Raw genomic sequence first — 72,089 nt, 5'->3', positions numbered from 1 at the left:
GTGTTCCATAAAAAGGTAACCACGTACTTTAGAAAAGAAGAGGAAACTTTTAAAAAGCGAATATTGTAATCAAGTTTTCACTGTGTTAAACCGTTTTCTTTTGTTGCTGTAAATCCTGCACAGCGATGATAACATTTGTACTTTAGGAGTAAATTGAAAATTTCGTTCACATAGCAGATCCCTATTGTACAGCATTTAAATCTGAAGGGAAGCTGTATGTTATGAAGAAAGATGCATCCAATAACGTACTTAAAACAAAAGGGAGTTAATACGAAAATACCAGACACATCTCCGTGAGAGTAATATCACGTATAACAAGGGATTACTGCGCACGCAGAAGAGAGACTTCAGATGAACGTATATCAGTGGAGTGTAATTTCAGGAAATCTCAGACTTTATGAGTCGTTAATGCCAGCGCGTTTTCTGGTTTATGTTCTTTCCCAGTACCAGTTACTCAGTCATGACCGAATGAGCCAAGAGCAAGCCAAGCATCGAACCTACAAAGATGTAGAGTTACGAGCCCTCCCAAAACTCCAGCTGAATGCAAAATGCAAGCTTTCCCTCCACTTTACGAAGATTTCTCGTTAGCTCTTCCAACACTCGTTAACGGGCAGTGCGGAAAACCATGACGTATAGACGCCTGAGGTTAATTTTTTCACCCCTGGAATTCTGCCATTGTGTGACTCCACGTCTAGGCGAGTGAAAATTTTTGCTGTAAAGAATTATAGCTATATTTTCTAAGATATTTCATTTTATGATTTGAGCATAAAAGCACATAATGTTCATTTTAGGAATAAATCATATGCTTTCATAAATACGCATTTCTTCAAACTTCAAATTCTGCTCCCTATCGTTGGCATCCAGCAACGCTGAAGCAGTGTTTTACGAAAACAGAATCGTAAACAAAACCAGGCATCACAAACGCTGGAAATATCTCGTTTCAGCCGCACAAAAGAACAGATTTCTTTTGAAACTCTGCTTTCTCTGGAGCGCAGAGATACGTAGTTTTACCACTCGACGAGAATGCTCTTTTTCGGTGAAAGTCTTAGAATGCGTGAAAGGCGGATGAAAACGTATAGACGCCGAGAGCGACAAGTAGTAAGTGAATTAGCGGCTTGAAAGAAATCTTGGTTGAAAGAGATGGCATGAAAAGGAGGGCGCGCTCGCTGCGAAAAAAGCTGGGCTCGAGTGGCTGCATCTCCAAATTGTGCTGAGTCTCAGCCTCTAAGCAGTGGACTACTGAAAAGCCAGCGAATAGTGTCGTCCCACTAGAAGCCGCTAGCAAAATGGGTTTAGATATACCAACTAGCTCTATCGACACTAAACAGGGTATTACGGAAATGACAATGGACGCAAACGCACCAAATTAATTCCACTGGATCAGAAACACTTTTTCCTCATTTGGTTTGAATGCTACATCAATAGAAAGATTCTTCGAGGTGGCTTAGTTCAGTCTGGCTGCAAATAGTTGTATACTGGTGTCAGCGGTACGCTCGACTAATTTACTAGCGGGTATCCAAAAGAAACCGAACTTATTTTTTAAACTATTTCATTCGATTTTTAAACAAAATCCTTCAATCACCTCAAAGTATTCTCCAGTAGCACTAATGTACGTGTCTGATATTTCATTCTGTATTTGAAACATGTTTTAAATTCTTTATCTGTGATACCCAACAACGACTCCGTCTTTTCCTTTCTTTTCCCCTTGACCTCAGAAACTACTGCAAAAGTTTGCCTTTCATTTTTCTTTTGATTCGGGTGAGCAGGAGTCATGTCATATCTGGTCAAAAATTTGCGCACAGAGAGCGCTCTGAGAGCCGAGTTGTTATCGATGTGGTAAAACCAGTACCAAACTCCCACAAATCTGGCCTCTTCCACGGAAAATGATGGCGCAATCTTTTCCAAATGTCCAGTAAGGAAGCCTGGCTGTGTAAACAAACTTTAAATGGATGGCTCTTCGCATATCGAAAAAAGTTTGACTGCACTTGACGAGCTTTCTGGGCGTGGCGAACCTTATACTGGCTTAAGTGTTACTTCGTTTCAAGGTCTTAACCATAGCACAGTAATTCGTCACCTGTGACAAACTTGGAAAAAAAGTTTAGATAATTTCGGACGTCTTGTTCCAAACCACAGCATACTCCCAAGCGACGTTTTTGTTTAGCAGTCGTTCAGTAATTTGTCGGACATGGTTTTCATCCTAAAATTTTCAATTAAAATTCGCTGAAATGAACTCCAAGTCACTCTAGACAGCCCTACAACATCTTCAATGGTCCGTCATGAATCTTTCAGGATAATATCCCGAATTTATTCAACCTTTTCATACGCCCATCCCGTGGGACGACCAGGGCGAGATTTATCATCAACTGACATTTCACCTCTTTTGAAAGGAAAGAACCACTCAGGCACTTGAATTGTCCCCATTCAGTCACGCTTGTAGACCGTTTTTAACATTTCACGTGTTTCTGTGCCAGTTTTTCCTAGATTGACGCAAAACTTTACGGTCCTGAACTGTTCACAAGAACCATCAAGAAAATGACAAACACCCAAAACAAATGTCACTAAAAAATTAACTGAAGTAAACGAAACCTTATATATACGCTCTAAGAGAAAAACAACGACGCACCACAAAGAAATGATCCCAGTGTCCGGAAATCAGTACATGTGAAGAACATGTACAGACAAACAAATGATTATGATTTCAGAAAAACTGTATGATTTATTCAAGAGAAAGGACTTATTAAATTGAGTAAGTCAATAACGCGTTGGTCCACCTCTGACCCTTATGCAAACTGTTAATCACCTTGACATTGATTGATACATTTGTTGGACATCCATCTAAGGGATGGCGTTCCAAATTATGTGCAACTGGCGCATTAGATTGTCAAAATCCCGAGATGGTTGGAGGGCACAGCCCACAATGCTCCAAACGTTCAACTTAGAGTGATTCGGAGACCTTGTTGGGCAAGGTAGGGTTTGGCAAGCATTACGACAAGCAGTAGGAACCCACGCCGTGTACAGGCGGGCATTATCTTGGTGAAATGTAAGCCCGGGGTAGCTTGCCATGAAAACTGGGGCACAGAATATCGTCGACGTACGGTTGTGGTGTGAGGGTGCCGCGGATGGCAACCAAATGAGTACTGCTATGAAAACAGGTGGCACCCTAGACTATCACTCTTGGTTGTCGGGTCGCATGGCCGGCGACAGACATGTTGTTAAACCACCACTGTCCAGGGGCCGAGCGGTTCTAGGCGCTACAGTCTGGAACCGCGCGACCGCTACGATCGCAGGTTCGAATCCTGCCTCGGGCAAGGATGTGTGTGATGTCCTTAGGTTGGTTAGGTTTAAGTAGTTCTAAGTTCTAGGGGACTGATGACCTCAGAAGTTATGACTCATAGTGCTCAGAGCCATTTTTATTTATTTATTTATTTATTTTTGTCCAGGGGATCCATTCGAAGCGGGGATCATCACTGAAGACAATTCTACATCAGTCTGTGAGATTCCAGGTCGAAGACGTGTCTGGAGAAACCCCAGACTGCGTTGGGTTACCAACGTGACTCAGTGGAACTGGACGGAAATTCTGTGATTCACTTGCGTAACCCTTATAGTACATCACTGTGACCTGTACTTTCTTCAAACTAATTGGCAGAGTTTTTTGTTAGAGAGATCTATGTTATATTATGGTGTTGTCATGCAGCCGCAAATTTTGTATAGAATCGGATAACAATTGCACCGGATGATCGAAATTTGTTCAGTTTTAGTGATTTCAGCTCCTACCCAACGTCGCTGGCACTGAGGTGCACATTACACATCTTTGCATACTGCCTGAATTTAACTGAGGAAGTGGAGTCTAGATTTCTGTTTATGTCTTGGTACAATCAGTTGCAGATAATGTATCACCTGTGAGTGTGTGGACACTAGCTTTGGTTTCTAAACTGTTCACTCACTCTGAAGTTGGCTGAATGACATACAGACGAAATATTAGAAGCAGAAGTAGCATATGGGGCTGGAAGCTCGAAATTTAGTGGAGCAGTCACTGTGCCGCGAGAAGATGTAAATGCACAAAATCAACAAAATTGTTGCTTCTCGAGTACAGAGTACCTAGCTGTCTCACGTATTAGCCGAGTTACACACGACGAGTTACCTAACTTGTAAACCGAAATTATTTCCGATACCATTTAAGACACGATAATTTTGTTTTCGCCCAAATGAATGGTAAGCAAGTCCCCCGTAAGAGACGTGTAATCTCTTGCAATAGAAATGTTAATTACAGAGGTATCTGTATGAACTTCATTATTTTTTAAATCGAGCTATAGTAATTTCTGATGCTATTATCTCAAACATTAACTTATCAATGTTAATGGTGGTGGAAGTCCGTGGCTGTGTATCTTAAACGGGAAGGAGATGATCGGAGCTTATTCAAAAGTCAATGAATAGTTTTGGAGGAACCCCAATGGCAGGACAGATTTCTCTGTTTTGAACATCAAACAGAATGCTGCCTCATGACGAAGTTCACGTTATACTACGGAACTGTCTCTGCCGGCTGATGGTCGCACTATGTGGGCGATACTAATTAAGATTCAAAATAGTGGACAAGATGAATATAAAATTGTATTTCCTCTCTGTTCCTTTAATATAGGCTACGTGGCAGTACAACAGCCCTTTCTCTCCTCGATGGGTTTCCTTATTTGATCATGAAATCACGACATTACTCCTAAGGCAGCTGTAAGTTTTATTTCCAAACCAGAGAAATTCCGTCTCCCGAATACTATAGTGTCTCCTTAGTTGCTTAACGAATTTTGTAGAGTGAAGCACTGTTGAAGTCGTCTCTTTCAGGCAGATAACATTAGAAACAGAAGTTAATATAGTTTGATTTACAAAAAGGCTATATCCATCATTAATATTACTGTGATAAGAGACAATACGTCGTTTAGTGAAGACTTTCTTACTATACATCCGGGTGGAAACTTAATCATTATTTCTATAGCTCTTCTGAAAGTATTTGGGGAACAGCTTTGGTGCTTATCCACATTCAATGCTAGGCTTACAGTCGAACCAAGGAACAACTATATATAACTAGCAAAGTGGCGCCCGACCCTACGACCCACCAATTCGACGAGCTTCGGCATATTAGTATAGGGCTACTCTAAAATAATTCATGTGAATGGAACTAGGCAGTAAGCTTTGTTTTAGACAAAACAGAGGTCAAAGGTCAGGATGTAGGTCGCATTAGAACACTCCAAAATAGGAAAACTTTATTTCTAGGTATGTCCGCAACCTAAGAGTTCCCTACAAATCGATAAAGAATACGCTTTGCTGACAATGGTCAATTGGTGTAAGGCATACGTTGAGCCGATAGTCACCTGCCGTGCGCGTGTGTCGAATAGCATTTGATGCAATGTTTTGAGAACGAAGCTGTCGCAAAATTTATGTGTTATTTAAAAATGAAATAAATTTTATAGTGGACGAAGGAAAAAGATCATCAGCTTGTATACCGAAGAACTTGGATGACACTTGCTAGATCTTATATGTTTTTCCTGTTCAGTTTTCAGCTAAAGTATTTTACAAGTTCTTGACGGTTTAAAACTGTGTGTCGGACCCAGACTCGAACTCGGTCCCGAGTTCGAGTCTCACTGTTGATACGCCAGGAAGTTTCATATCAGGGCACATTCCGCTGCAGAATGAAAATTTCATTCTGGAAATTTTATAGATACTACTGAAAGATTGGTACGCGTCTAAATTAAACACCGAGAGAAGTGTTTTTGTTAACGTAGATGAGGTTTGCTTTCTGTGCAGGAAAAACATGGATGCGGGAAATGGTTTTTATCCATTGAGCTTGGTGCAAAGGACTTCTCCACTATCCCTGCTTCTGTCATAAATAACACCCGTTGCACTGCACAGGTTTACAGTGACAGGGAGAAGATAGCGAATCTTCGAGATAAAGAAAGACAGAGATTCAGCAAAAGTTGCGTAAGACTTTCGTGGATGTTCGTATGCATATTTCCCATAAGAGATTAATCAGTTCTGTAAGCAGAAAAAAACACAGAAAAAACACACAGTCTGCATGAAGGACCAAACACTTGTCGTCAGAGCTCTTTTTCAAAGAGTAAAAAGTATTCAGAAAAGCGCCATACTAACGCACACACAAGTAACTTCACTGATCGGAACGGGGGCCGCACACCACTTTGGCGCTACCTCACTTCGGAAACACTTTCCTCCTCAACTGTATCTGCAACGAATCGAAAACCCTACTTTTTCTATTTTTCAGAAAGTTTTACTTTGCACCTCTGATGTTTCTAAATAGAATTTCCTTAATTTGCCCATTTCGCATGGAATTTGTTGAAGACAGCGAATGTATTAGAAAACTTAGAAAATAATTTTTCTGTGTCAGTCAGTATCTATTAGCACGGCGCATGCTGCCATCATCAGTTTTTTTTCAGTCACATTCGCAGTAATGTTTAATTCTTCTTCTTTCGGGGTGTGGTGAGGACTGTTTGTTCATGGTTGTCTACTTGGATTTTACGAGACATATGCTAATCAAAAAAGTAAGTAAAGACTTCAGTGAGAAAATAAACCTCATCACACTCCACAAAACAACGTACAATTAAAAATTAGCGTACATGTAAGTGTAAAGTGCCTTAAAGTACCTGATGATAGCAGCATGCTGCCAAAACGCGTCGTCGTTATAAATACAAGGTTATTCTAAATGATGGACTCATTTTCAAAAGTTCGTATTTATTCAAGTACAAATCCAAAGTTTTTTCATAATGTTTGATATCAGTTTCATAATTTGTAATAATCTGTAATTAATTAGTTTTTAATAATTATTTAGTAATTAGAAATGTTATAAATGTTCAATGCGGCCACCGTTAGCTGCACATCGACGCGGTAGTCAAACTCGTCCCACACACGCGAAAGCATATGTGCTGTCACTGAGTGCACGGCAGCAGTGATCAGGTTCCGCAGTTCGTTCAGAGCGGTTGGTAAAGGCGGGACGTAAACAGCTTCCTTCACATAACCCCATAAGAAATAGTCGCCGAGTGTGAGATCAGGAGATCTCGGTGCCCAGAAGTGCAGAGCCAGGTCCACACGTCCTCTGCGACCGATCCAGCGCTGAGAAAGGGAGTTATTCAAAAAGTTACGTACGTCACGGTGCCAATAGGGCGGAGCTCCATCCTGTTGGAAAATGAAGTCCTGGGAATCTTCCATAACTTGAGGGAACAACCATTGTTCCAACGTGTTCAGGTACATGATTCCCGTTACAGTTCTTTCCGCAAATGAAAATGGTCCATAAACCTTTGTACGGGATACGGCACAGAGTCTCTTTCGTGTTGCAATGGTGAATGTGGATTTTCCAAACCCCATATGCGAACATTGTGTCTGTTGACTTTTCCACTAAGGTGGAACGTCGCTTCATCGCAAAATATTACGCACTTTAGAAATGTGTCGTCCTCCCTCTTTGCTAGCACATAACCACTAAATGCGAGACGCTTCTCTTTGTCTTTTGGTTGAGAGCCTGCACAAACTTTAATCGGTAGGACATGACAGCAAACGCCGTCGCATAGTTTTCCATACAGTTGGTCGGGGCATTCCAAGTTCTCGACTGGCTCTATTGATAGACTTGCTGGGACTGCGTACAAAACTCTCTTGAATCCGTCGGACGTCATCCTCTGACAGACGCTGTCGGCCTGTGTTTTTCCCTTTGCACACACTCCCAGTCTGTTTAAATTGCTTAAACCAATGGCTAATACTTTTGCGAGTTGGTGGTTGAATACCGAATTTGGTACGAAATGCCCGCTCCACTGCAATTTGCGACTCACTTTTCGCGAACTCAAGAACGCAGAAAACTTTGTGCTGCACTATCTCTATCTCACTCACAACTGACAGTGAAACGGAATGACGGCCCTATTTCCGTGCGAACTCTACCGGCCGCTTCTGAAACCATCTCCGTACGCCCGCCAAAAACTTTGAAACTTCCTCTTTTCTTTGGTATAAAGCTTGGTGATTTTTGATTTGGCCTTGAGCACATACGGATTTTTAAAAATGGTCCATTATTTAGAATAACCCTGTATTAGTAGAGAGGGACTGAAACAGAAAATGTATTATACAAAATTTCGTTATTTTTAGGTGATCTAACCATTCAAATTGGTCCGAAACGGGTCTTTTCATGACCTAAATGCAGAAAGTCGCTAGGAGTAACGCCATCTAAACTGTGTATACTATAAGGAAAGATTACACAAGCGAATTTCTCATTCAGATATCGCAATTCAATATTGCTTGTTTCCAAGAATATTGTGAAAGAAATGCAAGTGTTTAGCGTCACGTGTAGGGATTCGCCACCGGCAGGATCGTGGTCCATGGCAACCCACGTCTATCGTTCCGCGCTACAGCTGCCCACGTTGGTCGGGATCCCGCGATTGTCATGCATTATGGAATCGATGGACTGAGGAGGGCCATAGTCAATATCGTGCAGTATCTCGACGCCCCTTACCACGAGCACCTGACAAGGGAGACATATTGTCCACTCGGCAGTGAAGCATCGCATAGCAACGCCACATACCAGGAGTCGGGATATGGGCTGTTTGCAGCGAGACAGGTATCCATACGGACAGTGAGGCGACGTCTGAGGCGCCGAGGGCTGTCATCTCGACGAGCAATGTTGCGGCTTTCCACGACGCAGACGAGGGCGCTGGCAGTGGCGCACTACTCGACATCGACGTCTTGTTACAACATACAGGGTGTCCAAAATAGGGCTCCCTGATTTCAAAATTAAATATCTCGAAAACAAAGGTCGATAGAGGAATGCCGTATACGGTATGTTTATTGTGAAAGCTGTAAGAAGTTTATAGAGCAGTTTGAAATAATAGTTACAAAAGCTGCTAACAGATGGCGCTGTACGCTGTACAGCACATATCAGCATACATAAGTGAAATGATCGTATGAAAACAATCGTTGCAAACAATCACATCACAATGTTTTCAAAATGTTCACCATTGGCACTACAGAGGTGGCGCAAACGAAGAATGAAATTCGCCATCAGATTTCGTAGTGTCTCAACCGAAATGGATTCACATGCCACAGAGATCGCCGATTCAAGTTCGTCGCCGGCCGGAGTGGCCGAGCGGTTGAAGGCGCTACAGTCTGGAACCGCACGACCGCTACTGTCGCAGGTTCGAATCCTGCCTCGGGCATGGATGTGTGTGATGTCCTTAGGTTAGTTAGGTTTAAGTAGTTCTAAGTTCTAGGGGACTTATGACCACAACAGTTGAGTCCCATAGTGCTCAGAGCCATTTTTCAATTTCGTCCAGCGTGGCGGGATGCTTCGGGTTGACCATGTCTTTCACTGTGTCCCACAAAAGAAGTCACAGGGAGTCAAATTCGGCGAATATGGAGGCCAATCCATGCCTGCACCAGTAAATTTGGGATATTCCAAAGAAATGACTCGATTCCCGAAGTATTCCTCAAGAAAGCGAAACACTTGTTCGGTCCGATGTGGTCGGGCTCCATCTTGCATAAACCATTCAGTACCTGGTCGATCGTCTAACGCTTGCTGTGTGGCGACAAATTATTCCAAAATTGCAACGTAACGTGCACCAGTGACCGTTTCTTGAATGAAAAAAGGGCCAATAATGCCTCTGCTGCATACTGCAACCCACACAGTAACTTTTGGAGAATACAGGGGTTTCGCTTCACACCAATATGGCTTTTCGGAACCCCCAAATCGCCAGTTCTGCTTATTCACGTATCCATTCCGGTGGAAGTGTGCTTCATCTGTAAACCAGATGCAGCCAACATCAAATTCTTCACTATCAATCATTGTGAGCATCTGATTAGCAAAGGCAACCCTTTGTTTCACAGCTCGTACGGGCATGGCCTGTTGCGTTTGAATTTTGAATGGAAACATGTGTAGGCTCTTTCTCAGTATTTTCTGCGTGCTGGAACGCTTCAAACCAGTCTCAGATGCAATTCTACGGACGGATGACATTGGATTTCGCTGAATAATTCCAGAAACTGTGGCGATATTTTCAGGCGTAGCTGCGGTTTGCTTGCGGCCAACATGCCCCACTAGATCATCAGTTACGCTGCCTGTTCGTTGAAATTTTGCGAAGTGCGTACGAATGGTTTTCGCATTGGGTCCTTTTGGAACATTAAATCGTGCTTGAAAACTTCGCATTGTTGCCGTAAGACTCTCTTCTATCCTGTGGTACTCTAGCACCGGAAAAACGCGTTGTTCAATGGAGTACATGGTTTTAATCTCTTCCTTCGGTACGCTAACCTCCTTTCACGTTTCAGTAGTGGAATTGATCGCTCTGGGCTTCGGATCACTATTTATCCTAGGCATTACGTATGGCGATTACAGCGCCATCTGTTAGAAGCTTTTGTAACTATTATTTCAAACTGCTGTATAAACTTCTTACAGCTTTCACAATAAACATACCGTTTACTGCATTCCTCTATCGATCTTTGTTTTCGAGATATTTAATTTTGAAATCAGGGAGTCCTTTTCTGGACACACTGTAGCTGGCTAAAGCACCGGTATGCCGCAGTGCATATCGGCTCAAGCGATACGATTTAGTATTTCAGTTTTTTTATTGATATTTAAGTCTGTTTATTTTTATTTGTACATGTTAATTTGTTGCGAAGTATTAAGGAATTCTGATACCCTGCAAAGAGAATAATTATTCCATGTTTTTGTTAGAAACTCTTGGATTTTAATCTTTGTATACTTACTTTCAAAGCTCAAAACTGTGCAGTAGGTTTCATTGAACTAAAAGTCTACCCCTGAACACGAATTTTACTGAAACTTGCAGTACATAGCCCTTTGTGTTAGAGTAAATCGGTCGCCTTGGTCATTTAGTTGTGCGTGACTACAGAGATGGCTTTCAGCTTGCAGCGTTTTTAAACGTGCACTTGTTCTCTGTACAGCATCACTGTGGACATATCCCTGCGTGGAGGCTCCGATCAGAATGGACATATGCTGCATTCGTCGTTGTCATTCAGGTCCATCACCTGGCGTGTGTAATCTTACCCTCACAAACATCACTATTAAATTCTTCTTAGTGTCTTCATTAGTTTTAAAAGCTTCGAAAGGCATAAGACATACAAAAGAGAAATGTTTTACATATCTTCGTTTTATCTTCTTGTTGTTGGCTCCACTTCTTGCGTCTAGGGATGCATTCTTGCTGTTGAAATTTTGACTTATTGGGTTCCATATGACTCAATAATTGATGAAGTACCATCTGTTGCTATGATTTTCTTTTATTTTATCCCATTCTTCAATATCACACTGACTTCACAATCTTCTTTTTCATAAAGCCATCAATTACTTTGTTGTTGACAAAATTAAAAAACACTTGCATTTCCATCAGAGGCATGCCCACACTACGTACATTCTGCGATACTTACAATCTTCCAAAGAGTTTACAGAGCAAAAGAGTTTTCAGGCTTTCTTGACAACAGAATAATTCCACCAAGATAATCATTATTTTATAAATGAATCCAGAAATAAATTTAATAATTAGCATTAGATTGTGCAACTAATAATATGAATTTTAAATTTGCCAGGTATTTCGTAATTTCAAATATGTTTAAAAAACGAGTAATTTTAACTGTTAGTACATATCGATTGTAACACACTAATTTATTTTTATACATTTTAGCCTGAAATATAATACAGGGCTATTACAAATGATTGAAGCGATTTCATAAATTCACTGTAGCTCCATTCATTGACATATGGTCACGACACACTACAGATACGTAGAAAAACTCATAAAGTTTTGTTCGGCTGAAGCCGCACTTCAGGTTTCTGCCGCCAGAGCGCTCGAGAGCGCAGTGAGACAAAATGGCAACAGGAGCCGAGAAAGCGTATGTCGTGCTTGAAATGCAAAAAAATGGTTCAAATGGCTCTGAGCACTATGGGACTTAATTTCTTAGGTCATCAGTCCCCTAGAACTTAGAACTACTTAAACCTAACTAACCTAAGGACATCACACAACACCCAGCCATCACGAGGCAGAGAAAATCCCTGACCCCGCCGGGAATCGAACCCGGGAACCCGGGCGTGGGAAGCGAGAACGCTACCGCACGACCACGAGATGCGGGCTTGAAATGCACTCACATCAGTCAGAAATAACAGTGCAACGACACTTCAGGACGAAGTTCAACAAAGATCCACCAACTGATAACTCCATTCGGCGATGGTATGCGCAGTTTAAAGCTTCTGGATGCCTCTGTAAGGGGAAATCAACGGGTCGGCCTGCAGTGAGCGAAGAAACGGTTGAACGCGTGCGGGCAAGTTTCACACGTAGCCCGCGGAAGTCGACGAATAAAGCAAGCAGGGAGCTAAACGTACCACAGCCGACGGTTTGGAAAATCTTACGGAAAAGGCTAAAGCAGGAGCCTTACCGTTTACAATTGCTACAAGCTCTGACACCCGATGACAAAGTCAAACGCTTTGAATTTTCGGCGCGGTTGCAACAGCTCATGGAAGAGGATGCGTTCAGTGCGAAACTAGTTTTCAGTGATGAAGCAACATTTTTTCTTAATGGTGAAGTGAACAGACACAATGTGCGAATCCGGACGGTAGAGAATCCTCACGCATTCGTGCAGCAAATTCGCAAGTCACCAAAAGTTAACGTGTTTTGTGCAATCTCACGGTTTAAAATTTACGGCCCCTTTTTCTTCTGCGAAAAAAACGTTACAGGACACGTGTATCCGGACATGCTGGAAAATTGGCTCATGCCACAACTGGAAACCGACAGCGCCGACTTCATTTTTCAACAGGATGGTGCTCCACCGCACTTCCATCATGATGTTCGGCATTTCTGAAACAGGAGATTGGAAAACTGATGGATCGGTCATGGTGGAGATCATGATCAGCAATTCATGTCATGGCCTCCACGCTCTCCCGACTTAACCCCATGCGATTTCTTTCTGTGGGGTTATGTGAAAGATTCAGTGTTTAAACCTCCTCTACCAAGAAACGTGCCAGAACTGCGAGCTCGCATCAACGATGCTTTCGAACTCATTGATGGGAACGTGCTGCGCCGAGTGTGGGAGGAACTTGATTATCGGCTTGATGTCTGCCGAATCACTAAAGGGGCACATATCGAACATTTGTGAATGCCTAAAAAACTTTTTGAGTTTTTGTATGTGTGTGCAAAGCATTGTGAAAATATCTCAAATAATAAAGTTATTGTACAGCTGTGAAATTGCTTCAATCATTTGTAATAACCCTGCACATCGTATACAGAATCATATGAAGTTCATTCAGTTAAACAATTGACATTATGTTGATCTATATAAGAATCGATAGTATAAATGGTATCGGTTATTACTATAAAAAAGGTAGAGTTAGAGGAGGGCGTCTCATTACACGTGGTAGTATGGAGTGCCATTGGTTACAAAAAACGGTCAAATCTGGTTCACATAGCCGGTAATTCAGACAGTAGCCGTTACACTTCTGGCGTGTTATGGCAGGTGGTTGCACCGTATGTTCAAGATCTCCGTGATGTTAGGTTGCAACAAGGTAACAGAGGTCTACATGTTGGCCGCATTGTCCTGACTTACCATGATACAGAAGGCACTCGCTGTTGCCATGGTTCTCCAGGTCCGTCAAACAGAAAAATCTGGTTATGAGTCACCGAGCGACTGACACGCCACCAATCGCCAGCAACTACGCGAAAGCAGCGTGGTAGGACTGACCCATATGTCATCAGCACTCATTTCGATTCGATGCCCAGTCGGTAAGAGTTACTAACGTTGCCAGGGGTAGCAACTCTGTGTAACAATTTTTGCATACTGCAGGTGCTCAAATCACTAAGAAATAAATCATGAATTCTTTCTACTGCAATTTGTAAGATCGTACAAGAAAAATGATTTAGTTTCTGCTTTCCTTCCTGGTGCTGCAATTTCTTCAGTATCCAACAGTGTAGTGTGCTGAAGTTCGTTGAAATCTGAGTGTATCAGTGTCGAGCCTCTCCTGTTCACCACAAAGAAGCGTTCAAAGATACATGCAAAACCACGGCATGTGTTGTATTGTTAGAGTGTTTGCTGAAGGACGATACCACTCGAACCCACACAGCTCCCTTAGGAAGCGGCTGTTATTGAGAGCACCTGCAGTTGGTAGTGGCGATAATGGCCGATGGCGGGCCGCAGCAGCCCGGCGCTCCTGTATAAATGGACAGGCATTCCTCTAGCACAATTAGGACGGAGGCCTAATTTGGGCAGTTTACAATGTTGGAGAGGTGGCGCCGCCGCTGGAGCCGTATGCGTAATTAAACCGCCGGCGCTCTGTACCTGCTGGCCAATCAGAGCGGCCTCGTTACACAGGCCGACGTCCGCAGATAACGACCGCCGCGTCTATCGAAAGGCATTTATCAAAAGCGTGACCTTCACAAAAAGCCATCAGTATGCTTCATAGATAGCGGATTGTTGGGCTTGTGTGTGGGGGTATCGCACACTGACCTCCGGGCAAGCAATGACGCATTTTGCCTGATACATAACTTCCAGATCTTTCCTGATAAGCAGCGCCTACCTATAAATCATCACGCCGATTCGTGGGTCAGACACCGGGAGTCACTGCCTCACACTAGCATCGGTTTACGTAAAACAGAGCATTCAACCACGTGCGCTGATGCAGATGTGTTTTAATGCTTTGAACGGTGTCGTTTGTTGGGAGGACGGCTTGCTCTTCTATATTCGTGTGGATGCAGAAGAGACTGAGGAGAAAAGCAGAAACTGTACAAACTATCGTGCGCTGAATTTTATATCTAATTACTATATCCACGATGGTTTGTGGTCACTGCGGCCGTTTTCGTAATTATCACTGAAGCAAAAAACGAACCAACCAAACTTTTTAAATGAATGGTTTATTTTTCTGCCTGGCCCCATTGTCAAACTATAGCGAGGATATCTTGTAAAAATTTCACTTTTTTGTCCTACAGTACAACAGAATATTAGTATACAAATGATCTTACTTTATACACAAGACTTTTACGTTTTACCTGCTTCAGAAAAGTTTTACATTATATGAGGGCGTACTGAAGATTAATACTTCAAATTTTTTATGTGAAAAATCTTAAAGCTTTTTAAATGAAACAAACATTATTAACATTCAACATTTTTATTCTTCATGTCTACATATTTGCACCCCTCTGCCGCCAGCCAGCTATGAATTTGCAGCGTGTATCATGGCGGCAACGTAACAATGTCGGTGCATGAGAAACAGCATGATGTCATCGAGTTTCGAATTCGACGAGTTCGTCTCTACATATGCTCTCCGAAGTATGACAGTGCCGCACCACACACGAGAGCTACGACTTCTGCAACAATCCGACGCCTTGGGTTCACTGTCACCGATCATCGTCCACACGGTACCGATTTGGCTCCATCCGATTTTTCCGAAATTTAAATAACGCGTTTGAGGACTTCGCTTCGATAGTGATGAACCGGTGCAAACAGAGGTGAGGTTGTGGCTCCGCCAACATTGTCAAACATTCTAAGGTGACGGTATAAACAAACTGGTCTTTTTGGGAGAAATGAGTTTGTTGTCAGGGTGACTACCTTGAGAAATAAATACGGAGACAGGAAGAATAAAGACATAGAATGTCAATAACGTTTGTTGCATTTAAAGAGCTTTAAGGATTTTGGGGGCCATAGTTTTCAGCATGCCCTCGTTATTACAACACAGAAGCCTCCATCACTGATATGTGATATAGCTTACTAAAGGCAAGAGAGACGATACGTGTTTACGTCTGATTTGACCGGCTGTACCAAAGAACAAGACGGAAGAGTAATGGCATACCTCTACAGCTATGATGTGTATTACTGAAAAGTTTCTTGGTCTTATCCAAGGTCGTAACGACGGTTATACATTTCTTTGTAATGTTTGATTTTTCTTTTTGATTAACTAACTAATTCAGGAAGTATATGTATTCCCTCTATTAATACAAAATCACAGATGTTGGGTAATGTTTTGTGGGTACATTTGGTATCTTAATACTAGTTCACCAGTGAAGATGGAGTCAGGTTTATCATGAATGTGACAGTACATTTTTAATTGATTGTGACAGTACATTTTTATTTTTTCTATCAGTCGGGCGTCTGCTGTATGCCAAAATCCTGAAGAGAAGAATAAAGATAAAAAATTAGTTATCTGAGGAGCAAAATGGATTTATACTTGGAAGATCTTGTATCAATGGCAGTTTTACATTATTCAGCCATGTACAAAGAAAGACACACATTGGGTTTTTACTGGTCTACAAAATATGCAGGGATCCATTCAATAAAGTACGCTGTGAAAACGTATATGAGAACAAATTGATTGTATACAAGCAGAAGCTGTAAGAGGGCTTGACTCGTGACGCAGTACTGCAAACACTTGGAAAAATTATTTTCCGAATTTCCGATAGCAAAAGGACTAAGGCAATGGTGCAGCGTGGTTCCCATTCTATTAAAGCTTAGAGGAAGAGCTTCAATAACTGGTGCCAACTGTGTAGCAATATGGCTACAGTAGTGAAGAACGACGTTTTGTGTACTTTTTTTACTTGAACTGAGATAATTCGGTACAATAAAATGAATGGATCGGTTGTGATGAAATCAATTGCGATGCATTAACATGAAATGATATCAGCACAAATCGTTCAGGAATGTCGAGCACGCAATGCAATTAATTTTTCGCAGTTATTGGAGGACTTGTACCACTCCAGGAATGGAACACAGATATCCTTATTTTCTCAAGTACTATACATCCCGTCAGGAAATACCTGCTAAAAAAAAAAAGTTTCAAGTGGCCCTGAGCACTAGGGGACTTAACATCTGAGGTCATCAGTCCCCTAGAACTTAGAACTACTTAAACCTAACTAATCTAAGGACATCACACACATCTATGCCCGAGGCAGGATTCGAACCTGCGACCGTAGCAGTCGCGCGGTTCCGGACTGAAGCGCTTAGAACCCCTGCTAGTAGACTAGTGTTGGGAAATTATAACAGGAAAGATGAATGAGAATTAAAGTTTGAGTCAGGCCTGGAGGGGTGGTCAGATGTACTAATGGTAGAGAAAAGAATATAACCAAAACACCCGCTAATGAAAAGCAGTAAAACAGGGTTCGAGTCCTCGTCTGACACAAATTTTCGTTGGTATGAAATATTCACTTCTCCTGCTCATGTTCCAGTTGTCATAGCACCAGACATATTAACTACGAATACACGTTCCTAAACCTCAGAGAAGAATGTGAGGCATGGGGCTTGTCATTTTATCAAGAACTGAATACCTTCACGTTGGCAAAGATGACCCTGAAAATGTATGGATTGGAATAATGAAAATAAAAGGCAGAAAAGCTTACAAGTACTTGGGAATGATGTTTTCTGCTTGGGAGTGATGTTTTCTAAGGATGGCAAAAACAGAGAAACTATGAAGGGATCAGTGGACTAGAGTACCAATACTCAAAAGGGTATTTTGAGTTGCTGAATGTTAAATTTTTGATTAAATTCAAAGAAAAGAGCATAAATACTTTAAGACAAAGCAAATTATTCAGTAGACATCTCTCTCCAGCGGTACACAAGGGAAAAATGTTACTAACATATGGCGTATTCGAAAACAACATTTAGTGTGAGCAAAACATTGCTTATTAATGTTGTTTTATCCATGTTGGAACTTCTGAACTCCGCGGCCGTTAATGATAGTTGATGAATGTTAAAACTGGTCACCAGTATTTTTTTAATGTTTTATTTCACTGCTCTCACAGGTTTCGGGCTACCATGCCCATCTCCAGATGGCTAACATTTTTCCCTAGGTAGATATTTTGGTTAACAGCGTGTAGTCTGCTCCACACTGCACAAAAGTATTTGAAAATTCAATGCCACTTTATCCTTTGTTTATTAATAAAAATTAGGTAAAGTGCTTGCATTACGTATGGTGCAAAATAGTTTTGTTTACTTACATACATTCCAGTTGATAACGGTTCGTTTTTTTTGTGGTCAATGTGGTTTTCTAGCTCGATGTAAATTTTCTGGGCTACAACAAAACGAACCATCAACTGGAATGTATGTAAGTGAGCACAACTTGCAAGCACTTTACCGTATTTTTAATAATGAAACAAAGGATAAAGTGGCACTAAAATATTCTTGTGCAATGTGGAGCTGACGACATGCTGTTAACCAAACATCTACGCATGTAGCGGGAAATGTTAGCCATCTGAAGTTGGGCTAGTATCCCGAAACCGGTTATGACAGTAAAATAAAACATTCAAAAAGTATTGTGATTGATGGCGTCATTGTCTAATACTTACTAAACTAAGGATTAGCGCTTTCTTCCGCCGATCTTTTAATATAAATAATAAATTCGGTCAAGGATGAAGACTAGCAAAGCAAATAAAAACAATATTATGGAGGGAAAAGATAAAAAATACAAAATACCATATATGTGACTCTATAGCAGATAGCATGGCCACTTGTAGGACAGAAGTGTGGAAACTGCAAAACACAGCCGCGCGGGATTAGCCGAGCGGTCTGGAAGCTGCAGTCATGGCCTGTGCGGCTGGTCCCGGCGGAGGTTCGAGTCCTCCCTCGAGCATGGGTGTGTGTGTGTGTTTGTCCTTAGGATAATTTAGGTTAAGTAGTGTGTAAACTTGGGGACTGATGACCTTAGCAGTTAAGTCCCATAAGATTTCACACTCACACATTTGTGCAAAACATACAAAGATAAACTCTTCGAAATTCTTTCATTATAATTTTCAGCCTCCAGGCAACGATAATGATGTCACTACCGGTTTCGACTTCTGAACAAGTCTTCATCAGATCACTGTCATCAGTTTGTGTGAAAATTATCTGATGATTTATTAAGACTTCGAAACCAAGGCGAAAAAAGTAAAAGAATTTCATCATATGCCTTTGAGGCAGTGTCGGCATCTACCATACGCACTCCGCAACCCACCATAGGGTGAATACTGGAAGGGTCCACTATTAGTCATTCCACACCCTGTTCCACTCGCAAATGGAACGAGGGAAAAAAGTCTGTCTATATAACTCCGTAAGAGCCCTGATTTCTCTTAGCTTGTCTTCGTCGTCATTACACAAAATGTATGTTGCCGACGGTAGAATCAGTCTGCAATCAGCCATAAATGCCGGTTCCTTAAATTTTCTTAATATTTTTTTACGAAAAAAAAGTCTTCTTCCCTCTAGGCATTCCTGTTCAAGTTCACGAACCATCTCCCTAATTGTTGCGTGATGATCGAATCTGATGCTAAAAAATGTAGCAACACGATTTAGAATTGTTTGAATCTCTGCCATCAATCCGACCTAGTACATATTCCAGCCACTCCAACCGTAGTCAATCATGGGTTCCACTACTGTTATAAACTAGGTCTCCTTTATAGATGTGCTACACTTTTGCAAAATTCTCCTTATAAACCGAAGTCAAGCATTCACCTTCCGTACTACCGACCTCACGTATTCGTTCCTTCTCATATCCTTTTGCAACGTCACGCCTAGATATTCAGTTTATCTGACTGTGACTAATGGTTCTAATGGCTCTGAGCACTATGGGACTTAACTACTGTGGTCATCAGTCCCCTAGAACTTAGAAGTACTTAAACCTAACTAACCTAAGGACATCACACACATCCATGCCCAAGGCAGGATTCGAACCTGCGACCGTAGCGGTCGCGCGGCTCCGGACTGAGCGCCTAGAACCGATAGACCACCGCGGCCGGCTCTGACTGTGTCCAGCAGTACACCACTAATAGTGTATTCGACCATTAGAGGATTGGTTTTAGTATTCATCTGCATTAACTTACATTCTTCCATCTTTAGAGAAAGTTACCATTCCTCACATCAATTGGAAATTCTGTTCACTTCATCGTGTATCCTCCTACAGTCACTCAACGGCGACACTTTCCCGTACACTACAGCGTTATCGGCAGACAGACGCAGATTGCTGTTGACCCTACTTGTCAGATCATTTACGTGTATAGAGTACAAGAGCAGTCCTATCACACTTCCCTGGGGCACGCGTGATAATACCCTCGTTTCTGACGAACACTCGCCGCTCAGGGCAACGTACCAGGTTCTGTTGCTTCAGAAGTGTTCGAGCCACTCACTTATCTGCGAACCTATTGCGTATGCTCGGACATTCATTAAGAGTCTGCAGTGAGACACCGTGTCAAACGCATTCCGGAAATCTAGGAATACGTAATCTGCCTACTGCCGCTCATTCATTGTTCGCAGGATATCGCGCGATAAACGGTAAAGCTGAGTTTCGTAAGAGCGATGTTTTCCAAATCCGTGCTGATTCATGGACAGAAGCTTTTCTGTCTCAAGGAAATTATATTCGAACTTAGGATACAGTCAAGAATTCTGCAACAAACTGATCTTAAGGATATTGGTCTGTAATTTTTTTGGTTCGTTCTTACATGCTTCTTACATAGGGTGATTTACCTATCCTACCGATGTCGGTTTATGCAACCCGCAAATCTCTATCTGACCTCGCACCACGCATAAGATTTTCACATTCACCTGCTCGCTACGTGGCAACTATTAGTCCTACAGAAAAATGAGCGGGACCTTTTTTAGGAAATTTAAAGTAGTTAAATTTTGTACTGGGATCCGTTTTCGCTGGAGGCCACGGTTTTAAAGATATTCAAGGAAATCGTACGAAAGTGACCTTCAAACGCATCTCCAAGTAACAAGCATCCCTCACCAGTCAGGTTTTCTAGTATGTTGCTCGTGGCACTTCCTTCTGTGAATGTACAAAAATTTCCAACTACACGAACTATTCCAGATATTCGCCCTTTTTGTTCTCCATTGATTTGGCTGTTACGCCACCAGCATAGTCGGCTATTTCGTTAACATTATTAATTTAAAAGCGCCCGTGAGGGTAATAAAACAAAAACGACTTTTGTAAACGTTGCGATAAAATTAATTACGTCGCCATTTCGATCCAAACTTAACCCTCACAAGTACAGTACTTACGTTATTAGAAGGTCTGACGAATACAACAATGTAATTGTTTATTTTATTCTGTAAAAATTCACAAAAATTGTACGTTATATTTACACAAACTTCAGTTTTATAATTTTTATGTGCTCGAAGAAGCCGGTGGCGCAATAAGGCCAGTAAATGAAGACCAAATAAAGTCGAATGTGGGAAACAATTCGTGGAGTCGCAAATTTTTATTCAACGGTACGAGAGAATTCTATATTCTGTCCGGTGGGGGCTGGGTGTGGGAGTGGCGGTGCGTTAACAGGTCATTATTGTACGCGTATCTTGAATAACTCGAAAAGTACAGCCTCTAACGAAAACTTATCACAGCAAAAAATGTAGCTGCATAAAAATTTCCTACAAAAGGGCCCTCCCCATTACTTCTATAGGACTAATAGGTTGCCCTTAGTGAGCGAGAGCGTGGGTTTTGAATGCCAGATACAGCATTGCAGGTTGATTAAACCGACATCGATAGGGGCAGCTGAATCACCCTGAAGATAGGAGTTACCTGCGCTTTTTCTTCAGTCGTTAAGGACTCTGCGGTGGGCGAGGGATTCGCGATAAATGCGAACGAAGTAAGGGGCCAATACGGCAGAATACTACCTGTAAAACCGAACTAGAATTCCATCCGTACCTCGTGACTTATTTATTTTCAAGTCTTTCGACTGCTTCTCAGTGCCAGGCATGCCTATTTCTATGCTCTCCATAGGGGCTCTGGGCGACGGTCCAACGATGGTATCCACCCACGTGAGTGAGTTCTTTAACTTCGGCTTTCCATTTGCCGTCTTCTATCGCTAGACCAGTGTGGTCCACGAGTGACTGCCTCGAAGCCTTCTGTCTACTTACTGATTTTACGTGGTACGACTAGTCTACATAAAGTCATCGAGAACAGATTGAGTTAACCAATTCAGCATTTGTACAGAACATTTCTCACCTACTTTTAAACATAATTAAACACCACTCACATTGACAGCAATAAAATTCAGACCCATACCAGTTTTTTAACGTAAGAGACTGCTAATTAAGGTTACATATATTTCACAAGTTAATGAAATACAGTAGTTAAATTAACTGAGGCTTTCAACATGCTATCATTGTTAATATACGGTCCAATGTCATAATAGCTATGTATTCAAAATACATTTTATCGTTTGTATGTTATATAACATATACTAATTATCATAATGGTAAGTGCCAGTGGAGTCTCATAAAATTTGTCTGCTAGTTACGTGTCTCAATTTTTTTGTTTCTGTCTTTCACAAAACTTAACAGATCATTTGTTTCTTTAATATTTTTCTGATCAACTGGCTTTCTTTCCCTGTTTACATTTGTTACAATTGATACTCTTACGGTGCATATTACACTTCCTGTAACTTCTGTACCCTGTGAATTTTATGTCTTAACATCGAAATATTTAGTTGTGTGTGTGTGTGTGTGTGTGTGTGTGTGTGTGTGTGTGTGTGGTGTAGTGTAGTGTTCTCCTCTATCTGCATTTTCAGACATGAGAAAAAGTTAAATCCTGCCTGCCATTTCGGTTAAATGTTATTTTTTTAAAAAATGAATCAATAGTGTAATAAAAAGACGCAGAATTTACGATGTAAGTAATGTAAAACTTATTCAGCTCTTATCTAAAGAAATTGCTTTGATTCGTTGTTAGAGCCACTTATAACAAAGTAATCAATTTTGTTACACCGTTGTAGCACCACCAACTCAACGAACATTCGCCACAACTAAAATCAGCGAACTGCACAAGCTGTATGTTATTTTAAAGGTGAACTGCTTTCTGATGATGATGAACCCGTCGGTTCGGTACCAGTAACGGTGCTATTTGTTCCAAATAAATGGCATTATTAACACTGGTTGAATTCTGTTTTTAGTTTATTTTAAGAATTGATCATTATACACACCATTTTTTTAGAGATAGATTTCTAGAGAAGAAATAGTGGCACTTCAGGGGTTGAGCAGCTAAATAATTCTAGAATTAGGTGTACAGGGTGAGTAAGGAGGAAAGGTACATGCTTTGAGGAGTAATAGTATTGATGATTCTAAAAAAGCTTCAAGTGGACATATGCCCTTTTCTTAATAGTGTCCAACACATAGCTGTTTGAAAATCACGGACGTCAGTCGCAAGTCCTTCATCACCGGTCCTCAAAAATGAATACAGCCAAACCAATAACAGGCTACGTAGAATTGTCTTTACTGGCCATTTCAATACCTGACCACTGTGGGGTGACGAGTGCTACAAGTGTACATGTTGTTTGCCTTAAGTCTCAGTACTACATTGCTTACACAAGTGTATTACAGTGTCCTTACGCGTAAAGTCAAAAAAGTACCGGTCAGTGTAGTGATATTACCACAGGTCACCACACCTAACAGGATAGTGACATGCCTTTCGTTTATGGGTTTTGCAATGGGAATTCCAGAGCCGTTGTTCGCGAATACGAACGACGATTTCCTAGTAGCAGAGTTCCGGATATCAGGGTATTTAGCAGAGGGCTTGACAGATTGCATGAGCGTGGCACGCATCGCGGCGTACATGGGGCGTGTGAACGTCCTGTCCAATTAGATCTTAGTGAAGTTGAGGACATTCTTGAAATGGTAGAACGCAGCTCAATTAGACTTCTAGAGGAGCTGCTGCACAGTTTGGTATCCTGCAACCACGAGTGATGCGCACAGTTATCATCGGCAGAGTGTGCAACATCTGCATGTAGAAGATGATGCCAAGCGAAAGGAATTCTCTCAGTGCATCATTGACAATGAGCCCTGCATTTCATGGCGGCATCACTAACACACGCAACTCTTACGTGTGGGAAGTTGAAAATCTGCACGGTACCGTGGAAACAAATATCCAACGACGTTTCTCATTGATCGCATGGTGACGTATTATTGGTGACCAACTCATCAGTCTGCTTGTTCTAGATAACCGTCTTAATTGGGTACGATATCTTGATTTCCTTCAAAATGTCTTATCGGAATGCTTGGAGGATATTCCTTTGCAACGCTATGTCGTATGTACTTTCAGCATAAGGCAGCTCCTGCACATTCCGTACGGCCAGTGACACAGTACCTCATTGAAACGTATCCTGGGCGTTGGAATGGTCGCTGTGGACTCATATCTCAGCCACCGAGGTCACTCGATCTGACTCCATTAGATTAATATTTGTGGGGTTGGCTTAGGAGCGAAGTCTACAAGCGCAAAGAGGACACTAAAAGGGAACTTCTCGCTCGACTTTTATATGCCTATGCCCCAGTAAAGGACCGTACGAATGAGCTATGAGCTCAGATCAGCAACACAGCGGCTGTCTACAAGAGCTGCAAAATGCATTGCAGTTGATGGTGGCTTTTGAGGAGATGTACACAATTGAACAAAACATTAGATCACAATGTTTCATTTACCAGCATTTGTCCTGTTCCCCATTTTTTAATTACTTTCCACCGAACTGTTAAGAACGGGACATACGTTCACATGACATATTTTGTTCAGAGTCACTGATACTATCACCCCTCAAAGCATGTTTCTTTCCTGCTGACTCACCCTGTATAATGGGTGTGTAAGGGATTACAATCGAAACGAAGAGTCCGCTTTGATATGGGCAGTTCTAAAGAATACATCAAAATAGGTTACGAAAAATGTATAGAAATGAAATTCCATATAATAATACGTAGAAGATCTCGAAGAAGCGGGAAAAACGGTTTTTGCTGCTCTGCGTGTCTGAAACGTCCTAGGAGGAGACTAGTTGATATTCGGTAGCTTCGAAGAGTTTTTCTAGTTATGCGAGGTAAAAAAAAGTTACTGAATTCTGGTGAAATAGATGTATTTTGTACACGCCATGGAAGGAGTTTCTCCTGCACATCCTCATCTTACAAGGACAAAAGACCTGGAGGGGTTCGTAGCCATCGAATAGCCAACCAGTATCGTACGATGACGATGTTATTAAGGTCTGTCTTATAGCAATATGTGACAAATACAGTATGCGTTATCATTTTACTGTCTTTTCCATGGTTGACATTTACGTCCGAAGAATAAAAAGCTACTATCTTCTGACATCTTTGTACTTTTCTAATTTGGCTTATCTCAATGTACTTTATCATCTTTAAATGTTTGTGAAAGTAATTTCCTGTGCGCCGTAGACACTCATATTTTCCTTGTTTAATAAGAAAATGGAACGCAAAGGGAGATCAGTTTTGTTGTTTGTGAATTATCAGCCCATAAGCATTATCTAAAAGATAGTATTGTTTCACAGTTAACAGACGCTATAAAGTTCTTTCGCATGTTTTTATTGGTAGTTTCAGGCTTAAAGCCATTATCAAACTCTTAACACAAATCAGGAAATGAAGGTAAATTTTTACAAATTAAAGTTAACACATACAATTGTGTGAACCGTTCTCAATTACATGAATTAAGACTAAGCGAGTTACGTTATGACATCCATAATCTTACTTTCATCGCTAAAAACGTATTTTTCAAAGTTTCAAAAATGTGCTCAAATTTCCTGATGTTATGTTACCTAATCGATAATCGCCAACAACAACAGACAAAAGAACGTTATAAAATTTTCCATTTATGAATCGATGTTAACTTTTAGGAAAAGGAAACACTATTCGTATTTCAAAGTACCCTCCAACATGCACGGTACAGTAATGTCGGAATGTGTATGTAGACAGTGCTGTAGTAACACGGGTTGAGTGCAGCATATTTTCGCGAAGCATTATCGGATGTCATGTCTTGATAATTTATTTTTTGGTCATTGTCTACAAGGAGCAATGATGGTGTAACAAGAGGTCAACAGTCACAGAAAAACTGGAACATCTCTCTTCGTGGAACAGACCGGTGGTACGAGATAATGTTAAAAGAGCTGCATTGAGACAAAGCATCCACTTCTTATAGCTCAGGACACGTAACTTCACCGGAACGTGAATGAATGCCTAAATTATCAGCGTAAATCAGCAGAGAATTAGCGGCGGCATTTGTCAAGTAAGGTAATTTTAATTTAATGTGTTCTATGAAAAAAATGCAAACTGCATTGTCAACAGGAATGGGTAATGAAGACAAGGAACAGATTTCATTAACTATCAGTACAGCACCTCGCTAGTCCCTTAATTGGCATTCAAGCTACACCCTAAGAATATCATCAGCGTTGAGCAAGGGTGAAACACTTAGGTATATTTGTTAGTAATTTTGACTATGGTTTTTAGTGAACCTTGGTCTCGGTAAGACTAATGACTCCCACAGTAGAGAACAGTCTCGTAAACTTGGCCTCAGAGGCGTTCCGGAAGGCAGGGGAGACGGCGACCCTCGCCACCCACGCACAGCTGACGCACAGCTGCGCCGCCTGTCACACACAACGCCCACGCCCGGCGCTCAGGTGATAAGTGGCCAGATAGAGAACAGTAACGTACTGCCAGTGACCACGCGAGCTTACATTTCTCTAAAAGGAATGTGACGCTCTCCCTGTCCAGAGGCAACTTTTAGGTTAGGACAAAGGAAGAGGAACACCAAGTCGCCAATTCCACGGAAGAAGTTGTGTTTAAACCAGATGAAGACATGTTCTTTCTTAGTTGCTTTGTTTCTCAATCAATGCCCGTCCTACAGAACATAAAGCTGAAAAATTTGGCATAGTATAGACACACACATCACAACACGAACACTACCTGCAGCGATCATCCAGATGAATGATGTTCTATTTTTAGTGTTCAAGATAGGCGCAAATTCTGGAACTTAGCCTAAATACGAAGAAGTCGCAAGTAATCCTTGTATCCCATTAGAAATTAATGAGCTGTAAATACGTGAACAACTGTCTCTTATTCTTCTTGCAGTTATTCCGATACATTACCAAATAACCTCAAGAATTTTGGTGTAACTTGGGATGTGCATCCCAGCGGGGCAGCAAATTCTGTCGCCAAGTCCAAGAAGATTTCCAGTCTCCTCTATGCCCTCAAAAAGTTTTGAAAAGGAAACTCATGCAATCTCTAGTTCTACCAAACCTCCACTATTGCGATGTAATCCAACAAGGCACCAGTAGTGAGAATACCAGAAGATTAGAACTAAATATGAGTGCCTGTGTACTATACATCTGTACCAACCGTCTATTTGAGAAAGTGTCTCAGACGCCCACTTAGGTTGTCTGCGGCCAGAAAAGTTCCTTGGCTACCATGCACTGTATCTAATCCATCAACTCCTCACTGAACAGGCATCCCAGTATCTTGCAACAGTGATTAAGTACCTGTCGTCTCACTGTAACTGAAGCACAAGCTCACATTTATGTAACATTCTAGCTTTGCCCAGACATAAAACAAAAACATTCACAAATTCCTCTGTTGCTGCCGTTCGTCACTGGAACAAGCCACACTGCATTCTACGCGCAGTTCGATGCATGTACGAAAAGGCTGAAGCGCCTCCTTCTGTCACCCACATAACGTTTCTCCAAAAGTTAATTTATGTGGCCAGTTTTGCTCTCTCGAACAGTAAATATCACCCAAGTTACTTTGTTTACCTATCTCCATTAACTGTTTTTTTACCATCCTTTTTCTCTCCTTCTTCACCCTATCTCATGTGAAATGATCCTAGCCTTATGATTTGAATCTATTTTCTTGTAACTCATCTTCATTGTTGTACCTCTCATGTAAGAATTTAAACTGTGTTTATTTTGAAATTTTCTGGCACATTTAAACTGTGTGCCGTACCGAAATTCGAACTCGGGACCTTCGCCTTTCGCGGGCAAGTATTCTACAAACTTTTTTGTTTTTGAGAACAATGTGTACAAAAGCCTCTATTAACAAGGCTTGGGGCAAAAACATACGTGCATCCGTAAACAAGAGAAACTGGAAGTAAGCTATGAGTTGTGACGCCGTAGACAAAGATGGAAGAAGGAGCAGGGGCGTGGTAATAAGACTTTCAGGCATTCTCGTTGTTTTATCGCAGATAAGTGAGTGGTTCGAAGACTTCTGAAGCAATAGAACCTGGTACGTTGCCCTGGGTGGCGAGTGTTCATCAGAAACAAGGGTATTATCACGAGTGCCCCAGGGAAGTGTGATAGGACCGCTCTTGTACTCTACAGGGTGTTACAAAAAGGTACGGCCAAACTTTCAGGAAACATTCCTCACACACAAATAAAGAAAAGATGTTATGTGGACATGTGTCCGGAAACGCTTAATTTCCATGTTAGAGCTCATTTTAGTTTCGTCAGTATGTACTGTACTTCCTCGATTCATCACCAGTTGGCCCAATTGAAGGAGGGTAATGTTGACTCGGCGCTTGTGTTGACATGCGACTCATTGCTCTACAGTACTAGCATGAAGCACATCAGTACGTAGCATCAACAGGTTAGTGTTCATCACGAAAGTGGTTTTGCAGTCGGTGCAATGTTTACAAATGCGGAGTTGGCAAGATGCCCATTTGATGTATGGATTAGCACGGGACAATAGCCGCGGCGCGGTACGTTTGTATAGAGACAGGTTTCCAGAACGAAGGTGTCCCGACAGGAAGACGTTCGAAGCAATTGATCGGCGTCTTAGGGAGCACGGAACATTCCAGCCTATGACTCGCGACTGGGGAAGACCTAGAAAGACGAGGACACCTGCAATGGACGAGGCAATTCTTCGTGCAGTTGACGATAACCCTAATGTCAGCGTCAGAGAAGTTGCTGCTGTACAAGGTAACGTTGACCACGTCACTGTATGGAGAGTGTTACGGGAGAACCAGTTGTTTCCGTACCATGTACAGCGTGTGCAGGCACTATCAGCAGCTGATTGGCCTCCACGGGTATACTTCTGCGAATGGTTCATCCAACAATGTGTCAATCTTCATTTCAGTGCAAATGTTCTCTTTACGGATGAGGCTTCATTCCAACGTGATCAAATTGTAAATTTTCACAATCAACATGTGTGGGCTGACGAGAATCCGCACGCAGTTGTGCAATCACGTCATCAACACAGATTTTCTGTGAACGTTTGGGCAGGCATTGTTGGTGATGTCTTGATTGGGCCCCATGTTCTTCCACCTACGCTCAATGAAGCACGTTATCATGATTTCATACGGGATACTCTACCTGTGCTGCTAGAACATGTGCCTTTATAAGTACGACACAACATGTGGTTCATGCACGATGGAGCTCCTGCACATTTCAGTCGAAGTTGGGGGGGGGGGGAATTGGTTTTGGGGAAGGAGACTAAACAGCGTGGTCATCGGTCTCATCGGATTAGGGAAGGATTGGGAAGGAAGTCGGCCGTGCCCTTTCAGAGGAACCATCCCGGCATTTGCCTGGAGTGATTTAGGGAAATCACGGAAAACCTAAATCAGGATGGCCGGACGCGGGACTGAACCGTCGTCCTCCCGAATGCGAGTCCAGTGTCTAACCACTGCGCCACCCCGCTCGGTCAGTCGAAGTGTTCGTACGCTTCTCAACAACAGATTCGGTGACCGATGGATTGGTAGAGGCGGACCAATTCCATGGCCTCCACGCTCTCCTGACCTCAACCCTCTTGACTTTCATTTATGGGGGCATTTGAAAGATCTTGTCTACACAATCCCGGTACCAAATGTAGAGACTCTTGTGCTCGTATTGTGGACGGCTGTGATACAATACGCCATTCTCCAGGGCTGCATCAGCGCATCAGGGATTCCATGCGACGGAGGGTGGATGCATGTATCCTCGCTAACGGAGGACATTTTGAACATTTCCTGTAACAAAGTGTTTGAAGTCACGCTCGTACGTTCTGTTGCTGTGTGTTTTCATTCCACGATTAATGCGATCTGAAGAGAAGTAATAAAATGAGCTCTAACATGGAAAGTAAGCGTTTCCGGACACATGTCCACATAACATATTTTCTTTCTTTGTGTGTGAGGAATGTTTCCTGAAAGTTTGGCCGTACCTTTTTGTAACACCCTATATACACATAAATGTGTATGTAGTTTGGGCTTCTAGGCAGGGTGGGTAGGGGTCAACACGAGAAGCCTGGCCACGGTATCGCCGGCACCACCACCCGGCAGGACCGCACGAAAGTAGAGCGGAAGCCGAGGAGGAGGGGATAGTAGAATTGGAAGAATTCCCGGCTTAGCCTGGTGTAGTGGATAAAAGAAATGGGCGCGTGTCCTTGCGCCAACCCCGCTGTGAGGTACGATGTATAAATGTAGCGCGAGCAATATCTGACGTCAGATAGGGCGGGCGGTTGGGGCGGGCGGTGAGGGGGTGGAGAAGGAGGGTCCACGAAAGCAACTGGCGGAGACTGTGTGGTAGCGCGGTCGGTGCTCGATTACATTGCGAGCAGTTTGTAAATACTGCCGAAGTCAAGGCGTGATTTAGCGCCGTCGGAGTACACATAAGTGATCTTCTATCCCCTGAGTCGTAGAATAGCGTGATTTTTGGTCGTGGGCAGATGAATGTCCTCAGGATGAATAAAAGTCCAAGGAGTCAGTCGAGTCTGGCGGAACACGCAGTTAGCAGGCAAACTGACGATCCAGTTTCCAGACGCCTCTGGTGGCAGCCAACACGAGTCAGGTGGTTAACTGAACTAACCACTCATGGACACGACCCGTTCACACAGCTTCACTTCCGCCAGTACCTAATTCCGTACCTTGCAAATTTAACAGAATTTCCCCTGCGAAACTTGCGGTACTAGAACTCCTAGAAGAAAGCATACTGCAGAGATATCACGTAGTCACAGCCTGAGGGATGGTTCCATTTTTTAATTTTTTTAATTTTGCTTACTTTTTAATTTAACTTTATGAACTACATATTTTATAATGCTGTATATTAAATTTAACTTGTTACATGCTTACCACAATGAATGTAATTGAAAGTATGTAGAAAGGAGATATCACAATCATTTCTCGTCAAAACCAGTGCTCGACAGGGCGACCGTCCGTCTCCTATCCTCTTCAATCTTGTTATCGACAGTCATCCAGCAGTAGAATAAAGCCATAAACATCCCACTCAAAAAATGATAAAAAAGTGGACGAATGGAGAAATTACATACTTCAAATATTTTGGGCAAAATATTTGAACCAACAAGGAGAGAGAAAATGACACAGAAAATTCGCATGCAAAACTTGGAAAAGCTTACGGTAAAACCTCCAACATCGGCAACAAAAAATGTATGTCCATGCACACATAAAATCAAGCACTGTAACACATTTATCAAGTTCTAAGTCTTTTACGCTAGCGAGATGCTTATGCGCCACAGAAATTGTGACCTGGAAGGTATCGTGAAGGAAGAACGTAAAATTCTAAGAAAGATACGTTGCCCCAAAAGAAGAGAAGATTCATACAGACCACAGTCCCGAAAAACAACGAAAAAGTATCGAATCTCGCGGCAGACATCAGAAAATAAGATTAAAAATATGTGGGAATTACTATAAACTCTCGACAGAAAGAGTCACTCACAGATTTTCGACAAACGCAGAACAACTTGAAATCATACCCTGGATCCAGAAGACCTCAAACTTTTTAGAAAAATGGCTGTGAGCACTATGAGACTTAACTTCTGACGTCATCAGCCCCTAGAACTTAGAACTACTTAAACTTAACTAACCTAAGGACATCACACACATCCATGCCAGAGGCAGGATTCGAACCTGGTTCCAGACTGTAACGCCTAGAACCGCTCGGCCACGCGGGCGGCTTTTTAGAAAAGGCTCATATAAGTCGCGCAGACATTTTCGACAGAAACTCATACAGAAAAAGGTTAGCGAAGCGGAAGTACTGCCAGAAAATGATGTCACCACCAGGCCATGGCAAAGTGGACTGAAGAAAGAAAGACAACCCACGGAGAAAAGATGAATGCTGCTTAGAAATTCCGAAGACTGAAACATAATAGCTTGGCGTGAGCCAATAGGGCCCAATCGCACCTAATAATAATAGTAATAATAATAATAATATGTAAAATGCCAGATTACATTTAAGAGAGGGCCTGATGGCCGTGATCTTTCCAGATTAAAAAATAAATAAATAAATAATGCGTTTTTTCAGTTATGTCTACCTTCTTCTTCTTTTCCTCTACTCTAACGTCGGTTAGCAGCATGATGGCTTTCAAATACTTCGTTTACATGTCGTCTTCTTGATTTTGTGTTATCGTCATTCTTACGTAATGGCTTCTATAAATTGGTCTTGGGATCTTCATAGCCGGCCGGTGTGGCCATGCGTTTCTAGATGCTACAGTCTGGAACCGCGCGGCCGCTACGGTCTCAGGTTCGAATCCTGCCTCGGGCATGGATGTGTGTGACGTCCTTAGGTCAGTTAGGTTTAAGTAGTCCTAAGTTCTAGGGGACTGATGACCTCAGATGTTAAGTCCCATAGTGCTCAGAGCCATATGAACCATTTTTTGTTGTTGTGTACAGCGATGTAGTAGCCCATCTCTCGGCTGACATCGATTTCATCACCCTTTCGTTACAAAATGACAGCCCTCTAACAGCAATAAAATGTTAATTGTTAAGCAAGCGCGTATTTGAGCATACAATGATTTTTTCACTTCAGGAGGAACTGCTCAGCGGTGCTTCCGAGTACAAAACTGGTTGCGCCGAATAACGGGTAACGGAGTGAGATCGAAACTGAAACGATGAGCTTGACCGAGAGTAAAGGCGCAGTGATGGCACACTAGGTTCAAGTGGCTCTGAGCACTATGGGGCTTAACATCAGTCCCCCTTAACATCAGATCATCAGTCCCCTAGAACTTAGAACTACTTAAACCTAACTAACCTAAGGACATCACACACATCCATGAACGAGGCAGGATTCGAACCTGCGACCGTAGCAGTCGCGCAGTTCCAGACTGAAGCGCCTAGAACCGCTCGGCCACCACGGCCGGCACACTAGATTCGTATCTGGCAGGGCTGGACTTCAGCCAACCTGCTTAAGGTCTTCCATGGCTTCCCTAAAACGGCTGAGGTAAATGCAGGAATGGTTTCTTCGGCAACAACACAATCGATTTACTTCTCCATCCTCTCCTAGTGCAAGCTACAGCTCCGTCATTAGCCTCACCATCTACGGACGTTAAACCCTTATCTTTCTACCGTTCAGTTGAAAAAGTATCCTTGACGTAACAGAGCTCCTCCTTTGAGTTCGATAGGTCGAATATTCCGATTGAAATTGTACCTTTGACTACGCCTCCATCTCAGATGGTTTGGAAACGGATGAGTTATTAAGGTAAAGTTCAGAATTTGTACTTAAAAAATGAAAACCTCGAAAAGTAGCAAAAACTTTTCCGGTCGTATAAAGCACGCATAAAGTAACTCGGGTTCAAAATGCGACCACTCGCCCTCATTTAGATTTTCAGTGGCTTCCCTAAATCACCTGAAGAAAGTACCTGCACGGTCCTTTCAAAAAGAGCCACAGACAGATCACTGATCCCACGTTGTACTTACAACAGCTTGTGCTCTGTCAGTAATGATATCGTTCTCGACAGGACGATCTCACTGTATTTTTATTTTTAGTTGTGTGTGGCATATACTGCACTCTTCAATGTGGAATTAGAGAAGTATGTGACGCTCGCACAATACGAAACCTGTGACTGCCCAGATGCCACTTCAAGTTAGTGCAGAACAGACGCATTGTGCTGTCACTCAATTACGGCCTTCATATTGCAAGACTTCTCCATTTTGGTAGTTGTATCAGCCAATTTGTAAATCCTAAAGTGATACCATTACTTCAACATTTCCGCAGAGCTGTCTTCCAAAAAGACAACGTTTTCTACATGTTGTAAGAGCAGTTCAAAGCTACATACGCACTAGACGAACATCGCTCTTCCCCACCAATCTGTTAAGTTAACGTATCTCTCAGCGATAACGCTTGCACTCAGTCGGTCGTTGTTGCTCTTGTAACGCTCGTCCAGTGGCTGACAAAGTTGAACTCATGATTCTGCTACCAATTGTGTGGAATGCTTTGCCTCTGAGAAAAAGTAAAGGACTGTTATATTCGATGCCACGTCATGGACTGACTCCTTACGATATCACTTGGTGACTTCACCAAACAGCTTTTTTCAACCTGCCACAATGCTATATTTCTACATAGATTTAATCATTTCTTTGTGTCATTTTATGTTTTGTGTGCTCCAAACATCATTCAATCCCTGTGGTCCGACCAGTGTTTTAATATTCACAAACAGCACCACAGTGAACTGTAATTATTGCTGGCTAAGTAAACATACGTCTGTCGTTGATACGACGCTATTATATTGCGTTGCAATTAAATCTACAGTCTCACTATGACTACGGCAGTATACCCCGTTGATGAGTATATCTGAAATTAAATACTCTCGGTGATGTTAGTCTCCTTTACATACGCCTCGGAGTTGTCGTGGTAAAGCGCAAGTCACGCACGCGGCTGCTGGCACCGCCCACGTACTCTTGGCAAAGTACAGTGCGCGAGAGAAATTACATGACATACTATTCCTTGGATTTCATTGTAAACGGTTTATTCGCGGGCCTGGATAAACTCTGCTTTGTTAGACTATCAAATTTGTCTAAATAAGGGTTGCTAGTCTTACTTTGACTCATGAGAGTGGGTTAAACTTCTAACTACATCACTGCAATAATCGGATCCCCGAGGCAGTCCAACTACTTTCAGAAAAGACTACAAGATCCGAGTACTGGACTGGATTATGTTCACCACTAACATTTTAGTGCACCGCCTCCAACGCCTTCAAGTGGCTGCTAGCAACTTCCGCCGATAACGAACATAACAACAAAACGTGAATACAGATGGCACACAAAAACATCACTACCAAATTTCAACTGAAGCACATCCAGACTGTTTTAGCAGGAGAGGTACATGCTTTAAGGGTTGATTCTGAACAAAACATTTTAAATGAATATACGCCCTTTTCTTAAGCGTATCGGACATACACTGTTTGAAAACCATGTACTTCTTCACCAGCGCTCACATGCGAATACCACCAAAGTGACATTAGGCTACGTAGCGTTGTCTTTACTCACCATTTCAATGCGCAGTTCACTTGTGCATGGTGGAACGACGAGTCCCGCAAGTGTACACGTTGTTTACCTCTCGTCTCAATACATTGCACTACAATGTTATGTATACAGTCGAAACAGTACGTGCCGGCGTAGTGAAAATGCCACAGGTCTCCTCACCTGCGAAGTATGGTGACATAATTTTCGTCTACAGGGTTTGGAATGAGAATTCCACAGCCGCTGTTTGCGAATACGAACGATGATTTCCTAATCGCAGTTCCGGAATGCGGGGTATTCAGCAGCGTGTTTGACTGATTGCGTGAACGTGGTATGCTTCGCGGCAAACATGTTGTAGCTGAACGTCCTGTCCCACAAGATCTTACTGAAGTTGAGAACATTCCTGTAATTGTAGAACGCAGTCCAACTTCTAGCTCTAGAAGATCTGCTGCATAGCTAGGTACTCCGCAAACACGAGTGATTCGCAGAGTACATGAACACAGTCTGCATCCGTATCATCGGCAGAGTGTACAACATCTGCGTGTAGGAGATGATGCCAAACGAAAGGAGTTCTGTCAGTGGCTCATGAACGCTGTATTCCTCGTATTTTGTTCACATTTAACCGCAACAGCATCAATAACATGCGCTTCTCTCACATGTGGGCAGATGAATATCGGCACGCTAAAATACAAAAAAGTTTTCGATAACGTTTGCCGGCCAGAGTGGCCGAGCGGTACTAGGCGCTACAGTCTGGAACCGCGCGACCGCGACGGTCGCAGGTTCGAATCCTGCCTCGGGCATGGATGTTTGTGATGTTCTTAGGTTACTTAGGTTTAAGTGGTTCTAAGTTCTAGGGGACTGATGACCTCAGAAGTTAAGTCCCATAGTGCTCAGAGCCATTTGAACCAATAACGTTTGTCAGTGAATGTGATGTTTTAGATGATCGTCTTAATGGAATAGGTATCTTTATTTCCTTCAAAATGTCTTACCAGGCAGCGCAGGGTAGTCGCACGGTCTAGGGCACCTCGCCACGGTCCGCGTGGATCGCCCCGTCGGAGGTTCGAGGCCTCCCTCGGGCATGGGTGTGTGTGTTGTCCATTGCGTATGTTAGTTTAAGCTAGATTAAGTAGTGTGTAAGCTTAGAGACCGATGACTGACGCAATTTGATCCCATAAGATCTTATCACAAATTTACAAATTATTTTTGTCTTACCAGAATACTTGGAGGATATTCCTTTGGTAACACAACGTCGTATGTACTTTCAGCACGACTGAGCTCTTGCACATTCCGTACGGCCAGCTACACAGTACGCTAACGAAACGTACCCTGGGCGTTGGGTCGGTCTCTGCGGACTCATTTCTCGGAGCGATCTTTCTCCGTTATATTACTGTTTGTGGAGTTGGCCTACGAGCGAATTCTACAAGCGCAGGGTGGACACGAAGGAGGAACTTCTCGCTCGTATTTTACATGCGTGTGTTCAGGCAAAGAGCCGACTACATGAGCTCATGCCAGCTGTCCACAAGAGCTGCAAAATTCCTTGCAGTTAAAGGTAGATTTTTTGAACACCTTTTGTGAAGAAATGTATACAATTAAAAAATGGTTCAAATGGCTCTGAGCACTATGGGACTCAACTGCTGTGGTCATAAGTCCCCTAGAACTTAGAACTACTTAGACCTAACTAACCTAAGGACATCACACACATCCATGCCCGAGGCAGGATTCGAACCTGCGACCGTAGCGGTCGTGCGGTTCCGGACTGTAGCGCCTTTAACCGCTCGGCCACTCTGGCCGGCTATACAATTAAACGAAACATCACATCACACTCTTTCATTTACTATAGCCTGGATTTGTTCTGTTCCCACTGTTTTCATTGTTTCTTCGGAAACATATGTTCTTTTGAAGTTTTTTATTCAAAATCACTAATACTGTCACCCCTCAAAACATATTCCTTTGCTCCCGACTTCCCCTGTATAAATTATTGATCACTATCGAACTTCGCGAAGTCCGTCTCGTTTACTAAAACACTCTCGTACAGCTTAGTGATGTAAGGGCTCTGCCTATACTGAACACGTCTGCGTTCACTTTAAGACATTACTTGCCTAGAATACCGGAAAGTCGAACACCAGATCAAAGCCCGCGCGCGGGAAACGCACTTCCGGATTCTCTTAGCTTTCCGTGCGGCAAGAAATATGCCTGTTCATCACTAAGACTCACCTTCTCGCGACTGGGACAATACACTAGGAAACGCCACGTCCGCCCCAGGGAGCAAACGACTTCATGAGGGCTGCCGTCTGACTCGTCGATTTCGCGACATTGATACCGCTTCACGAAATTGTTTTACGTTTAAGCCTTTCAGTAAACCAAGAGCAGGATGCCAACGTTTTCAGTGGCCATTTCCTGCTCCCGCTTGGAGCACTTGCATAAGGTGCTGCCTCCGTCAGCCCGTTTGCAAGTTTACCTGGAGTGGTTGGTTTAAACATCGGCCGTCCTGGGGAAATCATTGGACCCTGACCCGGCTTCTTGTGCCCAGACCTCTACCTTTTATATCCTGATAGGTACACTAGGGAAAGACCTGCCCATCTACCTAAGACAAAAAGAAGTCTTCTTTCTCCAGAAATCGTAGAAAATAGCTATAAGATGATCTGACAGATGTGGCCTGGAAATGACATGTACAACGTAAATACGTTAACTTTCCCTTGTTCCTTTTAGGCTACATCTTCTAGTGATCTGCACGGCCGATTAATTAGGTTTCAGTTCGTCTCTTAGTTAGTGGTTTGATGTGAATTTCACAACTATTTCATACATACGAACGTTAATACAGTTTTTCAGATCCCCAATCGTTGCTGTAGATGGCTATTGATTTTTTTTTTTTTACAATAATATTTTCCTATCTTGCCATTTGGCAGCGCAAACACTTCTGTTCTGACGTCACATTAACATAAGACATGTTATCTTCGGTTCTGACCTCGGAGATATCCTTCAACGTCACCTGGAAGCCCAAAGTATCATGTTAATAGAAACGTGTGAACTCACTTTTTTATGAAGTTAGCTATTGTGTACCGTCCCTGATTTGGACGGGACACTATAGTTTTATCTCACAGATTAAATACCTTGATGTTGAAAGAGATTACGTAAGGACGCAGGTAACAACAGTCAATAAGAATGTCAGGAGATTAAACAGATCACGCCACTTGAGAAGAGTAACTCGACGAAGGAGTGCACAATTTGTTAAATAAATTGCATTCAGAGTCCTTTACCCATTACGCTCGACTGTCGACGCCAAGTAATATAAATTAAGAATTTCTGGTATCATGTTGGAACGTCAGCGACTTTACTTAATTTAAATGTAGAAGTACTCGTATTAGTCCAAGTGGTAATAACAGAAAGGTTCCGCAACTGGCGCCTCATGTGGATGTGAAACTGCTCACATGGCGGTTTTCATATAAGTGAAATTAGCAGACACGACTAAAATTAAAATCAATACGATCGGGACCGGTATTTTTTATTCATATTACGCATTATTATACACTAAAGTGACAAAAGTCATGAGATACCTCCAAGGATCATGTCGGGCCCCCTGTTACCCGGAGTAGAGCAGCAACTCGACATGGCATGAACCCAACAAGTCGTTGGAAATCCCCTGCAGAAATACTGAGCCATGTTGCATCTATAACCTTCCATAATTGCGGAAGTGTACCAACTTACCTCTCAATTATGGCCCATAAATTGTTCAAATGGCTCTGAGCAGTAAGCGACTTAACTTCTGAGGTCATCAGTCGCCTAGAACTTAGAAGTAATTAAACCTAACTAACCTAAGAACATCACACACATCCATGCCCGAGGCAGGATTCGAACCCGCGACCGTAGCGGTCGCTCGGCTCCAGACTGTAGCGCCTAGAATCGCACGGCCAGGCCCATAAATGTTCGATGGGATTCGTATCAGGTGATATGGGTGACCAAATCATTCGCTCGAACTGTCAAGAATGTTCATCAAACCTATCGCGAACAATCGTGGTCCGATGAAATGACAACGTTGTTTGGGAACATGAAGCCCATGAATGGTCCCCAAGTAGCTGAACATAACCATTTCCAGTCGATGATCGACTCATTTGTACCAGAGGCCCAATCTATTCCATATAAACATAGCCCACACCATTATGGAGTCACAAGCAGCTTGCACAGTGCCTTGTTGACAACTTTGGCCCATGGCTAAGTAACGTCTGCGCCACATTCGAATCCTACCATCAGATCTTACCAACTTAAATCGGAACTCATGTGACGAGGCTACGGTTTTGCAGTCGTCTTGGGGCCAACCAATATAATCATAAGCCAAGAAGAGGGCGCTGCAGGCGATGTCGTGCTGTCCGCAAAGGCACTGGCGTCGGTTGTCTGCTGCCACAGCCCATTATCGACAAATTTCGCCACACTTTCCTCACGCATACGTTCATCGAGCGTCCCACATTGATTCCTGCTGCTATTTCGTGCAGTGTTCCTTGTCTATTAGCAAAGACAACTCTACGAAAAGGCCGCCGCTCTCGGTCGTTAAGTCAAGACTACTGACCACGTTATCCGTGGTGAGATGTAATGCCTGAAATTTGGTATTCTCGGCAAACTCTTGACACTGTGAAATTCGGAATACTGAATTCCCAGCGATTTACGAAATTGAATGTCCAATGCGTCTAGCTCCAACTATCATTCCACGTTCAGAATCTGTCGTGCGACCATAGTAACGTCGGAAACCTTTTCACATCAATCACCTGAGTACAAACAACTGTTCCGCTAATGCACTGCCCTGTTATAACTTGTTTGTGCGATACTACCGCCATCTGTATATGTGCATATCACTATCCTATAACTTTCGTCACTTTTTCTGTAACAGTATCCTCGATTATAAATATCGTAATTTGGAAAGGAAAGTAGCAGACTTTATTTGATGTTTCACAAATTGCGTACCGGTGGAATTACGGAACTAACGAAACAATGAGTGCACTCGCACAGGTACAGCGTTTCCCTACAAGGGGCTCTCGAAAGTTATGACACTAGTGATGTTCAGAGGCGGTGTTCAAACTGCCGTGTGATGAATATTGTTTTAGACATGTTGCTGAAAATGTCATCCGTTTACATTAATGCACGGCTGGTATCTTCGTGCTAATGATTGTCTGAACACGCTCAGAACCACCAAGTGAATCTCTAATAATATCTGTAAATTCAATGAAACGGGCAACCAGCTCTTCTGGAATGTCTATCGGTGTCTCGTTCACCAAACGCTTTGTCTCCGCCCTGCAAAAAGAAATCCATAGGGTGTCAGCAAAACCTCTAAAACAATGTTCATGACACAGTGCACATGTTACCATAACAAAGAGCTTCTTTTTATCTCTTCTAAAGACTACAAATTTTGTATATATAGCTTTTTGCACTGTGTATATATGTAGATGGAACGTCTAACCCTAATTTTTCTATTCTCGAATATGTTAAATACTTCTAATAGGCTTACATATTTTCCTCATAGACGGTGCTCACTGCGTGCTGTTAGCGAAGACAATCTTAGATGACCTGGAGCGCGATGGAAGGAACATCTGGGTACTTGCTTTTTGCACGAGATGTAAGCAGTGCCAAACATTTGTTACTCTTGAGGCAGAGAAGAAGACGTTTCTTGAAAGATGAAGGAGGTCGGACAATAATCAGCTCTTAGATCTGCTTTCTAGAACATTGTTTATTGTCAGATATAACGCACTTGGTTTACTGCTACTAGAATTCTTACGTAAGCGTCACTAAACTTGGATGTGTGACCTACTCAGTCAGAGCTCTCTGCCTGTGGCGCCACTGTTTACCAGACCAGCACTACTACTGTATCATTCGTTGTTATCAAAAAAGTGAAATTATCACCAAACGCTCAAAACTGTAGCGAGCTATGAACAAACATGAAATACTATAGCTCGTGGAAGACTTATTTACTGCTTGTTCGTAACAGAAATCTTAGCATTAGTGACGATCACTGTGTAACATCAACAGATAATATCTTTACACTTTTCAGATAGACAATTGGCGCTAGCTTCACGTAAGCTTTACTACATATATCTCTTCCGATACCTGTGCGTGTTACTAATGGAATTTTGGCAACGACTTTCAAACGGTTCAGATGGCTCTGAGCACTATGGGACTTAACATCTGAGGTCATCAGTCCGCTAGAACTTAGAACTACTTAAACCTAACTAAACCTAAGGACATGCCGGCCGCGGTGGTCTAGCGGTTCTAGGTGCTCCCTCCGGAACCGCGCGGTTGCTACGGTCGCAGGTTCGAATCCTGCCTCGGGCATGGATGTGTGTGACATCCTTAGGTTCGTTAGGTTTAAGTAGTTCTAAGTTCTAGGGGACTGATGACCACAGATGTTAAGTCCCATATTGCTCAGAGCCATTTGAACCAACCTAAGGACATCGCACGCTTCCACGCTCGAGGCAGGATTCGAACCTGCGACTGTAGCAGTCGCGCTGTTCCGCCTAGAATCACTCGGCCACCGCGGCCGGCGGCAACGACTTTGTCCACTTTAATTACAGCATGACGTAATTATATATTAAGTGATACAAATAAAATATACATACAGTTTCAGGCGTGGCATAGTTCTAAGATAAATATATGAAGAGTTGTGCGTCAGAAATTTTAATACTACTCGACAGATACAAGTTTGTCATACTTGCTAAATATTTACGTGTTCTGTTTGCTACATCCATGTTCACTGTAAAAAATCATAAATCATAAAAAACAATCCATTGGCGGAATACCACTAAGGCGTATTCATTTCAAAATTATTAGTTTGGAAAAAAAAGAGCGAGGTGGTGCGGTTATTAGAGAGTTTGACTTGTATTCGGGAGGAATATGATTCAAATTTCCGTTGGGCTATTTAAATATACGTTTTCCGTGAATTTCCTAAATTGATTAAGACGAATTCCACGGGTCATTTCCGACCCATACACTTCCATTTCTCAAGTAAGAAAAAGGAAAGGAGGCAAAGACTTACCGACGACAAGGTTACAAGAGACGAAACGTAAGAACAGATCCTTCACTGCTCGATTAAGCTAGTGATGAAAACGCACTGGAATCAGTAACTACAGTAAAGTACCTAGTAGTAACCGTCCACAGTGGCCTAAAGTGGAATGACGACATAAAAGCAATTGCAAGAAAAGCAGGTATCAGGCTAAGATTTATTGGAAGAATCTTACGGAAACGTAACTCATCCAAGAATTAAAGTGGATTATAAAATTCTTGTTCGACCTATTCTTGAGTTCTGTTCATCGGCCTGGGACTCTTGCTAACAAAGGAATGGTCCAATCCTACATGTCGAAAAGTACACTGAAATTTTTCACACAGGCGGAATACACCGAAAGAAAAGTTTTAACTGCGAAGGCGCACTACAATTTTTTTAACGTTAAAGTTGCTTACTTTTGCCTCACGAAGAACCGCTTGTAACAGCGATTGGTACAGACAGCCCTTCCTACCTAGCGCTCGAATCGGCGAATAAACAGACCTAGAATTGACTTGCGGAAGTAGCGCCGCGTAGCGCCAATTCCAAAGTGCACATACGTAATTTTTAAGCAGTTAAATCGTACCAAAAATGTCTCACACCATTAATTTTTTGAATAACTTGTGATTCATAGTGACAACTAAACTGCTGCACATATAATTGTTACATATTTGACTAACAGAGGAATGAATATCAAGACAGTGTAAGGTATTATATTACAGAAAACTTCCATAAATCGGGATTTTAATACATCGACATTAAGTATTTTATAACAGTTCCTGTAGCACAGCTCTTATGATAATTTTTGAATAACGTATATTTTGATAACGATGAAACAGTGGTCACAAAAATGCTAAATGTCTGTTGGATAACGAAAACAAACATTTTCCTTAATCAACGCACACCTCATAAAAGAAAAATTAATGCATTCAGGCACTTCACAGTAATTAATAGTTTTTATTTAGACAGAACTGGAATGGAGTTAGAAACCGTCGTGGCCATTTCTCCGCATATTATGCAGCGTGCCAGGCATACTTGATCAAATCTGTGAAATGTGGTGATGCAAACTGACAATGGAAATATCAATACAGGTTAACAATACTGATAAATTTGAAACGACAAAGAGCTATCGGAAATTATATTGTCCAACAATTACCTGAAAAATGCTTTACACTGTTGAAAATTTTTTATCGAGAGGCTGAATCACACTACTAGTTCCGGGTGGAATCTGAATTATATTAACAGTCTTATCGTTGGCCTCCTAAAGACAGAGGTATCGTTATGTCCAAGACGAGATTCCAACGAAAGCAATGAATTATACGCTGCATATGGTAAGAAAACAGTCAGACGTGACGTTAAATTATTCTCTCCTATCTTTTTGCTACGTCGATTAGGAGACTTTTGCAAGTAAACAGACCTGTTTATAAATTTTTGGTGGTAATGTGCCTCTATGTTCCTGAAGACAGAGATAAAGTTGCGGAAAAAGCAGTACATTGATACTTATCATAGGCGGTGTTGTATATGAATGTGTCACAGCATTTATCGAATTCACAAGCGACTCTATCTCTTTTTTTGTTTTTCGAGCAATATGATTAAGCGCGGTTTGCAGGAAACCTAACTGTTTGGCTTTGTAAGCAGCTTTTGGTGGATAACAAGTAGCTTCGCCTTCACCTCAGCTACGACTTCCTCTATAGTATTCCCTATTAATGACATTTTCCACACGTTTACTTCAGGTAAACTTCGTAATTGTGGACTTGTTTTTTCGCATAATTTCCTGAATCTGTTTAATCAAGTCGATAAAGCCTGGAAATCAGTAACATTCGTCTCAGTTGCAGTTCAGAGGGCCCAGTTTCTTAGATCTCGCTTGGTAACACTGCACCGTCTCTCACGAGAAGTTCTAAATCTTTCGAGCAGTTTTATTTCACACTTCCCAGAGTCTCATTTTGGCTCATATGTTGTACTTCGTGTAAATCATTCTTCCATTTATACAATTAATATTCAGATTTTACGAAACGAAACCGGCTTTGCACGCTGCTTAATTTTAAGCATTTTCTTCCTCCTTTGTTTAACAAAAAATTTTACAGCCTTTCTTTCTTACTGATCTCTATTATTGTACATGTTTTCATTGTGCTTGGAAGGTATTTCATTTTTGTTCTGGACTTCAATTAGCACAAATGTCATCGTTCAAACTACAGTTCACGGAGCTCTGCGAGTTATTTCCTGTTTCTTCTAATGTTGCCAGAATTTCTAACGATATGTCGACATCATTTGAATGAATATCCAAGAAAGTAACTAATACATACTACATATGTAGGTCTAAATGAGAAGTAGGTGGTTTCTATTGCAAACCACGTGCTTGATATTCTATCTTTGAAGGTTGAAAATATTAATTGTATTCCACATTTCTGTGGAACTCTGGAACTTGCACAAAGACAGTTGCTACTAGCAAGCATGTGCCACGAAATTACAAGGGAAATTAGTTCAGTTTTATCTCCTTTGTTAACAGTTAGTGATACCACAAAGGTAACTGCTAATTATCATAGATATGAAATGAGTTGAGAATTCGAGCAAATAGTAACTTTGAACAATTGTGTCAGAGAAACTATCAACGGAAACTAAAATTCACTTTACAAATTACGATCGCGTTGTGCCATTTTTTCTGTTTACGATGCACCGTCATTCAAGAGTACGTGCAGGCTGTGTTGCACATATGCTGCCTGTTACAGCAGGAGTGCACAATTCTTCAACCGCCTTACAAGGTAAGAATCTGGCAAATTTCAACAGTAACAAGGAAAAAAAATGCTTGTAGTGCGTCTTAGCAGCTAAAATTTTGGAATTGTGTTTCTTTCGGTGTATTCTTCCTGTAGAAAATTTTCAGGGCAGGCTTCGACATGTCGGATTGGACAGTTTCGTTGTAAGTAAGATTAACAGGAGAGATAGAGAAGATTCAAAGAAGAGTCGCACGTTTCGACGAGTACTAGCTTAATCGACGCGAGAGCGTTGTGGAGACGCTCAACGAACTCCAGTGTCGGTGATTAAAGGACGGGACAGGAGTTGTGTATCACGGAAAGGGCCACCGTTGAGATTGTGAGAGCATACGTTCCAAGAAGAGCCGGGCAACATACTGCGTCCTCCAATATATGTTTCATTAAATGACCACAGACCAGGTAAAAAGAGAAGTGGCAGCCCATACGAAAGTTTATAGGCAGACGTTCCCACAGTGCACCGTTCGTGAGTGGAACAGAGAAGCGGAGAAATGATAGTGGTAGCATAGGTACCCTCCGTCACTTGTGGAGTATACATGTAGAAGCTAGATTTATGTAAAATAACTAATCTGGCTTTAGCCCTAATAGATTTAAGAAAATCACTGTTCTTTCCAAGCTTGGAATGACTTTCACGTCGATGCAACATTAAACCTTAATCTTCCTGCTTTAATGTATCTATTACGCATCGTTTCTAAGGGATAAAAGGCCATTTGTCGCACCCTAAGCGCCACAACATATTTTACCACTCGTCCTGTAAGCTGCTTCGTGTCGTAGTAAATTTTATTCTCTCCATGCTCCTTTTCTTAGTCTACTTCGTTTCTTTTCCTTCTCATGTATCCGTTTCCCAACTGTTTGTGTCAGTCTCTTCCCCAGTAATCTCCTAAGATTACCATACCATGAATATTGCATTTCCTCTAATGTATCACAGTTTTTTTTCCAATTTCTGCTATCCTCTTAATTTCTGTTATCCTAACTTTATCTCGAAAGTCATCCCACAGCACCATCTTCAAAAACAGTTTACTACTTTGCTTATGTATTTTTTTTGCTTTTGCTATGTCTGTTAACACATCTTCTCCCTGGTCATTGCTGAAAGAAAATTAATGCACATTTCGTTACCTGATAAAAAAAAGAAAAAAATCCAATTCGAAGTGCTTACCTAGATACGAAGTTACTTTCGTTTGAAAAGCATGCTCCTTACGAGCGCATACAGGCCTGATTTACTTGACGAAATAAAATTCTGATAGAAGTATTAAATCACTCAGGTTGCCAGATATGTACCAGATACGTTCCAGCTCTCTCTATGCCTTCGAAAAGGACCCTCATAGAGCAAAGGACACTATGGGACTGCAAAGTGTGTCACACAATGTGTGATGCAGGAGGAAGGCGTGCGAGCAACTGCCGATGTTTACAGAGTGCGGCGACCCCAACGGGTCAAGGATGAGCCAATCAGCGTTCCATTAGCAGGGTAATGTAGCGGCACTTCCTCTCACTGCAACCCGCTGACTCAGCCTACAGCCGCTTTGTTCGTCAGCTTGAGGGCTCTATGCTTGCACTGCTTCTAAAAAGTTAGTCGCATACGCAACGAGCTTTACTTAACGACTACAAGTATATAATATACAGATTTTCCGTCGACACCTGCAAGACATCAGTATCCGCTTAAAACATGCCTTTCTTTACACTCTCTTGTTCATCGAAAACCATTCTGTACCGCCACCAGCCGCCACCGTCACCGATGTCGATTTTCATAAATAGTCATCAGCAAAGAAGTTCATCGGTCACAGTATTTGTGTAGCTGACGCCCAGTAACATTCCACATAATGACAAAAAAGCATACTGAATGATGTCAGAAGCTGATACATAAAAGCTAAATATTGTTTAGAAGATACAGTGGCGAAAAGCATAAAATAGTACGATGTATCCATTCTCCGGATATTTGCAAAGCGTTAGAATATAGCCCTGAACCACTGCAGAGTTCGATATATACCTGCCAGCTATGGCGTTTCACCAAGTGAAAATAACTCAATACCCACCTGTCCAAGCGAGAGTTGCCATCTTGAAATACCACCGGATCAAAAAAATTACTCTGAGCACTATGGGACTCAACTTCTGAGGTCATCAGTCCCATAGAACTTAGAATTACTTAAACCTAACTAACCTAAGGACATCACACACATCCATGCCCGAGGCAGGATTCGAACCTGCGACGTAGCGGTTGCGCGGTTCCAGACTGTAGCGCCTAGAACCGCTCGGGCACTTCGGCCGGCCCACCGGATCAGTCTGAAACTAATCGAATGTATTCAGACAGGCCAGTAATGGTTCATTCGTTTAATAGCTGTGTATTATAACAATTTACAAGCATCCAGAGTTGCTGGTAACAGTGGATATTCTAAACAATGTTTATATTTTATGTATCAGATTCAGCTTTCAGTATGAGGTTTAGCCCATGCGTGAGATATGGTTGAAAGTCATGCATGCATCCACAAAAATATTGTGATTGAAAAAATTCTGGTGGCCAATAGTGATTTAAGACAATCGAAATTGGCCAAAATAATAAATGTTTTTATGGCATCTGATGGTGCATACAATATGAGTTTCGCTAGGAACCTTCAAGCTGTGTGGCACCACTTATCGGAAACATTGTTTTATTCACTGATGAGCCAAAACATTACGACCACCTTCTTGGTCTGTCTTTGAAAGGCAATACAACAGCGATTCGGTGTGGCATGGATACGATGGTTCTTTGGTAGGTTTTCGGAGGTACATAGCATCAGATGTTTATGCACAGGTCACGCGACGCATGTAAATTAAGGGAGGGTGGTTTGTGTGTGTGCGGATCTGGCATCCGATAGCGCCCCAGATGTGCTCCTTCAGATTTATATCAGGCGAATTTGGTGGCCAAAACGACAACGTGGGTTCACTATCATGCTCCTCAAATGACAATTGCACGATACTGTAGTTACGTGAAAGGACGCAAGTGGTCCGCAATAATGCTGACGTTGTCCAGAGCTGTCATGGTGCTTTCTTTCACTACCACAGGTCTGTCGGACGCCCATACCTATGAATGTCTCCAGTAGCATAATGTGCCCCCGATGGCCTGCGTCTGTAGCGTAGTGCATGTTTCGAGGAGTCTTTCGGCGTCATGACGGCGTATGCGGACGCAAGCATCGATCTGGTGTAGCACGAAACATGATCCATCCAACAAGGTGAAACATTTCCATTGATCGATGGTCTAATCTCTATGTACCCGTGCACACTGCACTCCTAACTGACAACGTCGTTGTGTAGCCACGAGAACACGTAAGGTTTGTCTGCTGGGAAGCTCGATGTTCAACAATGTTCGCTGAATGATGTGCTATGAAAAACGTAAGCCCGCACTAGCATTGTTCCTTGTGGTGACAACTGGCACAGATCGCAGACTGTCTTGCTTTACAGAGACGGAAATCCACCGCCCTTCACATTCTGCACAAAGGCGTGAACGTCCAACAACATGTTACCTACTCGCTAATTTACCGTCTTTCAACCCCTTTCCATGGGCGATCAGTAATACCCGATCATTCTGCCAGTTTCGGCATTTCCGACATGCTTGTTCCGAGACACTGGGCGGTAACAATCAGCACTTTGTCGAAGTTGCTAATGTCAGACAATTTCCCCATTTGCGTCCCGTATCGTTGCTAGAATGATTCCCCACGGTCTCTGCTGCACTTACATGCTTTCCCTAGCGCGTCACGTGTCCGCAACCTGGCGGCATTCAATCTCGCGGTGGTCAGTGGTCAAAATGCAAGAAACAACTAATTGTTGCCATTTCACGAAATGATGTGGCGAACTGTTTAAAACACGTGATTTCGGAAGGAAAGGGATTATATGGGTTTATGGTATCCATGGTTTCTCTACATCGCACTAGGAAAATTCAAGAATGATTCGTTTAGTAAGATCACAGTCGACATACTCCACTCTTCCAACAGAGTCTATGATAAGCTACTATGACAACGAAGTGAACAACACGTTACACTCTTAAGTTTCCTTCCACTTTTCACATTCATCATATTTCTCACATTTCTTTGTTTTGTGGCTATACTATCTGAAATAGCCTGTATGATTAGAATATGAATTTGATTATACTGCCGGCCGAAGTGGCCGTGCGGTTAAAGGCGCTGCAGTCTGGAACCGCAAGACCGCTACGGTCGCAGGTTCGAATCCTGCCTCGGGCATGGATGTTTGTGATGTCCTTAGGTTAGTTATGTTTAACTAGTTCTAAGTTCTAGGGGACTAATGACCTCAGCAGTTGAGTCCCGTAGTGCTCAGAGCCATTTTTTTGATTATACTATACGCTTCTAGGTAAATACATTTCGAGTTGAATGAATCAGACTGGAATATTGTACGGATGCACCAGATCTCTAGTAGATTGGACTTTGAAAATTTACAGCAGGCCAGCATTGAAGATAGCCGATCTGTTCAGAAAGTGTAACAACAAAATTCCAGCTACTTGGCGGATTTTGAGGTTACGTCCTTTCTCATTTGAATAAATACGTTTATAATTTTCCACGAGCATTTTGTCCGAATTTATTCCAAAGCATCTTCAGCGGCCAGAAATATACTATTACATACGCATTCACATGCAGCACGTTTTTTCGTTTACGGAGTTCTAAAATGTAATTTTAGGTTATAAAATGTATTGCTAAAGGGAAGAGAGAAGAAGACTAGGATTTAACGTTCCGATACTCTGCATACTAAATCTGAGGACACCACAAAACCTAAGGAAATCTGAATGCCTGAACGGGGATTTGCACACGCTCCCTCTCCCTCCCCCTCCGCATCTGACGTGAGTGAAGACCCTTAACCACTGCGTCTCTTGCTCGGTCTAAGGGCTGACCTTGTGTCTGCGGCTGCCCTGCTTTGCTGCACATTACGTAAAAACTAAAATAAAGTTCTGCCGAGTAATTTAGCTTCTGATACATAGGAAATCCAAGCCTAAAATCCATTTCATTATCAACAAAATCGGTGATTCACGTGTCTGATAATTTCATTCATATTACATTATGGACAACTATACTGTAAAGTTTAGTCCGAAAGAGGTGGACGTGCAAGCACGAGCACGGATTAACAGATAGAACTCTTAGCAAATCGAAGATAATTTTTTTTCATGCTTAATAACGTTACATGTTTAAGAAGGAAATAATTTCTAATTCTCGATTGCTGCTAACTGCGCTAGTTCGAAGTCGTAAATTATAATGTCAATACCACTCACCGCCGCGCGGGATAGCACCGCGGTCTGAGGTGTCTTTTCACGGTTCACACGGCTCCCCCCGTCGGAGGTTCGAGTCCTCGGCATGCGTGTGTGTGTTGCCCTTGGCGTAAGTTACTTCAAGTTAGATTAAGTAGTGTGTAAGCCTAGGGACTTACGACCTCAGCAGTTTGGTGCCATAGGAACTTACCAAAAATTTAAAATACGATGTACCATAGACACAGTCATCGAGGCAGGAAATCATCTACCTGATTTAAAACTAAAACTACGCCCAGGCCTTCATTGGCTCAAGGTAGTAGTAATGTAGGATATACCATAATGTTTCCAATCCAAAGTGAAGACCTTTCTCAGATCTGTAGTAGTATTGGCACGGTGCTAAAAACTCCTAGCGATGTGCAGCTTGTTTTATTATGGCTGAATACGAAGATGATTGGGAGAGAGGGCCTCAATCCCAAAGCACACAATTTCCTGAAGAAAATCACGAGAAGTGACGAGTTTAAGGTACGCACACCGCGAATGTCCTCATAAAAAAATATCACTCCAGGTAAGTCTGTAACTAAACGTAGAACACTGGTGCAAAATATTATGAACCGGGATTTCTTTCTCACCTCTCCTCTTTTCTCACCATGGATATTCTTCTAGCCCCAGCATATTTTCACTATTTAGAAACCTCGACTTTTGAGGATAGCCTCAAATATTTTCGAGATGAAGCAAAAACCCGAGTTTCTTTCTACCCAGCAGGATTTCTGACTGTGCTACGGTGTTTTGAAAGACAACAGAAACATGTATTCAGCTCTAATTCACTTTGGGTTAGTTTATTTGCATAGAATAGTCGGTAGCGCAATCCTTGAGGGATACGTCACGGCCGGTCACGGTGCCCGAGCGGTCCTAGGCACTTCAGTCCGGAACCGCGCGACTGCTACGGTCGCAGGTTCGAATCCTGCCTCGGGCATGGATGTGTGTGATGTCCTTGGGTTAGTTACGTTTAAGTAGTTCTAAGTTCTAGGGGACTGATGACCTCAGATGTTAAGTCCCATACTGCTCAGAGCCATTTTTGATACGTTACGAGCTCGTTCCCACACCCAACACCGCCTCTCCCCCCAAAGCATTTAACTAAAAGCGTTTATAGTTTCAAGTATTTCAGTTTCCAAGTTTCTCGGCTAACCTTCGGATAGTGAACCCGCATCAAAACTTAGAGTCTCGAAAACGTCAAGGATTTCTGAAATTTAAAAGATGTTTTTAACACAGGCTCACCACAAATGCTGCTAAACAAATCCGACACCGTTTTTCAGTCCACAAATACAGCAGGACCGGCAATATAGTTGTATAAATCAAGACAGAAAAGGGACGGGTGTCCAATACTGGAAAAGTGGAAAACAAAAAACAAAAAAAAGGAAGACTAACTTTTTCCAACGGATGTGGAAGCTACTGAAAGAAACAGCACTCCCCCCCATTTGCACGCCGCATACCGTAGTCTGAAGACTTACATTCACAGTCACAGTGTTACGTGCAGTACAGACAACGGTGGTTGCATACTTTAACTTTATATTGCGTAAAGTAGGACGTTGCCAAAGTTATGAGTGTCTTTTGTTATTACAGTTATTAAAGCAATGCATGATACACGATTTTCTTAAATTTTCGGACAGATCTTTTAAAACGATATATTTTTCTGAATTGCAGTTTCTTGCGTGTTAAAGCAATGTACGGAGAACTAATGTAAACAAACTATTATAGGATTAACCATTTTAAATACTTCATTGTTATTATTAAAACGGCCAATTAAATTGTGGTGGTAGGATGAGAAAGTAAGACATTATTCTCCCCCCGCCCCTCCCCCTCCCCGCTCCAAACCACAATCCTTGATCCAATTCACAGTATCTATTACAAAGCTATCACTCAAATGGACTTATTTTATTTATAAAAGTTTCGAAAATAATATTTATTGTCAACTGACGCGAACAGTAATGGAAGCCGAAGGTTCGTGGATGAAATTACGACCTACTGGTTACGCACATCTCTGTATTTCAGTCATTAAAGGAACTGGTGGGCCAAAAGTGATGGGATAATGAGAGTAGTGGCATTTGGTGCTGTGACAGTAAACGCGTTACGGGATTTGGCGCAGGAAGTGAGCAGTGGGGAGTGGGTAGTGGGGAGTGCCTTGTTAATCTGATTGTAGCAGCGCAAGGTCAGAGCGCGACTCACAACAAACAGTGCCGGATTTCGCTGTACGTACGCTGCCGCCTCATTTGCCTCTGATTTAATTAAACACGTCGCTTTTTGTTGCACTGCGCTTTTCCCCTCTTTCTATCGGCGCGCTGTAAACGCCTTTCTCTACGTGCTGTTGATCAGCGAGACTGCGTAAACATTCCAGTTTCCTTCGCGTCGGCTTTGTTTACCGCGTGTGGTGGCGATCCTGCTCGTTTCATTACCGTAAAAGTTACGCTCAGGCCCCCATTTCATTTCACCTGACCATTATTTCAGCGGCAATCGCTGATTCGTGCTGCCGTCCGGATAGCGAATGTTAGTGATTTACTATAGAACCTTTGATTGCTTTTCTCCGTATCAAAGAGGATGTGCGTATTCACAATCACAGCACTCAAACAACACGTCGAGGGTCATTGCGTTGCCACTAGCGACGTCCAGCACTCTTGATAGCTATCGGCGATTTTCGACTATTATCAAACGGGAGATGGCTATATGCTCCGCCAAGCATGCATAGCTGGTTTCTGAGCACGATTTAAGTTCACGCGGGGAAATGTGCGAAACTGGACAAATGAAACACCATAGAGCTTTTTTCCTGCAGAACGATCAACACATAACAGAAATTGTTATAATATTATTGTTCTATCATAACAGTAAACACATCAAATTACATCACTATCCTGGATTTCGTAGTTTACTACTAGTCATACGCTTCCCAAGCCACACTAGGACTGTGTGACTGTGCATGGGCGGATAACTGATGCAGATCTCAGTAATGTGGCTCTTTGTAGTTTCAAGATGAATGTTTTATCAATTCCAATGATTTTGAAGTGCCCACTTATCTCTTTTGCCATTATTCACAGTGTAGCAGCAATCACTAAGAGAGACCATTACACTGGTCTGTGGGAGAGCCGTTGTAATTATATTTTCAAGTCGTCGTATCTGATAAGCGTTTCTAGTTATTTCTCGTCGATTCCGTCATTACCTGGGATGGCAGTATGAAACAACGGTTGTTTCTTTTTCTCCGTAACCCGTAACTGTGATGGCTGGTGTGTTGTGTTCCAGTTTTCTGTCTGCCTGAAGTCGGAATACGACAGTAATTTAGCATGTTCATTTTCGATAAATTTTCTGACTGAAGGTCCCACATGTTCTTTGTCACCCGAAGATCTTCATTTTGGTGTACGTTCTAATGGATCACTTGTGCCACAGTGTTGTCCCTCTACTTGTAATCATCCTCGGTGACGTTTCTATAACAGCTCAAGTTGCGATCGGTAGTTTCCTCATTTTCTTTCCAGAGTCTCCACTTTGGATCTTAGTTTCATTCTCGATTCTCGCTACTTCTGATAGCTAGTTCCTGTGCAGCAGAAGCCAGTCGTTCAATTTCATTGTTTAGAGTTCCGTTGGTCAGCCAATACTGTGTCGTACCTTATCTGTTTTACCTTCGATTTCTCCAAAAACTTACTAAGCGTTGCTATATCGCGCGAGCTCTCAGACTGGAACTGGAGTGCAGCTTACCGGCATTGGTTCTTGACATGCTGCACTTTGACAAGCTTTCTTTTGTTGATTACAGCAGAGCCTATATTTGTCTATTTTTCACACAGTGTTCCAATGCATGCTTCTCTCCCTCCACTATCTCCCTCACTTGTGAGAGTCCTCTACTACTTCTATTTCTGGGCGAGTATAGCCTATTGAACCCGCCCGGTTGGCCGTGCGGTCTTAACGCACGGTTTTCCGGGCGGGACGAAGCGCCGGTCCCCGGCACGAATCCGCCCGGCGAATTTGTGTCGAGGTCCGGTGAGCCGGCCAGTCTGTGGATGGTTTTTAGGCGGTTTTCCATCTGCCTCGGCAAATGCGGGCTGGTTCCCCTTATTCCGCTTCAGCTACACTATATCGGCGATTGCTGCGCAAACACTTTATCCACGTACGCGTACACCACCATTACTCTACCACGCAAACATAGGGGTTACACTCGTCTGGTGTGAGACGATCCCTAGGGGGGGGGGGGGGGGGGTCCACCGGGGGTCGAACCGCACAATAACCCTGGGTTCGGTGTGGGGCGGCGGAGGGGTGAAGTGGACTGCGGTAGTCGTCGTGGGGTTGTGGACCACTGCAGCTGCGCCGGGACGGAGCCTCTCCGTCGTTTCTTGGTCCCCGAGTTTAGATAAATTACTATAGCAATGTGTCACAGATATTTGTAAATTTATTGAGCCGGCACATTATTTAAATTCACTCCAAGACAAAAAAAAGGACGCACTATGAAAGAATTATACGAATGGAACGGAAATCGATTAATGTGATGTACACGTGCAGACAAACAAATGATTACGATTGTAGAAAAATTTAATGATTTGTTCAAGAGCAAAAGCTTCAAACTCAACAAGCCAGTAACGTGTTTGTCCATCTCTGACCCTTATGCAAACAATTATTTAGCTCGGCATTGACTGACAGAGTTGTTGGACGTCCTCCTGAGGGATATCGTACCAAATTCTCTCCAATTGACGCGCTAGGTCGTTAAAATCCGGAGCTGGTTGCAGGGGCCTTGTCCACAATGCTCCAATTTTCTCAGTTATGGAAGGATCCCACGGTCTTGCTGGGGTGGGTGGGTTTTGGCAGCGTGAAGACAAACAGTAGAAACTCTCGCCGTGTGGAGGTGCGCATTATTTTGCTGAAATGTAAGCCTAGGAAGCCCTGTCATGAAGGGCAGCAAAACGGGGTGTAGAATATCGTTGACGTACTGCTGTGCTGTAAGGGTGCGGCGGATGGCAACCAAAGGGGTCCTGCTATGAAAAGAAATAACACCCCAGACCATCACTCCTGGATTTCGGGCCGAATGGTGGGTGCCAGTCAGGCTGATATCCCACTGCTGTTTTGGGTGTCTCGAGAGAGACATGTCTTCGCTGGTGATCGCGGCTCAGTTTGAAGCGAGACTCATTACTGAAGACAGCTCTACTCCAGTCAGTGATATTCCAGGCTGAAAAAGTGTCTGGAGACGCCCTTGAAAACGGAGAGATTCCATCCTGGCTGTCCCCCAATATAAGGCCCAAGATCCAGGAGAAATAGTTTGAGGATCCATTTCCTTTTATAGCAGGGCCCATTTGGTTATCATCCGAGACACCCTTACAGTACACAGTTACGTCAACGATATTTTGCACCCCGTTTTGTTGCCATCCATGGCAAGCCATCCTGGGCTTACATTTCAGCAAAATAATGTATTCTCGTGAGAGTTTCTACTGCTTGTGTTCGTGCTTACCATTCACTACCGCGCCCAGGAAGGCCGCCGGATCTCTCCACAATTGAGAAAGTTTGGAGCATTATTGGCAGGATCCTCCAACCATCTGTCGATGAGTGACAAGCTTGCATAAGGGCCAGGGACGGACCAGTGTGTTATTGACTTGCTCAATATGTGAAGCTCTTTCTTTTGAATAACTCATCCAGTTTTTCTGAAACTGTAATCATTTGATTTTCTGTACATTTACATCACATCAACCGATATCTGTCCCATTCGGATAATTCCTTCGTGGTGTGTCGTTGTTTTTGTCTTAGAATATATTGAATGGTAGAAATGTGAGGCAGTATGAAATGGAAATAACATCCAAATTAATTTATAACAACTGTGAATGGGAGAGTTAGATTCGATGGAAGGGTTGTAGGAAGGTGCATTGTGTCTGTATAGCAAATCACATAGAAATACGCTAAAAAAAAAGTTCAAATGTGTGTGAAATCTTATGGGACTTAATTGCTAAGGTTATCAGTCGCTAAGCTTACACACTACTGAACCTAAATTATCCTAAGGACACACACACACACACACACACACACACACACACACACACACACACACACACACACACACACACACACCCATGCCCGAGGGAGGACTCGAACCTCCGCCGGCACCAGCCGCACAGTCCATGACTGCAGCACCTTAGACCGCTCGGCTAATCCCTGTCGGCCGACGAATTTCAGACTGCCGCTTCAGCATAGCCGTACAAAATTGCTCTAGAGACGCTCAGAGAACGTAAAGGTGGGCATTTTCCAGTCAGAGCTTATGATCCAATTTTAATGACCTATTCATAAACAGATCACTGATATGTAATCTGCTCTGTTTTTCTTTACTGCTAAATATATGCACTGATGGGCCAAAATATGATGACCAGCTACTTACAAGCGGTTTGGTCCGAATTTGGACTGCAATACGGGAGTTATTCTGTATGGCATGAATTTCACAAAGTCTTGGTATGTTTCCGCAGGTACGTGGTTCCAGATGTTTCCGCACATGTCATCCCGTTTCCGCAAATCACTGGGCGGTGGTTTGGGGGCACGGAGCTGGCACCTGACAGCGTTCCACATGTTTCAAATCAGGTGAATTTGGTGGCCAAGACATCACAGTGAGTTCACTATTATGCCCCTCATAAAACACTGTAGCCGGCCGAAGTGGCCGTGCGGTTAAAGGCGCTGCAGTCTGGAACCGCAAGACCGCTACGTCGCAGGTTCGAATCCTGCCTCGTTCATGGATGTGTGTGATGTCCTTAGGTTAGTTAGGTTTAACTAGTTCTAAGTTCTAGGGGACTAATGACCTCAGCAGTTGAGTCCCATAGTGCTCAGAGCCATTTGAACCATTTTTGAAAACACTGTAGCATGGTTCTGGCATTGTGACGTGAACAATTAACCTGTTGGAAGATGCCATCGTCGTCGTGGATGATATCACACATGAAGGGATACAGGTACTGCGCATTAGTGGTCAAGCAGTCGATGGCTGTCATGATACCTTAGTTAACTACCACAGGTCCCTTGGAAGCCAAGAGCGATGTCCCTCATAGCATAATACTGGTCCCACCGACGTGTGTCTGTAGCATAGTGCATGTTTCGAGCAGTCGTCTGCGGGGATGACGGCTTATCCGGACACGAAAATTGAGCTGGTGTAACAAGGAACATGATTTTCCGGCAAAGCAACACGTGTTCATAGGTCTACGCTCCAATTTCGATGATTCCATGTCAACTGCAATCGTAACTAACGATGTCGTTGAGTCAACATCGTCTCAAGTAGGGGTCGTTCTCTGCGGAGCCCCATATTGTACAATGTGCACTCCGACACAGTTGTGCCTGCAATAGCACTGCACTCAGTCGTCGGATACGCCACATTTCTGCGTCTATCCTGCTTTACAGAGCTGGCAAGACTTCCGACCTCGATGTTCTGTAATCGAGAGTGGATGGCCACCAACTTGTCATCGTTTCCATTGCTGTTCACGTCAACAGCACGCGAGCAGCAGACCAACTTCGCAGTTTTCGGGAACTACCCTTTGTCAAAAAAAAAAAAAGTTCAAATGGCTCTGAGCACTATGGGACTTAACAGCTGAGGTCATCAGTCCCCTAGAACTTGGAAACTTGGAACTACTTAAACCTAACTAACCTAAGGACATTACACACATCCATGCCGTAGGCAGGATTTGAACCTGCGACCGTAGCAGCAGCAGCACGGTTCCGGACTGAAGCACCTAGAACTGCTCGGCCACACCGGCCGGCACCCTTTGTCAGAATCGCTTATATGAATGTAGGCTATCCCGGCGTGTACTATTGATGAAAAGCTCTCGGGTTTGCAGCCGTTATAATACCGCTGTGTTACAACTCTGCCACCCGGCTGCAAACACGAGAGCGTTTCTTCAAAGTCGCTTATGTCAGTGGATTTCCCCATTAGCGGCACGTATCGTTAGAATGATGCACCTTTCGACTCAGCTCCGTTGATACCCTTTTCTTACCACGTCAAGCCCCCGCAACGCCACCAAGCAATATTCGGTTCCGCGTTGGTCAGTGGAAATGATGATGTCGCTCGTTGGTGCATATGCTAAGTAAACCACGATACGATGCACAGTCGAGCTTACCGCGAACCAGTGTGTGACTTTTTGCCCTATTGCATTAGCGTACGAAGCGAGAGAAAAATTACTACCTCGATACGCCGCAACATTATATCTCTCTTCTTTTATTCTCATCACGGAAGCAACAGAATTCTCCTAATGTGTTTCTCGAATAACTTTTTAAATTTACCAAAGAGGGTTTGACGACAACAATGTCGCCTTTTTTTTTTACAGATTCCCGTTTAAATACCTCAAGCATCTCTCATACACTGTCGCATGGCTGCCACCAACATATTTCCTTTTCAGCAGCGCTTCTCTGAATTCATTCTGTGCTTAATGTCATGGCTATTTGATAAAGACTCCAGTGCTGGAGCAGTACTCGGGGATATGATTTTCTTTACAGATGCAATTTTGTATTCCCAGCAGAACTGTTTTCATTTGCTTTATCGTAACCTTATTTTATGTGTCTTCCTATTTCATATATGTCTTGACATTGCTTCTCAATATTTAAACGAAGTGCGTGACGATGTCAAGAAGTTCACCACTAATCTTTTACTAATCTTAATAGGATGCTGTCGGGTTTCTGATCTTTTTATTCACATTTATCTATTACGAGGGTTGTAACTTAAATAGTGGCAACTATTTGTTCACAACCAATACAAAAGGGTTACGTATTTGCACCTGTTACTGTACTTCAAAGTAGTCACCAGCGTTGTGTAGAACCCATTGCCAGCGATGTGGAAGGCGTAGTATACCGTTAGCAGAACCCGTTCTGTTGATGGTACGAATGGAGCGGTCTAAAGTTATGGGATTCTCGTGTACGACTGTGATGGTGTTATCCTAACGCATTACGTTCCTCCACGGCAGACCGTCAAGGCACAGTATTATTTTCGTTTTTGGAGCATCACCTCCGACCAGCTTTGCAAAAGAAGCGGCGACACTTCCTGCGCAACCCACCCATCATTTTGCACGACAATGCGCGGGCGCATACAGCGCGAGCTGTGACTGCTCTGTTCGGTCGATGGGACTGGGAAGTACTGTACCATCCACCCTACTCCCCGGACTTAAGTCCTTGTGACTTTGATTTGATTCCAAAGATGAAGGAACCACTTCATGATGGCATTAACTTCAGAGCTGTTCCAGAGATTCGACAGGCAGTAGACCGCTCCATTCGCATCAACAGAAAAGGCTCTGCTAACGGTATACCACGCCTTCCACATCGCTGGCAACGGGTTCTACACAACGCTGGTGACTGAAGGACAGTGCAAATATGTAACACTTTCCTATCGGTTGTGAATAAATAGTCGCCACTACTTAAGTTCCAACCCTCGTATTTATGTACATTTATAGAGAGCGACCACTCATTACTTAAAGTAAATTTTTGTTCAATTCTTTCCGCATATCGGCAAGGGTCGTTTCCTCGGGGCATAAATATTGCATACTGCGGACTAAAATGACCGCAGCGTGGAAGGTCACACATACTGCGGCCAAATGTACAGCAACACTGCTGACGACTACTGCCCGGCAATGTTTCGCAAGCATATTCTCGAGCCTGAAACGATTATGTGTCACGAAAGGGGACCAATGGAAGGGAGTTCTGCTCTCCAGCTTTTATGCACACATCAAAAAAAGTTATGCGTCATCCCGGTTCCCAGAACTCCTGAAGATAGACTTTGACTGTGGATATTATATCACACACACAGTCCCTTTGACTGTTCAGAGATGTCACTAAACCCTCCCAAAGATGTAAACAACCATGCATGAGCAGCGCCTATTAGACGGAGTGGGTCCGACAGACGATAAGTTCCAGTCATTCCACCAGGAAGGCGGTACACGGCTCGTGTTGTCTGTAGTCCAACCATGTCTAGACGGTCAATACCGCGGTTCGATAGCGTCCGCATTGTTACTATGTGCCAGGAAGGGCTCTCAAGAAGGGAAGTGTCCAGGAGTCTCGGAGTGAACCAAAGCGATGTTGTACGGACATGGAGGAGATACAGAGAGGCAGAAACTGTCGATGATATGCCTCGCTCAGGCCGCCCAAGGGCTACTACTGCAGTGAATGACAGCTACCTACGGATTACTGCTTGGAGGAACTCTGACAGCAACGCCACCATGTTGAATAATGGTTTTCGTGCAGCCACAGGACATCGTGTTACTACTCAAACTGTGCGCAATAGACTTCGTGATGCGCAACTTCACTCCCAACGTCCATGGCGAGGTCCATCTTTGCAACCACGACACCATGCAAGGCAGTACAGATGGGCCCCACAACATGCCAAATGGACCGCTCAGGATTGTCATCACGTTCTCTTCACCGATGAGTGTCACATATGCGTTCAACCAGACAATCGTCGGAAACGTGTTTGGAGACAACCCGGTCAGGCTGAAAGCCTTAGAAATACTGTGCAGCGAATGCAGCAAGATGGAGGTTCTCTGAGGTTTCGGGGTGGCATTGTGTAAACCGCTGGTGGTCATGGAAGACGCCGTAACGGCTATACGATACGTGAATGTCATCTTCCGACCGATAGTGCAAACATATCGGCAGCATATTGGCGAGGCATTCGTCTTCATGGACTACAATTCACGTCCTCATCGTGCACATCCTGTGAATGCCTTCCTCCAGGATAACGACATCGCTCGACTAGAGTGGCCAGCATGTTCTCCAGACATGAACCCTATCCGACAAGTCTGGGATAGATTGAAAAGGGCTGTTTATGGACGATGTGACCCGCCAACCACTCTGAGGGATCTACGACGAATCGCCGTTGAGGAGTGGAACCATGTGGACCAACAGTGCCTTGATGAAATTGTGGATAGTACGCCACGACGGAATACAGTCATGCATCAATGCAAGAGGACATGCTACTTGGTATTAGAGGTACCGGTGTGTAAAGCAATCTGGACCACCACCTCTGAAGGTCTCGCTGTATGGTGGTACAACATGCAATGTGTGGTTTTCATGAGCAATAAAGGGCGGAAATGATGTTTATGTTGATCTCTATTCCAATTTTTTGCACAGGTTCTGGAACTCTCGGAACCGAGGTGATGTAATACTTTTTTTGATGTGTGTATATCACAAAGACAAATTTAGGAAGACACCGAGAAATCTGGCTTTGTTGCTGAATCTTTTTATACGTAAACTAACTGTTTCCGAAACTTTAAGTCGTTAAATGATGCTGAATCCATGCCTTTTACCGTATGTCGAAACACTGTTTTGCGTATACTATAAAAGAAATTCTCCCGAGAATTGGTAAGACCAATGCCGGTAAGAGAGATTCTATATGTTACAAGGAGGTTGGTGATCGGGTTTCGGTTTTCGGCTACTGGTGCTTCATACAGAAGTTTCATGTAGCTCTTTGCGTTTTAGTACCAAAAGTTTGGAACACTTTCGAAGCACGACTCAAAGAATTTGTTAAAGAAAATTTCAAACAACATAAAATGTTTATGCTGATATTCTGTTGTAGTCCACCAGTGCAGTGAGAGAAATACGAATTTCATGAATGTGACACATCTACGACTAGAGTTATGTGACATCAAAAGTAATTTATACAAAGACCTTAGTAAAAAAAAGGACAGCTGACAAACTGCCCTCGATAAGCACAGAAAAATATGTCATTAACCTTAAAAAGATTTAAGAAGTCTTATAACCCATTTAGAATACAATTATAGCTCAGTGCTGCAGATCTGCTTCTAACAGGTTGGCAGTAGTGAGTAAGCAATTTTTTACGTTTCATGTTCCGTAGGTTTGAAGACTGAAATTTTTTTAAGCTTCATGGTGCGTGATTCCGTGTTTAATGGCAACAGTTAGCCAACTGTTCCTTTCCAGACAGTGGTCTTGTATCCACACTTTTTATGTCAAATAGCCCTCGTCGTGCAGAGGATGGGCAAAAATATGGAAGCACCACAAACACAACACATTACCATGCCTAATACGGTGTACGAAAACCGTTGACACTCGAAACAACTTCCATTCGTCGCGGAATGAATAAATACAGGTCCTATATGGTTTTCAAGGGAATTCAATACCATTCTTCCTGCAAAATATTGGCAAGTTCAGGTAACAGCGATTTAGGTGGACAGCGATCACGTAACCTTCTCTCAGAAGCGGACCAGAAATACTCAACAATATTGAGACCTTGCGACTACGGTGGCCAGAGGAGGATGGACGCTTCATCTTCGCGCTTGCCAAAGCAGACCTGGACGATGCGAGCTGTGTGAACAGGTGCCCTGTCGTCTTGAAATACAGCGTCACCATTGGATAGCAAATACTGTACCACAGGATGGACCTTATCAGCCAAAATGGTCACATAATCCTTGGTGATAATGCGACATTGCAGAGTAACCATACGGCCCATAGAATACCACGATATGGCTGCTCAAATCATCACCGAACCGCTGACTTGTTTCACTCCTGGGACGTAAACTCGACCAGAAGTTGTAAACAGTGTAAAGAAGACTCATCCGACCAAATGACTTCCTCCCATTGCTCCATAGCCCACATTTTATAGCTTTGGCACCACGTTTTCTTGTTACGAGCATTCGCATCACCGATGAGTGGTTTTGGAATTCCAGCTCGGCCTGCAGTTCCCTGCTTCTGGACCTCCCTTCGTGTTGTTTTGATGCTGACAGGGTTCAGAAGTTGGACATCTGAGTGACTTTTGCAATTGCCGTTCTGTTATTTTTCGTCACAATCGTCTCCAATGACCGTCTTTCACTGTCACTCAACACACACTGCTGTCCGCGTTGTGACTTAGGGCATGAAGCTTTTCACTTTCCCTGCATGTTACATAAATCTTCGATACAGTGTCTATAGAAAAAAAAAGAAAAAAGAAAAAAATCTTCGAAGCACCAACAATTTGTCCACGTTCGAATTGCTTTGTCTCCGACATAATGCAGTCACACCTACACAGAACACTGTTCTGACCACAACTGACACTTACAACATGTTAAGGGTATTTCCCTGGTGTCATTCGTGACCAAAGAACACAGCACTCTGCATGCTTGGCTAGCCTCTGCATTTGTGCAGAAGCATGCATTTCGGGAGGTATTTTTTAATATATTTGTCCAAACCCTGTATGTAACGCCTATATGAAATTCAAGTTTTTCTCGCGTATCCTCTTCTCCATTCTTGTAGACAACAAATAAATCGAATGCAGCTACCTACGAGCGCCAACTTTCTAACTCAAACGAAATCGCATTGTTTCAAGTGACTCAGCACTGTAGCGCTGTTGACGTGAGAAAGGGGAAGTAAGGGCGAGTGTGAAATGGAAGCACTTAGAGTGTCATGTATGATCCGATCAAACGAAACGATGTCCACCTCTGGCGGACAACAATGGTAACATCTTGGTAACTATCTCCAACTTCCTTGTTCCATCTGCAGTATTGGAGGGGCCACACGACAATGTTGCCCTGCTCTGCAGATACACTGCAACGATACTGACAGCACCAGTACTGAAGCCACTCATTACCGTAAAATATCAACCGTATCAACACATAATTACGATTGTCCAACGACGAAGCTATCTAGTGGATAGTATTGTCAGTGAATAATCTGATGTAGCTGCTGACGTCATCTGAAAATTCTTTTGTACATATTATGAACATTAGAAATTAACATCGGGTGTGCTCCAAGAAAGGGTAAAGGTACATTTTCTTGGTGCATACTCGATGTTAATTTCGTTTCTTATGACCACTATCGTCCTATGTTACGTAGTGGGAAAGGCAGTATGTAAAGCGTGCACCAGGGATAACTTAAACTGGCATGAGAAACTGACGAGAAAGGAGATCATCTGTGTTCAAATAGAGTTAGGTAGCACATGATCTGGTCGAGTCGAAGGCCGAGGCGCTGCGTATGTCAGTCAATAGCCTCACACTACGAAATTTACAGCACCTAGAAGGATACATTTGACTGAAATGAGATGCAAACTGGATTACGACGATTAGTATTACAGACATCTACATGATCTACATTTAGAATCTGTATGGTTTGAAGCCCACAAGGATACAATCTAGGCCTCTCAACGAACGTTATGGAGTGGCGTGGACCTAGATGTGTTCGTGAAGAATCATTCTCCACATTGGACACTGTGCGAATTCAGAATGCCGAACTACCTGCGACTCCAAAGTTCAGAAAAGTGTTAAATCTTGAATACTATTAGGCGAAATATGCACATTTTCAAAAGCAATGAACACTGCTATAAAACAGGGAGGAGTCTCAGTGAAGGTAGCACAAAACTATTTCAGTTCTCATCTTAGGAAGTATTCGCGATATTTTAACTGATTGTTAGGAACTACTACAATACAATAGTCCTTTCTACTTACTGTGTTATTTGCTGTAGTGCACCATCGCTCCTAGGAACTTCCGCCACAACGAAGATCAGCGAACGCCGCATGTACTCGTACATTATCAGCTATGTGGAATTTTAAATGTCAACAGCCTTGTGATGAAGACTCTGTCGGTTCGAAATCTGTAACGGCGCTATATATTTCTGATAGTGTTATTAGCAGTGACTGGTTTCTGTTCTTACTTTATTGTGTGAATTAACTTGCGTAATTAATTCAGTCTACAGAATAACAGTTATTTCATTATTTTGTCAAACACGCAGCAGAACAGTTAGTTATTTTATAACGTCATTTTATTTTCTACCGGTTTAGGTTCGAGAGTTTATTGTCTCACTTTGACTACGTCACACATGCAACTACGTGTAACTACTTACCTGTGAGAGTGATGAGGTGCCTCGGACCGCGATGAGCTGAGCCAGTCTTTCACATAACACTCAGATGGGGCCTCGCATCCCACGGCAAGCTGCAACACAGACAGATGTCAATATGTAAATTATCGTTCAGCGTATCAGTCGGACATTGTCCCGCAGTACTAAAAATGAAACAACAAAAATATAGTTTTGAATGAGTTATCCACTCAAAAATCTATCCTAGATTATTACAACATTAATTTGTTATTAGTGAAACGTCCCCTTTCAACAATTATACAGGACTGTGCTTAAACTGACACACAATATTTTTAGCGCAACGCAATCTGACTTTCAAAATTCCCTACTAAAGAATGGCCCTGACAAACATTAAACTATACCTTTCACAAATCACTTACCTCACAAAAATCTTCGCTGCTCAAGCTACTGCAGTACAGCGAGCGCCACTACTGCCAGCTAAATAGAAGATTCAAACTACTGAAGGCACTAACTACTGATAGGGATAGTTAGCAAATGAAAGATATTAATAGAGAACAAACAATGTATTTACCTTGATATCATCATATATAAATAAAGCAGTTCATGAAACATTACAAAACTCCGCCATCTCTCTCCCCACATCCACCACTGCTGGCGGCTCACCTCCAACTGCGCAACGCTACACGCTGTTCACAGCCAGCTGCCTAACACTACAATGGCAGACAACAATGCAAACTAGCCACAGACTGCACACAGCACAGCCAGTGATTTTCATATTGAGTGCTACGTAACGTTGCCAATAAGAAAACATAAACAGCCTACTTACATTAGGACTAAAATACATATATTTCTCGCAAACAGTATCCTTGAGTAATGCGAGAGATTCCATTAGTATGTTGTAGAGCAGACTTTAAAACAGCTGTATCACCAGACTTGTCATAGACATTCATTTGTAAGTGCAAAAACAATTTTCACGAATCAGCGATCAAATATACTCTTGTCTTTGGATATGCTATGGTGATGAAGATTAGAACGGTTAAATGCTTAGTTCTGCACGCAGCTACGTAGCACGTGACTCATCTAAGGGCATCATCTGTCTACAAGTTTTCCTGCTGTCCTGTTGTTTATTATCTTTTGTTTTCCTCTTTTCTGACGGACGGATCTTCTCTAGGAACTATGCTCCGATAACATTTCATTTCTGGGATGTGAACATCAAAGTTGGGAACAACCGGAACGAAGAAAGACGACGCCTGTAGGTGTGACTCGAACTATACAAACCGGCAGGAGACGAAATGGACATACACAACTTAATGCATACACACTATGCATTTTACTACACATTTATGAGATTGTACTATTTATGTTGTAAATGAATTTACCCACCCGGACTCCCGCGCAGGTTAGTTCACCACTTCCGTGATTCGGTGAGGCGCGCTGACTCCAGGACGGATCCGCCTGGCGGAATAACGACAAGTGCTGGGGTGTCGACCAGCCTGGATGTGGCTTTTAGGCAGTTACCCACATCGGACTAGGTGAATACCGGGTTGGTGCCCATGTTACACCTCAGTTACACGATTCGCAAACATCAAGAAAACTTTCGCACAATTTCAAAAGGGATAACATTAGATGTAGACAGACAGGGTACACAGATTTCATGTGGGTAAGCTTGGAGAGGGAGGGGGGGGGGGCTTGGGGTAGGGATTGCAGCACGGACATCCGGCCACCTTCTACCACAAACATTACCAAATCTGAAAAATTAACATGACGACCCCGTGAAGATACGGGATCAGGGCCCGGAAATAGAAAAGTAAATGCTGTACATGAATTTCTATTTTTTCTTCTGTAACTACAGCAACATGATTATTAGTGTGTGTGCGTTCAAGTAACAAAATAACACTGAAAACTAACTACAGTTACTGCGTATGAACTATGGATAGCTGTGTGTGTGTGTGTGTGTGTGTGTGTGTGTGTGTGTGTGTGTGTGTGTGTGTGTGTGTGTCTGCAACTGTATAAAACAATACAAGAAGAGAACCGCGAACGAGCTTATCTACATCACTGCTTTCTGACTACAAAGAGCTGCTAGACACTTTTCTTACTTGATGCAAACTATTTAGCAATTAAATTACAGCTACGGAATACGAGAGAGAGTGCTGTAATAATCACAGCGAATAGATAGTTGGGAGCATCATGTGAGAGGGATGCCATCACATCTTGTATCTGAGTTCTTTCAATCGGGGGGCAAGTGCCGTCGCCAGAATCAAACGCCGCAGGGAACAGCGGATTGAAATTGGGGTTGACGTCGAATATAGCTGAGTCTGACGGCGGACACATGGGCTACAGTGCAAAAAATCAATCTACAATTCAGTTCTCGACAACAACAAAGCTTATACAGTCACTCCATCGAGAACAAACACCTCACTGCGCGAGCGGGGGACAAGTACCAGCGTCCAATGCGCGTTACCGAACGTCACAGTTAATACAAATGAGCAGGGGAACATCCTTGATGCAGTTAGAATTTAGTGCTACTACCCACTTTTTAGTACTATGTCCAAAGTATAAATGACTTGTCAACCAACGGTGCGTATTATTATTACGTGGCAAGTGCAACATCAACTTTTAATATTCCTAAAACGTGGGGAAAAACAAAGGCAGGCGCTTTATTAAACTCGGCTAAAGATGTGAATATGCCATCCTATTAGAAGAAAACATCTCTGTTCTACCGTCTCTTCAAACAATGTTACAGGTTAATACTTGAAAGAATTCTGTCCCATGTTTAGCTGCAAACTGGATGGTTTAAAACCCCAAAAATGCCCCTCAAGCGACCGTTCAGTCTCGATGATTCTATGCTCACTGCAGTCGTAACTGACGATCTCGATGAGTCAAATTTCCACGTTCCGTCACGAGGTGTGGACGCCCAACGCAGTCCCTCAACTGCTTTCCATAGATGCTCACAGTAGCACGAGAACAGCCGACCATATTCGTTCGCTCCTGAGACGTCCATTCCCAGGTGCCGGGCGACAGCAATCTGCCATTTGTTGAAGACGCTTATGTGCGTGGATTTCCGAATTTTCGGCCGTTATCGTTGCTAAAATGTCTTCCTATTCGTCTCCACTCCGGCGTCTGAGTTCTTAGTGGCGGTTAAGCTTCTGGTATCCATAGGCTCCATGCCAAGACCGATCGCAGCCATCATCGAGACAAAAATGTATCAGACGTTGCTAGATGTGTGTGCCTAATTCAGTTGCTTATGAGCTTAAGACTAAACATGTACACTGGTGGAGTTGGATGAGACTCGTATGTTGTTTAGAAAGAAGGCAGATGAATACTTTTTATTCCCCTCTCGATAAAATGAAAGTTGCTGTTCGAATGGAATCAAAGAAAGAGAAGCAACAAGCACACGATGTTCGTCGACAATCGTATGTTTAGTGACGGGTAACTAGAATCTTCAAGGCAGGGTATTTGTGGCGCACTACTTTCGAATCGTAAATATTAACGGCAAGTAGCAGCGTGAGATAAGCGCTGAGGAGGACAACTGATAATTTTTAGTTACAGAGAAAAAAGTCAAATCCACGGAGTTCGAAATCTACGTATATACAGACTCATATCAAGAGAAACAAAGACAAATAAGTGCTTAAAAGAGGTATTACATTATTTGAAATTACCATTTCATAATTTGATAATAAAAACTTGTGAACATCGAGTATAGATTTAAGTGTCAGGAAGTCTTTTCTGTAAATATTTGTATGGAGTGTAGCTATGCATGGAAGTGAAACATGGACAATAAACAGTTCAGACAAGAAGAGAATAAAAAATTTTGACATGTGGTGCTACAGAAGAATGCTGAAGATCAGGTGGTCAGATCACGTAATTAATGAGGAGGTAATGCATAGAACTGGGGAGAAAAGAAATTTGTGACAACCTGACTACAACAAGGGACCGACCCGTTGGTAGGACACTTTTTGAGGCATCAAGGGATCACCAATTTAGTACTGGAACGGGATGGGGGTAAAATCGTAGAAGGAGACCAAGAGAGGAATACAGCAAACAGATTCAGTTGGGTGTAGGTTTGTAGGTTGCAGTAGTTACTCGGAGATGAAGAGGCTTGGGTAGGATACAGTAGCATGGAGAACTGCATCAACCACTCTTTGGACTGAAGATCACAACAACTACAACATTTGATAACAGACTGCCTCCAGTAGATGAACATATGAAAGCTCGGATTTAATTTAACAATTTAAAGCCAGCTTACTCATTTGGCGTTATCCACAAAGGGCGCGTTCTGGGCCAAGAACCTATAGGAGGTTTGGAAACAACACGTGAGACATTCATTAAACAATCCAGGAATTGTCCACAGTCACCCTTTCGTGTTCAGTGGAAGAAAGCCCATGTGTAGAAAATAACTGGCCATTCTTTCTAATTAACGAACATCACGTTTAATCAGATTTACGTTGCTCAGCTACTATATAAATTTTAAAGTTTTAGGTATTGCTATATTGTAATGCGAAAGACAGATCACAAATTGTAATGACCACGTTAAGAAAATCGTCAGTGAGTACCTGCATCATTACTCTCTATAAATGAATAATGATGCAGATACGCATAGACTGTTTTCCTAACGTGGTCAATGACACAGTAGTGCAGTCGATTACTACAAGCTCTGATATGTTTAACTCTGGTTCTTAATATTGAGCTAAGCAGAAATCATACTCTGCTTAAAAACTTTTACTGTTATACAGCCTGCCCGCATCTCGTGGTCGTGCGGTAGCGTTCTCGCTTCCCACGCCCGGGATCCCGGGTTCGATTCCCGGCGGGGTCAGGGATTTTCTCTACCTCGTGATGGCTGGGTGTTGTGTGATGTCCTTAGGTTAGTTAGGTTTAAGTAGTTCTAAGTTCTAGGGGACTGATGACCTTAGATGTTAAGTCCCATAGTGCTCAGAGCCATTTGAACCATTTTTTTTGTTATACAGCCACGCAAGCTGTACAACACGTATTTATGTGTTATTATGATGTGTTGCATTAGTCTCACTTTAAAAACATTGTATAAAGAGAAAAGTGGCCGAAATCAGTGCACAAAAGTGCTGCAGAAACGGGGAAAGATGCTTGACCACCGCAGCACCCAATGGACACACATGAAGTAAGTCACCAGCACAGTACCATCATAAACATTCATATGTCAGGACGTCTTTTGTCAAGAAATATACCATACATGTTTTCTGTTTCGACGTACGGTAGCACGTTTTCCGTACACAATGAAGACTCTGGAAGCTCAAGAGATCAGAAACAATCTACAATGCGCAACAATTCCAAAGGATCACTTCTTCGAAACTCTGTAATTGTCTCTCATTCCCACGCAGAAGTTTTAAATTGGACTCAAAGGCACCCATATCCTTCCTCTGCAATGGTGTAAAAGTGTGGTGACCTGCAACGTTGCCCTCGGTCTCTGCGACACTTCAACCAGAGCTCAGGTGCTCGTGCTAGGTGTAAGGTGGGTTATGTGTCACATTGGCGCAAAATTTCATCAAAACTCTGCCGAACGCCATTGTGGACGTGTAACACGATGGGAAGGTCGTTCAAATGGTTCAAATGGCTCTGAGCACTATGGGACTCAACATCTTAGGTCATAAGTCCCCTAGAACTTAGAGCTACTTAAACCTAACTAACCTAAGCACATCACACACACCCATGCCCGAGGCAGGATTCGAACCTGCGACCGTAGCAGTCCCGCGGTTCCAGACTGCAGCGCCAGAACCGCACGGCCACCGCGGCCGGCAGGAAGGTCGTCACACCCGCTCTTACCCACATTGCACTCCTTCTTTTGACGCCTCTCCGTTGGAGGTCAGAAATGCAAGGCCCAGGGTTTAAATCACGCGGTCTTCTTATGTGTGGCCCAGGAACAAAGTTTCATACACATTGCCTCTCAGAATCGACGCGAAGAAGCGTTAGGCAGTGGCATAAATGGCGTCAAAGAAACCACCCCTTCCCTTTGGGCGCTGATTCCCACACATTCCGCGGATGAAAATGGCAGTTTGTAGTGGGATGGGCAACAGGACAACGGTCTTGACAACGTTCGACGTTCGACACTGGGTGACCCCACCGGCCGCGGATGATTCAACCTTCTCCATGGACATCGTGGGTCTGCAGTCCCATTGGTTGTCGTAATCTGACCCGTTTGGGGTGTAGCGCCATCACAGTTTTTGTTCTCGTGTACAAGGTGGAATGACTATAGGCACCGTACAAAAACATTCGATGAAATTTGCTCTGAGCACTATGGGACTTAACTTCTAAGGTCATCAGTCCCCTAGAACTTAGAACTACTTAAACCTAACTAACCCAAGGACATCACACACATCCATGCCCGAGGCAGGATTCGAACCTGCGACCGTAGCGGTCGCGCGGTTCCAGACTGTAGCGCCTAGAGCCGCTCGGTCACCCCGGCCGGCTCGATGAAATTTGAATGTGATTCGAAGCAGCAAATGGTGTTTATGATTTTTCAGCCCTCCTGTCACATGTACTGTTAGTTCTGCAATACACATTTGTATTCGGATACTTCTGATCAGGTAATGCATATCTTTCACTGTAGTCTTTGTCTACTCATACCATGACGTCCGGAGCTCGTCTGTGCATCCGCTCTGGTAAGTTCCGTCATCATGTTAGAAATCACATTGACAAACAGCTAACTCTGGCGTCAGACATAAACTGCTCTCGCAACTGAACACGTCATCACGCCGCTCATCTCTCGAATTGCATCTTTCGTTACAACATGGGAGCCGAAAAGCAGCTTCCGTGCCCACATTAAACTAACTTGATGGTAATAGCTATATTCTAGATGCACCATTGCTCTTAATTTATTTTGTCATCGTCTTGGAATTAACTATGTCTCGTTGTCAGGGTGAATCCGTACGCTGTTGATGTCAGAAGCCAGGACAAAGATTGGCAAACTCGTTGAACTTTGAGAAATAGTTAGTGCTGACTGGCTCCTTTTGGGACTCACTTATTTTTTTAATTCATTAGTCCTTTTTATTTAATTACGAAATACTGTATGGCTAGATAAAATTTTAATTTATTTTTATGTGACCAGTAATTAAAAACAGGAAGACATACTTTTATTAATACGATGTAATGCAGTATATATTAATTAACACGTCCATTTTTTAATACACACAATTTAATAAATACTAGCAACAAAGTTCACGTGGTGATATTCCAGCTAACGACTTTACAGTAACAAAATTTCTACGCAACACACTCACGATGAGAGGTCCCCAGTGGTGGTATTGACTTTTTGAAACCGTTTGTATGGTATTGTAGGTTAAAGTTCCAGGTATCACATCTTGCAACCATTCATCCTTGTGAGCCCTCATTTGCGGATAATCGACGAAAAAAGTCCAGGATTTCATGCAACGTTTTATACTTTTAGAAAAGAAACTTCACGTGGAGAAATTGTG

Source organism: Schistocerca serialis, chromosome 3, assembly GCF_023864345.2.
Source record: "Schistocerca serialis cubense isolate TAMUIC-IGC-003099 chromosome 3, iqSchSeri2.2, whole genome shotgun sequence".
Classification (NCBI taxonomy): Eukaryota; Metazoa; Arthropoda; class Insecta; order Orthoptera; family Acrididae; genus Schistocerca; species Schistocerca serialis.
Note: the sequence above shows the minus strand (reverse complement) of the source record.